Genomic DNA, 70,965 nt, shown 5'->3' with positions numbered 1-70,965 from the left:
ACTGCACGGGCCTCATTTTAAGGCCTAAGGCTGGCCCGAGCCCGCATTGTGAAGCCCGAGCCCGACCCGGGCCCATAACACCAAGCCCAGGCCCGGCCCGGGCCCGAGCATTCATAAGTGAGCCTAGCCCGGGCCTGGCCCAGGCCTGGTCATTTATTTTTGAGGCTAGGGAGGGCCCACATGTGTGTGACCATACCCGGTCTTAGACGCTGAAGAAAATTTGTTTATTATATTTGGTCCAGTGTCTTCGTAGCGGGAAATCAGACGGAGCATCTAGTCTGTACAAGCACATCATAAATTGAAGCGCAAAAAATAAGGGTTTAAAAGTGCACGTAGTTTAGCTTACACTGTCTGCAGTTCACACCACATCGGCGTAATAATAGCTCATATTCTTACACGAGAGGCCCCATCACCTTTGACGACCAGACTCTTGGCAACTTCACGTGGTTGTCTCAGTCACAAGTTGCTATTGCTGAAATTTCTTGCTCCCCATTTGAATCCACACGTATGTGCGTGCGTTGAAATATTTTCCCTGAAGTGGTTGTTAAAGAAGCCATGAAGAGAAAACACAAGTTTGGTTCATTCGAAAGATTGCCTCGTTAGAACCACACTGACACCACTTTTAACACAAACTTCGCTCGAATAAGCTACATAATTAGGAAAAAAGGGAATGACCATGCGACCCACCAGCTCATTTCCCGCAACAGAACATATGATGTCACATTAGAATGCTCTGCGATTGGCGGAGGCCGGCAAAAGCAAACGCAAGTTAGGCAGGGCTTACCAGTTTGCATAGTGAGCTATATGCCCGTCAAACATGCTGCACATTCCTTTTATGACACTAAAAGGTGGAGTAAACAGTTGAAATTCCGAACAAACACGCAAACGTGTACGCCAATGCGTACGAAACTACCGCCGGCCGAGCTCGACATCTCGCCATCGCCACCGTCGCGCAGACGAATTTTCGGGTTCGAGGCTCTTCGGGGCCAACGAACCGTTCCAGCACGTACAGCCGCGACCTTGCTTGGTATCTTAATCCCTTGACAGGAGGTTGGCCGTCATATCGCCAACCAGCAAAGGTAAAAATAGAAGCGAGGGGAGTAAGGAACAGCAAGAAGCGACGAGATAGTGCCAGTCGTCGCAGAAGTTTCGGAATGGTGTTGGCTTGCTGCTGTCGTTACGAGCTCATTTCCAGTTTACAACCACTGGAAACTTCAGTTTGTTCGAGTACTTTTCAATGAAATTTCGTTGCTGCGTTTTGAAATGCCCATGTAGTACGGGCAAATCGTCGAGGGAGTGCAACATCCCCGCCGGTGAGGAGATCTCCTTTCATGTGCTGCCCAATGACGAACCTCAGCGAAGCAAGTGGCTATGTTTTGTGAACTTTGCAAACGGAGGAGAAAGGGAGCTAAAGGAAGTACGAGTGTACTCGCTTCATTTCCGACGAAGTGATTACGGCAAGGGCCCTTGCGTTATCTCACTCCTGGGAGATGCTGGCACTCATCGCCGACTTCGTGAAATCACCGTCAAAGCACTCTGAGCTTGGAAAAAAAAAATATCGTACGCACCGCGCATTGACGTTCGTATCTTTTTGGTCGGAGCAGAGAGCTTGCGCGAACGGCTTTCCATACACGACACCGGCCAACTTGCGTAAGCGATACTGCTACTGAAATTTAACTATTATTCACCGTAATAAAAATACGGCACATATGTACCAGTCTGTATACGTCCGTCGCGATGGGGCTGACGAGGCAGCGGTGCCAACGGCTGGGTGTTCGTCTGTTGTGGCTATCGCGGAATGGTCGCTTTCCAGTCCATCCACGTACCCCACAACTCCTGCCGCTCGTGCACTTAGAAGCATTGAGCGTTCAAGTGGTGTGAGGTTATTAAATGCAAGCCCGAGCTCCCCGGCGAGAGTTTTGTTCTCCGGATCAGGCAATTCCATGACTAGGGCTGCGGGTGCACTAGGTTTTACTAGTATTTTTAAAATGGCCACCGTCTCGGTTTCGGCACAAGTTCTGGTTCCTGTCTGACTCCCACGTGTGGGTGCTATATGGAGTTGACATACTAAGTATCTGTACCATGGACCGGCTCGTATGACGCCATTGTTCACGTCACAAAATGTGCAATTTAGCGGGAGATTTAAAATTTTGGCTTAAATTGCCTTATTTCTCAGTGAATAAAGCATCATTTGCTTCCGGGGAAGCACTTGGGGTACTATGAAACACCTAATCTTTCGAATAAAACAAACTTTTGTTTTCTCTTCATGGCTCCTTTAAGCGGTGGCGCTTCTCGAGCACACGAGTTTGATTTCCCGCCACGGCAGCCGCATTTAAATTGGTTCGACATTTAAAACACACATACATAGACTAGGTTCACAGCTCCAGGGTGTCTTAATTAATTACTTCCCTGCTAGGGCACTCCTTGTAACCATATCTTTGATATGTTATACACCAAAATATAAAATCTTGATGCAAGACATGAAATGTCATTAAAATTACAGTATAGGGAGTATCAGACCTAGCAAAACACGTTTTTAAAACAATGTGTACAACTAACATCAAGAAGCGCATAAAAGTAAACTCAGAATATTCATTTTTATGCTCTCTTCTACACTTCATGTCGGATTTAGTAACGGCTGGGCCTATGAACTCAACCCTGAGCCCGGCCTGGCCTGCGGGCCGGGTTCGGCCTGGGCTTTCAGGCCGGCCCGGGCCTGTGCAGTGCTCTACATCACGCATAATGTAAAGTAAACACCCCTCATCTTGTAATCACTCGACATGGTGAATAAGATACGAGAACCAGCACATGTTACCGCTACTGCAAGTGTTCTTATTGATCACACTCTCAGTAATGTTGATTTTGCTGTCTGTACGAGTGTTCGCAAGGACGCGATAGTTGATCGTTTATTTGTATTTGTTCACCATGCAAAAGTGACCAGCTAGAATAGGAAATCATGTTGAACAATGTTCCAGAGAAAACTAGATTATGACTGCTTCGTTTTTACTTGCAGCCTAATAGAACAAACATTTATTCCACAGTGTCAGTGTCAGCACCATTTATCACCAGTCTCTATTACAGTTTTAAAAATGCAGTAAGAGCCACAAAAAGAAAATATATCATAAATATATCAGGCGAGTTTATTTACTTATTATTTATTTTTTATTTAGAACGTATATTGGGGTTTTGAGATGACCAAGCAGGAGAGGCACAAAAAGTTCTGGTAGCAAACACATCTGAGCGTGATAAATTATAATGACAACACGCATACACAAAATGGAAAGGGAAAAAAATTGTAAATGGTACAGAGCTGTAAGGAGGATCTTAAACATGGCCTAACACAATCTTCAGGACAGTACAAAGTAGATCTAGCAACCTAATACAGATTAACAGTAAACGATAAATAATTGGGGCATAACAAACAAACAAACAATCACAGCACAGACAATATATGGCACGTCTCTGATATAAAGGCAGCTGCTGGTAATGAATTCCACTCCGTTACTGACCGTGGAAAAAAAAAGAAAGTTCGAACATATATGTGTGGGCTCAATATGGAAGCAAATTGTGCGTGCGCAAATATCTCATGGGGCGAGATTGGAATGCGTGGAAGTGTACCGGTGCATTTACCTTTGTGGAACCAGTATAAAGAGTAAACAACCACTTCAGGCGAGCAACTTGGAATCTCTCTTCCGGGGATGAAATGTTGTTTTCCACCATTAGCAAAGCTGGTGAGTCAGTGGTCTTTTAATGGCTAAAAATGAACTGTATAGCGTGTCCCTCGATGACAGTATACTCGGGCATGTTATATCTGCTTCGGAACTACACTGACAAAAACTTCTTGCCAGCTGCTAAATTTTATACAAGAAGCATTCCACTGCAGCTAAAATACACCAGAGTTATAGCATATGCTTGTTTCGTGCACGGCTTACACATGTTAGGCTTTCTGCACAGCTTCAGTGTAGTGCAAAAAAGCCAACCTAAGGGGGCATACCTAGCGATCAAGCTTAAATGCGTGCGTGTCGTGTGGCAGGGCTAAATTTTACTGCTGTATTGTTTGAACTAGGGATGCATTGCATGGGGCATTGCCCATAAAATCAGCCTTTGCTCGATAAATAAACGTTTATTCTCTCTCTCTCTCTCTCTCTCTCTCTCACTCTATTATTCGAAAACTTCAAATATTTCAAACAGTAACACTGTGTTGCGAATGGAGTCAAATACAGTCGAACACGGATATATCGAACTCCAAGGGGATCGCGAAATAGTTCGATATATGAAAAATTCGATATAAAAAATGTGGGCTCTGAGACCTCACCTAAGGCGGACGATCACTTACCAATCGTCGCATTCAAGAATGACAACTAATTCCGCACTCACGACGCAACAGGACGCTTTATTTCCGTGAAAAAAAAATCGCTGATCTTGGCCTGCTTCTTCGTCCTGGAAATGAAATTAAAGGCGCTGGTCTCAATCTTCTCGAGGCTGCACAACTAGAAAATTCCAGCAGTACGCTACGCCTTCACACACCATGCACAACACGCACGTAAAAGAAGAACAGCGCGCACGTACCACAAGAACTTTGAAGGTAACGGTTCCAAGGCTCTCTGAACGGACTCCAACAAAGCGCTCGCGATGGTCATCTCCAAGAGAAACAGTGATCTCCGAAAGGTGCGGGACAACTCGCGAAACAGCAGCAACAGCAGCAAAATGCAAAAGAAGGAGGAGGCCGCCAGCGCCTTTGTTCCCTCTTCCCTTTCCATAGACGATATCGGGGGAAGACAGACCCAGAGAGAGAGAAAAAAAACTCTTTTTCGGGAAGCCGGGGAACGTACACAGCCAAAAAAAAAAAATACGTGCGCAGTCGGGCATCCCTACCTTTTCCGAGCGTTCGGGCTTGTGGGCCTAGAGAGATTTAGCATACCGTGCTCCGTCCGCTAACGCTACGGCAGCCGGTAGCGGGGCCCGACTGGGCAGGCGCAAATTCGTTCCGGTAGGGGGGATTAGTTCCGCGAGCCAGTCTTCGCCATGCCCGCGCATTCCCCCACATCCTCCTCAACCTCAATCGGGGGAGCAGCGACCGCCGAAGAGCACCTTCCAGCTCGCGCAGCGTTCGATATACCCAATATCGGGAAAAATACGGTTCGATATAAACGTATGAATTCCCATACTTTTACACAGAATTTTCAAGGGGATAATTTATGAGTTCGATATAGACAATAATTCGATATACCCGTGTTCGATATATCCGTGTTCGACTGTAGCAAGCACACCTCTAGTTTCTATGTACTTGCATTTCAGTCATCATTTAAATGAGCAGATCAATATTGCCGGTCAAATGCAGTCTTGCATTTGAAATGCTTATTAGCTTCTTTATTAATTGTTTGGTCGGTCTTTGTAGAGGAATTTTATTAAGACCATCTTGTACGTGGGCCGGATGAAAGCCATGTGGTTGTAGGTCCAAACACAATGTGTGTAAACTGTAAATATTGTAGAAGTACATAATAACAAAAATAAATAAAAGCCACCGATAAGCAATCACCCTATCACAAGTGTTTTTCTGAAACAGCAAGCTCTAGAATGAAGACTATTATGGCACATTGCCTGTATGGTGCTCATACGTCATTCAACGTTACTCACGTGTGACTAGAGTGTGCCCGGGGGCATGAAGCTGGGCCACGTTGTGGCAATTAGCGCTTGCATAGTGGTATGTGTAACTCTAGTGCACACTTCTCGTACAGTGCAGCTACAGTCGTTCACAAACGCGACATGAACGTGAGAATAGAGGCCAAACCAGACAGAGCACGCTTTCCCTTTCCAACTTGAGTCAAATAATCGGATGGCCCAGCTTAGTTATAATAATAACAATGACAGAGGTAAGTAATATGCACTTTGAAGCGATGAGTTATGGACAAATGACCAAGTATAAAAATGTATTTAACGTTTCGGAACCGCATATGCGTTCTTTGTTTGCTAAGTTAGACAAGAAGTCGTCATTTATGTAGCCAGCACATGACGGGATGATCTTGCATAGATGGCCAAAATAGTCCGGTCAGTACAGTGTACTTTCTAAATGTGCCTCAACTGTGTTATTATTTACATCGACTCGCCACATTCTTGGATTTTGGGTGTTCTCATACCCATTTTTTGTGCTCTTGTTTCTTTCAAGAGTAAGTGTACTGGACTCGCACTAATATTGACCGATGCTCAGCATCACCAGGGTTCCCAAACTTGTTCCTAATGCTGCGAGAAGAGGCTTCATGTGTGAAGGTGCTGCATGCGTGTCCAGCGCGTCATCTTAGGGGGCACAAAACATTTTTTTGCAAGATTAAATCGAAACAATACCAGACCATTGCATGCCCACAAGTAAAGTACCCATTTTATAACACGCTGGCTTTAAAAAAATACAAGCGTCTAGTGCACCACAACCGAGGAACCTGCGCTTTGCTGTTTCCCACCCTAGTAAAACCCTTCTAGCCAAATTCACAAAGCCTACGGGTTATCGTATACAAATTCAGGCAAACACACCTTCCCAGTGCCGCCCAACACAATTGAACACCAAGGGTCCTTTTATAGATGATGCATGAAAGCAAAAAACCTTGCGTTTGTAAAATGTCTGCAGTGAAAATGAAAAAAAAAAAAGAGTACAGGTGACATCTCCCTGTTTTTCAGGATCACGCGAAGTTTCAAGCCACCATGGGAACCCGGCGGCCCCAGACACAAATCATCGACGGCGTCCGGAGGTGCCTCTGGCTGGACCCCGAAATCTACCGGACGAACCTCGCGTTCCGTGCCTCCAGCGGCGACATTGTGCAGTGCTCGTTCCCCAAGAGCGGAACCCACTGGGGGCAGTTCATCATCCAGATGATTCTCAAGGGGGGCGAGCCCATCACCACGTACGTTGAGTTCTTGCAGAACATGCGCTTCATCGAGTACGTGAAAGCCGAGCAGTGGACGCCCACTCTTCCAGCGAGGTGCTACCTCACGCACGTGCCACTGCGTGCGGAGACCATGAACAGAGATGCCAAGTACGTCTACGTTGCCCGCAACCCCTGGGACGTGTGCGTCTCGCTGTATCACCAGGTGACCAACATGAGCGTGTACCAATTCCAGGATGGCACGTTCGACGAGTTCGTTGAGGCGTTTCTTGACGGCGACGCGGGCTACGGGAGCTACTTCGACCACCTCGCCTCGGGTTACCGACTGAAAGACGAACCCAACGTGTTCTTCCTCACTTACGAGGAACTCAAGGCAGACACCAAAGGTACCATCCTGCGGCTTGCTCGGTTTCTGGGTGACGACTACGGCAGCGTCCTGGAAAAAAACGAGGAGCTCCTTCAGAGGATACTGGAGTGGTCGACGTCCGAGCGCATGCGGAAAATAGCGGTCATGGACCTTCAGCTGCTCCGGACCCCCGAGTGGGCGGAGCAATACGGCAGGGTCACTGCTTCATGCAAGGAGGGCTACGAGGGAGACAGCACGAAGTACGGTGTGGTCAGGAAGGCTAAAGTAGGCGACTGGAAGCAGCACTTCACCGCACAGCTGCTGTCGCGCTTTGAGAAGAAGATACGGGACGAAGGGGACAATGCGTCCTTTATGCAGCTGTGGAAGGACATCCGGGAGGAAGCAATCGCAATGTCCAGTACCTGAACTTCATGAGCAGCTGTGGTGTGGGTACTGAAGTGATTAGAGGAGATTGCGGAAAACATGCTTGGAACTGGTTCAATTGCTTCTCATTTGTGCACCGTTCGGACTAGGTATTTTATAGTTGGTTGTGGCTTTACCACTGAAACACCCCAAGCAATCACCCATTGGAACCGCCTTCCTGAACTGCTTGTATTAATCCGTAACAATAAGTTTTTTAGATCAGCTTTGACTACCCACGTTTGTAATAATACTTGATTCTGAAATTTTCTTTAGCGCTGCTGTGCCTTGTTGTCCTCATTTTGTCGTTGGTTCCTAACTGGTCACCGACCTCGCTATTTCTGCCTCTGCATATAAGTAGCCAAATCCTTGCCTAATATGTATCGCATCATGAACAGTTATGTTGCGCCTTTTTCCCTATCATGTCCCTTGGGTATCGCTTTTCAAATGCTATCTCGCTATTCTAGAAACACAGGCTACATTATTGTGATTTTTTGTGCCTTTTGGCTTGATTTTGTTGTTGTGTTGTTTTCTTCTTTATTTTGATATGCACTCTTGTTTAAGTTGTATGCTTATTATTTTGTTGTATATCTGCACCTGTTATGCCCACACCCCTCTGTAACACCCTACCCGGGTAGCCTTGAGGGCACCCTTAAATGAATAAATAAATAAATATATGTCATGTGGGATAAGAACCACTCATTTCACTATATTATACGGGTAACTCTGGCATAGCTAAGAGGGAGCTGCATTTTATGCAGACATGACTACCACCCATCACATAACGCAATATCTACACCTTGAAATGATTGCACAATCTTTTTTGCAAGCGCACTGTTAAGATTGGCGAAACCTTAAATATCAGTGTGGATACTTCGAAGTGCCCGAAACATCGTGAAGCTTTGTGTACAGGCAAATAATATCACCATAAATACTTGTCTCTGTAGGGGCTCCTCTAGACTAATAAAAATTGTGTCCTTAAAATTTATCAGTGTGTAAAGCGGAGGTAACCAGAGGCAAGTTCCACTACAACCAAAATCCTCCCTTCAATACGTACGTTCTTGTTTTGAGCTCCAGTGATGCACTGAGTGATCGTTGTTATTATGACACTTGTCCGAAGTTCCAATTCCAGAGCATCTGCAACTTGTTCTAGCTTAAAATAATGCAAATACAAGGCAGTGTGCAGTGCCACTGTTGGCTTTATTAACCCTGTTGCTCCAATCTGCATAGCCTGTTTATATCCTCAGGAAGGAATAGTATTCACAAGGTGTGTCTCTGGTGTCCCCGAAAACCGCATGACCGTGCAATGAGTCGAGCCATGTGATATTTAGGAATTCACACAGATGCAACTATACCGGAGGGACAAAATGAAATTCCAGCAGGTGGGTGTGTGTGGGTGGGCTTTTTGTGATTCATTCATTCGTCACTCTCCTAAAATATGAGTAGGTACAGCAAAATCGAATCTGTGGCAAGCTATTTATTTCAGCTTGCCTGTTGTGCAGTGCAGCAAATGTGCCTTTCATGGTGTCTTGCAACAGTTTCTTTGATTCTTTTTTTTCTTCCAAAATATGAAATGCTTTTGGAGCATAGTAACAAGCACATAGGTGGCCATGAAGTGCCCAAGTGAAATATTCAGATAACTTATAACCCATCAGATAACTTATAAACTCACTCGAAAGATGTTTCTCAGTCTGGGCAGTGTTTGTGGGTTTGGAGGACGCCACTCAGTTCCTGTTGCAGCTATTCTATGCCTTCCTCCCAGTTGCGGCAATAAACACATTTGGCAGCCACCTCAAAGATCACAACAAAAGCAACGCAGAGACCAGAAAAGGTATCTGCTGTGACGAATGAACCATACACTGCTGCTCTAGACTGGCGATAGCTGGAGCTTTCTAAGTGCTAGCACGTATTAAGAAAAGAATGAAGGCTTTTATTGGCAGGTTTGCAGAGTATGCTTGACCTAACTCTCGGTGAATGTCCCACAGCAGACGATGCCGAGAAGCTGGTAACCGTATTGTGCTCCTACGCGAAAACAAAATCCCTGCCAACGTGTCTTACCAAAATTATCAGTGTAACTGAGTTTTCTTTGGTGAGAAAAGACGCTTTGGAGATGCTTTGGAGATGAGATAATCATCCCATCTCACTACAGTCATTCCCGTCCGGCGTTTCAGGCCCTGCCATTAGCAGAGCTGACCTCCCAGTTTTCGTTGGAAAAAAAAAAACAGCAGTGGCTTAGCTTGGCTATGCCAGGATATACGTAGCGTGAGCTAAGGTTCAGCTGGTTATTCTTAGCTTTCCTGGTTGTCTAGGATTAGCTTGATTATAATGCTTACTGCTGCTTCAATGACAGACACACGCGGTATACGCATTATGTGACACATGTATATTTATCAAGCGGCTCCGGCGCAGCGTCGCCAATCGCCCCAGAGCTAAGCTGGTTCCACAGGCGCACGGCGATGTTGCTGCGACGCATGAACCATCGGTTCCACACCCGGCCACCTCTCGCATGATCATCAAGTGGACCGGGCCGCCACGTGCGGAACGGAGGTCGGCGAAGACGCTGTGCGCGTGGGGTGTGTGAGATACGCCGGGCAGCGAGCAACGTTCTGTGCGCCGTGTAACGTCCCTGCTTCTCGCGCATGCACAGCACGGCTCTCCAGGAGCCACACGAAACTGCTCAACCTCAGCCAGTGTAGCTCACGCTACAATACTTCTCCATCTCTCACAAAACTGAATTTAAAATGGCTTGTTGCTTCAAAATGAAATTCAAGAAGAAAGTAATTCGCATAATTATTTCTGCTGATTTATACAGCTAGAGCGCCCTCCATTCCATGAGTGCCTGCTTTCGAACCACGATGTTCTAGATGTACAAGGTGTCGCACACGTCTGAAAAGAAAAACGATGTACTTAACTATGGAGTGTACCTACAGGGAAATTTCAAATCCAGAGAAGTTTATTGATAATTATTGTGGTTGTACAAGTTTCAACAATATATTCAGCCATGGTCCAGACTCTGTTTTTAAGCTGATGCAGTTAAGTATTTCCATGAGCTGACTGCTGCCTAAACAAACAGGCACTGAGTAAATATAAAGGCAAAAGGTAGACCCTGAATTCATATGAACTCATATTTGAGTGGCATGGAAATAAAGAACAACGTTTCAGACATGCAGCATGTTCTCGCGGCACATTGGTAGCTCAAAATGGCTACACCGATTAAATATTATAAAAAATGTGCTGTGGTATTCATAAGAATGTAGACAATATTGTGCCACACAACTCTGAAAATGTGGCCAGCATTCATTCTGAAAATACGTTATAATGGTGCTTCTAGCTTCTTTGTTCTTTTGATTTTCCTTTGTTTTTCCTTCTTTTAAAATATATAATTAATTCCCATTTTTGTTTTCTGTATCTCCCTTAAGGTGTGCTTATGGTCCGAAATAGTAAGAGAAATATTTCTGGCCTCTGCACCCGTGGTAAGGCCTGCTCGGTGCATGTGTTGCTCTTGCCTCTTAAAAATAAAGCTTGACCAACCCAACCAAATTTGTAGCCTCTTGAATTGCATTTTTCTTTCTGAATTCTTTCTTTTCACTTTGTCCTGTCTTAGAACGGCCCAAAATAAGGCACTTTTCAGCAATGTTTAATGATATGGCGTTAATATTGAAAATGCCTTAATTCACACAAATGTATGCATGCAACTTCTCATTCTCTGAGGGCAGAGCTGACGACGGGTGGCCAACAAGAGCAACAAATTACCTACCGAATAAACAAGGCATAAAGTTGGGGAGACAGAAAACTTGATAAAGGGTGCATGGAAATCTTGATAGAGAGAGAGAGTGGCCTCAGAAAACCAGGACATGAGCGGTTGGAAATAAACGTGAGAAGCCTTCATTTGGGGAGTGGAGTCTATAAGTGGAGTACATGCTTACCATGCTTATCATGGTGATTAGACTTGCGATTCACTTTGCCACATTTGCAATTCACCAACACCAACTTCTGCGCTTGCAAAATTCATCACTTAACTGAAAAAGAATGACCGCTGTTATGATGCGTCCATCCTATCACAATTAACGCTATTACGATGCTACATATTACGAAAAGGATGCTGTTACGGTCCCACATAGAAAAATGCGCGGCAAAGGGCTTTTCCGCACTGCTCCGGTGACGTGCGGCCAAACGGCAACAGGATGGGGAGGGCCGATTTTGTCCACTCTGTTCTCGGGATTCTGTCATTGAGAAAGAAAAATTCCTACAGTTCATAATGAAAAAAAAAAAAAGGAACATAGCAGGTTTCTATAATAAGATTATTACGGTCCCACATAGAAAAATACATTGATACGGCAGATATTTGTTACGGATGCAAATAAATTTAAACAGCGCTTCACTGTTCTTCAAAGATCGGTATCTTGTGACAGCATGGTAAGTGCAAAAAAAAAAAAAAAAAACAATGAATGCATTGCGCCGAGTAGGATACCATTAAAATGCGACAGGTCATGATGTCATAATTACAAAATACTATGGGTGCGCGAATATACAAACTTTGAAATACTGAAGCGAACAAGGTCAAATTCGATTTGGCTACGAAAATTTATTCGAAATTTTGTAATACTGGTGCTATTGAAGTACAGTTAAACCTGGATGTAACGAACCTGTATGTAAGGAATTCCCGGATTTGTAATGAATTCCTGGATTTAACGAAGTTTTTCAATTCCCCGTTGCCAGCCCGTTGAAACCCATGTGATTGTGACCTATATGTAACGAAGGCGTTGCGACGATTAACGTTGATGTAAAGAATTATCTACGCTGATGAGCCGTTGTTTTTTGCACTTTTTCAAAAAAATCGGCTTGAGAAATGCATTAATTCAGCGGATTTCTTCCGCACTGCAAACTACCGTGCGCTAGCTCCACGTGTGAGTGTGGTGTAGGTTAGGTGCTAGGCCTGCTTGTGGGCGTGTAGTCGCGCGACTCCACTGCTATCTGTGGTGTCGGTTCGTCGGTAGTGAGTTCTGCTGCCAGAAAACTTTTGACAAACTCGTAATTTTTAAATGCCGTCTCCGATGGCGAGAAAGAGGAACGTAGCCGACCGGTACAGTATACCAGCTAGCACCCTCGCACCAATTTTGAGGGCGGAAGAGGGCATCTAGATATATATCGCTAAAAAAAGACAAAACACAAGTTTGTGTCATTCGAAAGATTTCGTGTTTTGTAGTGCCCCCAGCGCTTGTCCAAACGCAAACGATGCTTTATTCACTGAGAAATTAATTGATCTAGGTTCAAATTTTGATTTTCCTTCTACCTCATGCGTTTTCGTGGTCTGCAACATGTCTTCAATGACATCACAGGGTCTTGATTACCGTTAGTGAACCTAGATGGGGCCACCACACCACGGCAAGCCGGTTTCTGCCTTTGGTTTATTTGTGAACGTATTTGTACCTGGCGACAATCGTATTTGTCCATGGTAACAATTGTTTCGTGAAACATGGTGCTCGCTCGACAAATATGGTCACGTAACACATTGCTTGCGCCAATCGGCCAGTATCATCTGAGACAACCCCAAAGCCCCGCAGACCTGTGCAGCTAAACCAAGCATAGTGCGCGCAGTACCAACAGAGGTACGCATGTGTACTTTTATGCTTCCGAGCGCTTTCGTAACTTCCACCGTTTGTCCCGCCATTCTTTCGGCTTTAAAAAGGATGTGCCCTAAATTTAAGTGCAAATAGCTCATTCGGCAATCTTATAAACTCTGCATAATTTGCGTTTGCTTTTGCCGCCCTCCGCCAATCGCAGAGCTGTCTGGTGTGACATCATAGGTTCTGTAGCGGGAAATGAGCTAGTGGGTCGCATGGCCATTCCCTTTTTTTTCTAATTATGTAGCTTATTTGAGCGAAGTGTGTGTTAACAGTGGTGTCAGTATGATTCTAACGAGGAATCTTTTGAATGAACCAAACTTGTGTTTTCTCTTCATATGGCTCCTTTAAAGCGCGTTAAATCGAAAAGTGTCAAAAGTCAAAGTGATACTCAAGTTATGTTTGTGAATACGGAGCTAAGTTACCTTGCTTCTTTGTAGTGCCGTGTAGTGACTAAATTTGTGGGAAAGCGGCAGAAGGAAATGACGCGCCGTTTTTCACTGGGAAATGAATTCTCGAATGGCGAGGTCACCGTTACGGACGTCTAGCTTTTTGGTTTTGTTCCTGCTTCATTCGCGCGAGCCTTACTTAACTCACAACCTGCATGTAACGAAAAATTTCGAATTTTTGTCAACTTCATTATATCCAGGTTTGAGTGTAAACCTGCATGCAATAGCGTTCTCCGCTCGCGGCGATGGGCTCTTTCCCGCACTGCTCCGGTGATGTGCGGCCAAACGGCAACAGGATATCGGGGGCAGGGTGTCGAACCGGACTTTTTTCGGGTTCGGTTCGGGTTCGGGTTCAAGCCTTTCGGGTTCGGTTCGGGTTCAGTTCCACAGCACCATTTCGTTCCGGTTCGAACCGGTTCGAACCGGTTCAAACGGGCTCAAACGGGTTCGAAGAAAAAAAGCAGGCGTGTTTTTTTCTGTTACTTTTTTGTGCTCGTTTTTCGTTTCCTTATCAAGGCGGCATAAAACCAAGTCATAATGAATATTTCTTTGTGCAAATATTTTGCCTTGGCCAAACTAAAGCGACCCTGCAACACTTTTTTCAACTTTTTTCTAAATGCTTGCAGAAAGTAGTCAACCAACACATCCTGTACTTAGATTAGGGGTCGCAAAGTGCCTCAGCCAAAAATTACTGCTCTCTCCTCATCAGATAACTTAGAAATTTGCTTAAAATATTTTTCTCTCCTTCCCGGTCTTGGCGTTCTTCGACCGCTGAATGACATCATTACAGCGGCGTAGCGGCTTTTTTCCGGCTTTCCTTAAGTTGATTGATTGATTGTAGGGTTTAACGTGCCGACGCAACGCAGGCGATGAGGCGCGCCGTAGTGGAGGGCTCCGGATTAATTTGACCACCTGGGGATCTTTATCGTGCGCCGAAATCTCGTACACACGGGCGTTTTTGCTTTTCGCCTCCATCAGAAAAGCGGCCGCCGCGGCCGGGAATCGAACCCGCGACCTCGTGCTCAGCAGCGCAACGCCTTTGCCACTGAGCCACCGCGGCGGGTCTTTCCTTAAGTTGCAGAATAGAACGCATTTTATAGCCACTTTAAAAAGAAAGCCACAAAAGCGAAGCAGAAACGGAAGCTGCATCCGCAGCGACTAGGAAATCACGCACTGTTGCTCTGTGCTGGCAATTTGCTATAGTTCTCGCAGTGCTTCCAGATGCGCAGAAGGGTGAAAGCCTTTCTCAAAATTGTTGATTTATTTTTTTTTATTTTATTTATTTATTTATTTATTTATTTGTTTATTTATTCATTGTATGGTTTAACGCTCCGACGCAACGCAGACGATGAGGCGCGCCGTAGCGGAGGGCTCCGGATTAATTTTGGCCACCTGGGGATCTTTAACGTCCGCCGAAATCTTGTACACACGGGCGTTTTCGCTTTTCGCGTTCATCAGAAAAGCGGCCGCCGCTGCTGGGAATCGAACCCGCATCTGTGTGCTCAGCAGCGCAACGCCTTAGCCACTGGGCCACCGCGGCGAGTTTATCTAAAGTCTTCAATAGCTCCTTTAACTGTACAAACTACTGCAAAACGTTTTCTATGGTAGTTTGACGAGTATGTGGCGCCCCCGCCCCCTCCCCAATTTTCGTTGGCCGCTAAGTTCGTGGCCCTGCCAGGCTCGGTGTGAAAGAAACATTGTGCACGGCTGGCGAATAAACACCGACGAGCAGAGCTGCTCGCGGTCAGCCACCGTCACCACCAGCACGCTGCGGGTCGTCCCTCGGGTGGAGGGTACTACGACCCTCCCACGTTCCCGAATGCGGGCCAAATCGTGACAGATAGGTCAACGATTACAACAATAACTGAAGCAAAACAAAAGGTTCGTTGGGCCACTTAAGGGTACTATTTGTATGAATGTGAAAGCATTGCTCTTTATGGCCGCAAGTTTACCTTTATTAATTTAAGTTCGTTCATTTTCATGATTTAATTTTAATTTATACTTGGCTTATACCACGGCAATTTTAAACACCACAGTTGTTTTCTTGAGGAAACAAGAAATATGGCAGACGATTACGGTAGTCGCTAATGCGAAATTTGAGCGCAGCGCAAACTGTAGTCTTCTCGGCGACGGCGCATAGCTGCTGTGTCTTAGGGAGTGATCGCGTCCACAACAAATGCACGACGGCATGCGGTATACTCTGTCGTTATCTCGTAAGGCGTTGCTGCCGTGGAGCATGTCTCGCGCGGTCTGGAAATTTCGCGCGGTCTGGAAATTTCGCCCTCCCCTCCCACTTTCACCATACTTTCGTCCTCCGCTTTCCTGCTCGCTCTATCTTATGTGGCGTGTTCGTCCTCTCGGTTACAACGAGGCCGACGCTGAGAAACTACGCAAAACCACAGGAGCGGGCGCTTAAGGGCTGCGCTCTAACGCATGGCTCTTCAGAGCCACCGCTGTGCCGCCCTGTGATCCACTCCCTTCGCCGACTGGTGACTGGCCGCACATCGTCTCCAAATAATGCGTCCTCGCCACAGTCTTCTCGAAGGCGAACATGCACCCTCCTGGCCAGCGGGCAGCGCTCCGGTGCCTCCAGCGCCTCCCCCATCAGTGCATCCTAACCAGAATCTTCTGGCAATGAACTGCCTCCCGGCAGGCAGCCTTTTGCCTCGACCTACTAAGCAGACGACCCGCCCGTCCACAATCGTTTTTGGTACCCTGGAGTGTCGCCGTGGTGGGGCATTTTGCGTCTCCCCTCCTCCGCCCCCCCCCCCCCCCCGGCAGCTCGTGACGGGCTGCCCCTCGTCCCCAAATCATGCATCCTCACCAGAATGTTCTGCCTGGCAGGCAGGCAGGCAGGCAAGCAGGCAGGCGGGCAGGTAGTTTACTGGCAAACTGGCGGTCTCTTTGGCGGGCAGGAGATGGTACGCGCCCGCCATCTTTTTTTGGATCGATCAAATGTTACGCACGCACGCACGCACGCACGCACGCTCCCCTATTTTCGCACAATGAGGCAAAAAAAATATGCATTGTAAATAAATCGGTTGGTCTATTACGCTTTTCATCTACCCCAAGTTTCAACGGCGCTTTAGCTTTAACACGAAAGGATTAGCAGTGCTAGAAGTAGAAAACGGTCCGGCGTCGGCGTTAATTTCTGACTGCCAAGCGTGGCAGGTGGCATTTAGAGCAATTTCTTTCTGCTGATCTTTTATCTGCTAACAGACCTGTTGGAAAGAAAGAACGGTTATAAAGGCTTATTGGACGGCGTGTATAGGACGGCTTTGGATAGGGGACCACCGGAGATATGAACTTTCTAATGGCGCTTCAGTGACCGGAGACAGCGATTGGGCTTTAGGAGAGATAATAGCCAAGTGAAGTCACAAGCAGCAGTAATGATCACTTGTAGAGAGAGAGAGAGAAAATGAAGTTTAATTAAATTGAGGCAAAGGTTCAGAGAGGCGTCCTCATTCGAGGGGGCCGAATCGACAGCCGTTTCCATCAAGAGCAACTGATCTTGAAGGCCGGAGCTGGTCATGGCTGTCTCCCAAATCTCTATGGAAACGTGGAGGTTGGGTGGATCTACGGTACACTTGTCGCAGCCGCCTATTATGTGTATGAGGTTCCCAGGCTCTTTACACAAACGACGAAATTGAGAGAGCTGTGTCTCGACAAAGAGGTGGAGTCTGGTGGTGTGTGGGAAGGAGTATGCCCGCAGGGCGCGGAGTAATCTTTCCTAATTAATCGGTAGGGATTTGTGCTGGGAGGAATACGTTCTACGGAAGAGGCTATAGTTCTGAGTAACTTCCTGGTCTGTAACTGCAGGATGCATGCACTCGGGCCCGGCTTCATCAGCTGGCTAAGCGGGTCAAATCTCGAGCCACGAGGTTGGTGATCTTGTTGGCCGGATATGCCAGTATGAGCTGGTGCCCATACAATCGTGACTGCCTCGTTGGTGGTCTCCGATTGATCATTGGAAGTGCTGTAAGATGCAATCGATCGTTGGCAAAGTTGGGCCACGCCCGCTAAGACTCTGTTATAAGAGTTTTGGCGCCGCTTCCTTAGCTTGAAGGGGGCTGTGTTCGGGGGTTGAGATGCTACACCTCTGGGAGGCTGCAGAACGGTAGCACAAAGAAAGAGAAGGTATTGAAGAATGCTATCGGACGTCTCTTGCATCAAACCAGTTGATCGTTCCTCCCTTTTTTTTTCTTTCAGTTTAGTTTCTTTCCAATTGTCGCACCTCATATATGTCCGCGTTTTGAAAATCCTTTCATGAATATAAAATATGCATTAGGCAATTAGTTATTAACTTTAGTGCGAGATGGTAATTTTATTATAGAAACAACATAACAGCGCAATACGGGCATAAAGAAAGAATTTTTATAGCGTTCAGGTGGTCGTCACATAACTTTGCGGCTACTTTGTGCTTGACAAAATTTTGTGATTGGTCGAGAAGGAGAATGCTGCAAAATTTCCAAATGCCATACCCCAAAGATATCATGTGTGGTCCCACCGTCTAATCTGCCTTAACTGACTCGCTAGTTCCTGGAATCCAAATTATTCAACACACCAGTCCAACCAATACACATTAGCTCATTCACTCACCTAACTAATCCACCCCAGTCAACCCGCCAGCCCGCATTAATCGACTTAAATCCATCCGCCTTTAAAGTTTAAGGCTGAGCAGATTCAAGATAACATGAAAATGCTATCAAATATAGTTATAGTTTAAAAATGGAAATTAGAATTCCCCTTTTTTATATCTCATGTTCTCTTAGAGCAGTAACCAAATGACACAACGGCACTGTATACAAGCAGAAGTGAAGTTAATTTTGAGAACTGCGAGTGTTTGTGTCTCAGTGCTGTTTGTATATAACTGGTCATTCAAACTAAAATAGGTGGAATATATGGATTTATTGTTGATGGTGTCCCTGAAGGCCTTCAGAAGCGGACAGGGATGAATGCGAATTAACAACACATTAAAAACTTTACACGATTTTAAATACCATGCAGATAGAAACCATGAAGAATATTCCATGATATGTTGCCTCGGAATATGCGTTCTAACTTAGGTTATGCTAAATGTAAAAGAGAATTGGGCGAGATGGGCAGTGCCTAACGCAAACTGATAATATATGCGGACAACTTTACATTAAATTGAGGGCAATAGTAAGAAGAGAACATGATGGGCCTTGGGAACTGCAGACTATGCGAAATATTTCATGGTTCTGTCTGGCGAGTGGCAAAGGTAGGGACCAAAATGAAAAACTAGAAATCATATTTTTGAGGCCCCGGAATCGGTTCGGAACGGTTCCTTCGATTCGTTCCGGTTCGGGTTCAGTTCCAAAATGGCGGAAAGAATACTGTTCCGGTTCAGTTCCGGTTCCGGGCAAAAATTCGGGTTCGGTTCCGGTTTTCGGTTCGGTTCCGGTTCCGGTTCGACACCCTGATCGGGGGGGCCAATTTTGTCCGCTCTGTCCTCGGGATTCTCTCATTGAGAAAGAAAAATTCCCACAGTTCATAATGGAAAAAAAAGGAACATGGCAGGTTTGTATAAAACGATTATTAACTTCAGCGAACTGGGGACACGGAGATTATGTCAGTACGCAGCTGGGCTTCCTTAGGGTGTTCAGTACGGCAGCTTGAGCGCGACCACTCTATCGGGATGCGAAAAGAAGTCTTACTTTCTCTATGCTTGCCTTTCCTTTCTTTCTCCGTGCTTCTTTTTTCGCATTCTTGTGCGCCTCTCGCACGACATGTAGGCGCCCTGACGGAGCTGCGGATACCACCGGACAAGGACTTATACCCCCCCCCCCCCCGAAGGATTTCGATAACCCCCAAAATATTACAGACACCCCCCTCCACCCCCCCCCCACCCCCCCGTCGTCAAGTTGCCCCTGTTCAAAATTTGAATTGGGCTGATTGGCATTTTAACAATTTAATGGCTCTTTGCGTTTTATTGCAAGACCACATGTTTCACCGGTTTTATAACCATATGCCATTGCGATAAACACGACTTCACACTCGATCTAAAGGAAAAGCATGTGCGAGAGGATCACTACTGACGGCTAGCGACCCAGTACGAGGTCTTCGTGGACGCTGGGGTCCAGGATGGCGTTTTATCTATACTGTGATACGTCCCGTCTACCCTGACGCCTCTCAAACTTGCCTCTACCAAACCATCCTCACCCTGCCATCTCTACTGGCTCAGCTCAGAGCCATCCGGGATGTACTACAGTAGGATGGAGAGTTGGGCGAGTTGGTTCTTAGCTCGTCCTGTCCGGTTCTTGTCTTCGTGCTTTCGTTTTAACACGCTGTTTCCAACCAACCATCCGGGAGGGCCTACAGGCACTAACGCCTGACCCTACAGCGCGCCACCGTGGGTTCCATCCTGCATCTTTATAGAGACTCCACGGTGGCGATACGGGATTTACGCCGAGTATCCAACAATTGTACTATTTCAAGGGACATCCATACCCTACTAGACACGTACCCCTGCCCTCTCAGGCTGCTGTGGGTTCGGCGGAATACGCTCCCCGCTCACATTGCAGCGGGTAGGGCTTGTCTGTCACCCTACGTATATTCCTCGGCCGTTGCCAATGTTAACAATTAACTGGTCGAACGGAAGGACGATCGGCGTCGCGCCACACGTGCCCTGATCCCACCGTGTAGAATGGACCTCCCCAGTAGACTTGCTCGCTGGGGAGAGGTTTTGCTGCGCAGACTTCGCGTTGGAGTGGCGGTTTCGTCTGCTGTGACTCGGGCATGTCCACAGGCCCAACACGCTACCATGCCCCGTTCGATGACACCTGCCCCTTCTGCACAGCTCCTGCCAAACAAGCTGATGCGGACCACCTGTTATGGGCGTGTCCATCACTGGACTCGGCCAGAAAGCGACACCTGAGAGGCACAGGTCTCCATCCTGGAAGACCCCCCGACCTCCAGCGGTGGCTGTGGGGACCACCACCACCGCTCCCTTCTTGCCTTCCTTCGAGAGGCGGGTGTTCATCTCTACCTGTAAATGCTATTTTATGCCAACGGGCTTTCTATCGCAAATAAAAAAGGTACGAATTGATGAATACCGATGTCGTTGGTGCATAAAGCCCTAGCAACAGCAATTGAACTAAGATGACCGCAGAAAGTGAAAGACAATGATGATGATGATGATTCCTATTGGTTTCCCCTTTGAAGCGGGGTGATGACATGTCATCTTACCAAAAAGGACTAATATAACCATGTTTTACACCCTTGGTTTAATACTAGCGCTGCTTAGGGCAGGCACTAAAGCTTATTAGGCCCGAAATACTTTCTTTTCCCTGTTACAGGTGGTAACTGTCCTAGGCAATATTCCCCTCTCTGCTTTTCGTCCACCAGCATTTTAATCTTCTTTTCGTCCCCTCGACAGCCTTGAAGTTAACTTCCTCTCTGATACCCTTAAATCCTAGGGCTTCTGAAAGCCCAATATTCCCTTCATGTAGATTTGGATGGATACCCTCACATTCTAACACTATGTGCCGCATAGTTTCTGTTTCTTTTCCGCAGACCACACATACCCCATCATTTTGTGAATACTTCCTCACAAAACTCTTAGTTCGCAAGCAACCTGCTCTAGCCTCAAAAAGCAAAGCACTGCCCTGGGAATTATCGTAAAAATTTTCTTTTCTGATGTTCATCTTCCCAGCCCTGTACATCTCTAACGACGTTTTAGCTTCCATTTTTTCCCTCCATTTATTCGTTTCAATTTGCCTTGCTCTTTTTTGGTTACCTTGGCTGTTTTGGATTCCTCACTGTTCTTTCCGCATTTCATCATTAGCTTTCTAGTCTTTCTTAACCACTGCGTGTCCAGGCTTTTCAAGTATAGGTACCTAAAAACTTTAGCTGCCCACCTTCGTTGATCCATTGCCCTCAACCTTATCTCAAAGCATATTTTACTCCGAGCTTCTCTAACTTCAAACGACGCCCAGCCCATATCTCCCTGAACTGCTTCCTTAGTTGTTTTTCCATGCGCGCCTAAGGCCAAACGTCCTACCGTTCTCTGATTTACTTCAAGGCCTGATAGAACGTCTGATTTTAAGCAGAGTACAGCATTCGCAAACGTGAGACCCGGAACCATTACTCCTTTCCACATTCCTCTTACTACTTCATATTTGTTATACCCCCACAGAGCTCTATGCTTCATTATAGCTGCGTTTCGCTTTCCCTTCACCTTAAGTTGCTCCTCGTGAGTACTTAAGTAGTTATCCCCTTCGTTTATCCACACTCCCAAATATTTATATTCCTTCACTCTAGGTAATTCGCCTTGCTGGATAGACACTACGTCGGTGGTAGCGTCATTGAAAACCATTATTCCTGATTTTTCTGCACTGAAATTTAACCCGAGGTCAGTGGCTTCCTGGCCACAAATATTTATTAGCCGCTGCATATCGGTTTGGTTATCAGCTAAAAGAACAATGTCGTCTGCGGATAACATTCCCGGAATATGCTGTTGTACCACTTCGCCTTGCAGCATATGGGTTAGGCTAAACCCTACTTGACTTTCTTCCAGTTTCTTTTCTAACCCTGCCATGTAAAGCATGAACAGTATTGGGCTTAAAGGGCATCCCTGTTTCAGTCCCCGATGGATGTTGACCTGCTGGGCGCATTTCTGTCCTTCCCAAGTAAGGTGCACTCTATTGTCTTTATAGATTGCTATAAGGAACTGTACTAACTCGTCATCTAATCCCTGGAGTTTCAGCATTCTCCACAGCCGTTCTCTGTTTACGTTGTCATATGCCCCTTCAATGTCCAAGAACGTAATACATAGTGGTCTATTCTGTGCTTTCGCAATTTCAATGCATTGCGTTATCACGAACAGATTGTCATCCAGTCGCCTGTCTTGTCTAAATCCATTCTGCAGTTCCCCAAGTATTTCATTTTCTTCCATTCATGCTTGAATTTCTGATTTTATCGCCTGCATTACGGATCTATACACCATAGACGTTACTGTGAGCGGTCTGTATGAATCAATACTGGCTTTGTCTCCTCTGCCTTTATATATTAAATTCATCCTACTTTCTAACCAGTCCTCCGGTATTTGTTTCTTTTCTATCACCTTATCTATTGCCCTCACAAACGATTCCTTACTTTTAGGTCCAAGTAGGTTTATTAGTTGCAATGGTATTCCGTCCGGGCCCACTGCTGTCTGGGGGGAAACCTTTTGCTCTGCTTTTTTCCAATCAAGGTTGCTCAAACTTATTTCCCTTTCCGCAGTCTTTTGTGGCGCTGATGTTATCGGTGCAGGTTTCCCTACCACTATTGTCCTAAACTTCTCACTAATCACTCGATGAATATGCGCCAACGCGTGCTCTCCTTCTAAATGTTCCCCGGACCCCGTCCTCATCAATCAGGAATTTTTGATGGTTATCGTTTTTTGAGCTTAGTGATTTTACATGGTTCCAAAAACTTCTTGGATGCGCTTTTGTCCCTCTTCCGTATTTCTGCCATCCATTGTTCGCTTTTCTGCTTGATCTTTAATTGCACCATTTTCTGCACTTCTAGCTTTTTCCCACGGTAGACATCCCACTTCTCCTTCACTACCTCCGGTTGCATACCAGTTCTTTTTGCTTCTCTGTGTTCTCTCGACGCCTTTCTTCGCTGGTCAATAGCCTCTTTTATTTCCTTATTCCACCAGCTTCTCGGCTTTCTCTTCCCTTTCCATCGGTTTCGTTCCTTTGCTTCATTCATCTTACCCTTTATGAACGCAATCATTTCGTCGTAATCCCAATTTTTGCCTGGGTATTTATTGATTTCATCTTCCAATCTATCAGCGATGATCTTTAACTGCTCATTATTCAAATTAGTTCCTTTTATTGTACCTATTTCTACATTTGTCCGGGTTGCGCCTCCAAAGTGCAAGCTAAAGCGCTCGTGGTCGCTTCCTAAGCTGTCTGTTGCATTTTCATCTATCCTCATTTCCCACAGCCTTCCGTATACTGTCGCGGATACTAAACTGTAGTCTATGCTAGACTGTCTGTTACCGCTTTCCCACGTTATTTATCCGTCACACTTGCTTTCCGTGTTTACTATTACAAGCCGGTTTTCCTGACATAGATCTATCACCAGAGAACCGTTGTGGTCTGTGTATCCATCCAAACCTTCTATATGGGCATTCATATCTCCAACTATGATTATTTCGCCCGAATCTTTGAACTCGTTTATATCTCTTCTCAAAGAGTTTACCATTTCCTCATTTTCCTCCCTGGCACTACTTCCGGTCCACAGATACACCACTCCTAACCATGTATTTTCCCCCTCTATAGCAACGTTCCTCTAACCCATAGATGCTCTTTACAGCTTTCATGCACTCTCTGCCAGTCGCTCCCTTGCTTAATGAGCATGCCAACACCTCCCCCTTTCTTCATTCCTGTGTTCCTGTTGCAAAACAAGACATTTTCGGCTTTTTTTTTTTTTTAACTGCAGGTAAGAGTGTCTCAAACCTAAAATGTGCCTCCTTTTTTACCAGCCGAGGCCGACCTTGATCCAATAACCTATATCGCCCTATCTCTCTAGTATGCTCGCTTAACAGGTAAACAGCAGCTCTTCTGTCGTCATTTGTTGATTTATAAAGAGACCGTTCTGCCTTATTTAAATGGCGGTGCCGGGGCTAGAGCGTGAGCAGTACCAAGCGAGAGAGAACACGACCGCGTCCCTGTGCGGTCGCACGTCACCGCCGCTCCCCAGTTCCGCCCGGGCCTCACACATCCTCAATAAATGTACGAGGCCACAGCTCACCGAGTCCAAGGCTACAAGCTCTTCTTCCCTTGTGAGGGGGAGGAGTTCCTCAGACAGTGGACATGCACTTCTGTTTCTGTGCAGGAAGGTACTGCACACGGTTAATAAGGTGATTGTGCTGGCAATATTGTCAGTGATGTTCTGTGTCCTGTGTTTCTAGCGTGGGAATTGTCAAATAAACTTCTTCTAAAGGACAGACAGAAATTTTCGGGTTTGAGCAGCCCAAGAAAGACTACCGTCGACTAAGAAAAAACTCCCTTGACGCGGCTTTGTCAACTGGCCCACGCTCTACACTGCAGGGCGTCACCTGCAGCTTCTACTGTAGCAGGAACCCCCCGAAGTTGTCTCCAATTGGATCTCCGCCCGACAATCACACATTGGTGATAGAAAATTCTCAACTTCACCGCACCCTCTTTGAGCTACGCGCTGAGATGGCAACCATGAGGAAGAAGCTCGCAGCCCTTCGGAACGTCTCAACGCGCCGTCAGTCGGTCTCTCCAGCACCAAATGGGTCCGCCCCTACACGTCGTAGTCGCTCGCGCACGAGAGAGAGAGAGAGAGAGAGAGAGAGAGAGAGAGAGAGAGAGAGAGAGAGAGAGAGAGAGAGACCAAACTATTTAAAGCGGCCCATGTCCGGGCTGCCGAAAATGAAGTTCTGGTGGGCCTGGAATGCGTTCAGGCGTCGTCGTAAGTCCGCTTCTGATGCAGTGCTGAAAACTGTAGAGCCTAGCCCAACTTACATCACCGAACAGAAGCTTACACAGCGGGACGCCCGTGTCAAGTTCGAAAATAACAAGGAGTGGCAAAGAGCTTGTGAGGGGGCGGGAGCCCATCGGCGGGAGCCCATCGGCAGATCAGCAGCGGCATCGCGATCAAGCGGAGAGAGCCCACCGGAGATCGGAGCGGCAGGGACATCAACGGAGAGGGATGGCGGAGGGAGATGGTGGTGTAGACGGGTGCTGTGTGCGGGTCGACGGGACCGACGGGACTGGGTTGTTGGTGCTGCGGGAACTGTGATGCGCGAACTTGGTGGACAGTGAAGTGCTAGATCTAAATCGCTGCTGAACAATAAACCATTTCACAACAAGTGGGGGCTCGTCCGGTCGCCGGCCACCATGAATAACATCGACGGCTCGGAAGCAACGCCACCAGCGCCGTTAATTCCACCCGAATTACTACAGCAGCTACGGGACAGCACGTCGGGCACACCGATAGAACTGGAGCGCCTTGCCGCGCAAATTCGCAACTTGCTACTCGCGGCCCCGTCAGCGGACGATGCCACCGCCACCATCACGGGAGTGCCTGCGCCAGCTAGGCCTCTCAGCCACGCTGGCCACGACTCTCTGAACCTCAAAGGTGCTCCCATCGCACTCCCCAGATTCGTTGGCTATGAGGACGGACAGTCGCCAAGAGAATTCCTTGAGCGCTACAAAGAATACTGCGACGTGTGCGGCATCCCCACGGAGAGCCGGGTGCAGCTGCTGCCAGCGGCGTTGGACGGCACGGCCAAACAATGGTGGCGCTTTGTTGGGGGATTCTCGGAATGGAGCGCGTTCACGGCGGCGTTCGAGGCCGAGTTCGCGGGTGTGGACTACAAGTCCAAACTAAAGGCTGAGCTCGACCAGCGAACGCAGCACCCTTCCGAAAATTTAAAGCGTTTCATCCACGTGATCGCGGAATACTATGACCGCATCGGCGAATCCGTCCCGGAAGCGGACAAGGTGGAGAGGGTCCGCCGACAAATGCACCCTACATTCCAGGATTTGACAGCGGGGATGACTTTCGCTAGTCTGAAGGACATGGCTGCGGCGGCAGGGCCCATTATGGAACGGGCGTGGCATCGCCTCCGCTATGCACCGCCGCCGCCAAGAAGCACGCAGGCAGCCGCTGACCTTGCGTTTGCTGGCTGTGCGCCCTGCACTAACGTGGCGGCCATGCCAAATGTCTCGACGCCGTACATGTGGTCGCTCCAGCCGACTGCAGTGATGGCCTCTGGTCAGACACAGGAGCCGCATCTTTCGCTGCCAACAGCCAGCGGACTGCAAAGCCTCCCACCACAGCAGGCACCCGGAGGAAGACCGCGTCGCCTGGCCCCGCCGGGGCCACAGGGCTACTACCACGGCGGCACACCTCCTAGGCAACCAGGACCTCCACCCCGAGGCAACCCAGGAGCAGGCGAGGTGAAATGCCACCGGTGTGGCGTATGGGGCCACATGGCCCGGGCCTGTGCTACTCGTTCGCGGTGCTTCAGCTGCAACCGCCCAGGCCACAGGCAAGCGGATTGCCCGGGAAACGGGCAGGCGTAGCTGCCCCTCCGGCAAGCAGCTACGCATCGTCCCTCCAAGTACTGGCGACAGCTGGGGGCAGAGAACCGTTGCTGGAGATTCTGGTTGGGCAAACTGCCTTTTATGCGCTGCTAGACACAGGGGCTAGTGTCAGCCTGATGAATGCGCGGGCCTTAAGTGCTGCCAAGCTATCGGGGGCTACCATCAGGGAGGAAAAGCGCACGCTTCGCCTGGCAAAAGGATGGTCGGAGACGGCTCAAGCAGTGCGGTGCCGCATTAAGCGGGAAGGCGGTTCGAGGAAACAGCATTTTCTGTTCATGCCAGAGTTATGCCACGACGTTGTGCTTGGACGAGACTTTCTGGCAGTTGCCAACATTTCCTTGCACATGGGCTTAGGGGGCTGGACCCTGGGCATTGACCCACAGCCAGTTGTAAAGTTTGACAAACCACCACAGGCTCGACAAATTGCTACAGAGCCCATGCCCGTGGTCACTTCGCGGGGCCGCAGCAGTGAAATGGATCGTGAAGACGACCTAGACCTGACAGAACTATTCGCGGTACTGTTTGCCACACAGCAAGAGGATACTGAACTGCAAGAGTCCCACAGTGCAGCTGATGGTGACGTGGCAGATGAGGCACAACTGCAGAAGCTCCTACATGATTTTGGGCATCTGTTCACTGCACAACCAGGTTGTACAACACTAATGGTGCACAACATCGACACTGGGTCACATCCCCCCGTACGCTGCAAGCTACGCCCTGCCAATGGCCGCAAAAGAGAGATTCTTGATCAGGGTGTGGATGAATTGTTGAGCCAAGATCTCATCGAACCATGCACGGGGCCGTGGGCTAGCGCGCCTGTTCTGGTGGGCAAGAAAACAGGTGGCTACAGGGTGGCTGTTGACTACAGGGCACTAAATGCAAGAACCAAAGTGCCCGTGCACCCTATGCCCCGTACTGACTGGGTGCTCGCACAGCTAGGTCAAGCCAAGTGGTTCACGAGCCTGGACCTGTCCCAGGGATTCTTTCAGGTTCCCATTGCTCTTGAAGATCGGCCTAAGACTGCTTTTATATGCCACAAGGGCATGTTCCAGTTTAAAAGGATGCCTTTTGGCGTTGCAGGTGGTCCAGCAACATTTCAGGCCTTAATGGACAAGGTCTTGGAGGGCATTAAGCACCACTATTGTATGGCATTCCTGGATGATGTACTGGTCTACTCCAACACATTTGCAGAGCACCTCGAGCACATCTCAGAGGTGCTACGCAGGATTGAAGCAGCAAATCTTACGATCAATCCAGCTAAGGTGTCCCTCTGTAAGCAGTCACTGAAGTTCCTGGGTCACGTTATTTCTCCTGGGAACTGCCGTCCAGATCCAGACAAAGTGCAGGCTGTTTCAGACTTCCCAGAGCCCAAAACAGTCAAGGAACTCCAGAGGTTCCTTGGACTAGTGGGTTACTACAGGAACTTCATACCCCACTTCTCAGACAAAGCAAGGCCTCTCACAACGCTCCTCAAAAAAGGTACGCGCTGGAGCTGGGGGCATTCACAAGTGCAGTCCTTTCAGGAGTTGAGGGAAACGCTGGCCAGTGATGTTGTTGTAGCCCTGCCAGATCTGAACCGGCCTTTCATCATTGAGACTGATGCCAGCGGCACAGGAATCGCAGCAGTCTTGCTGCAGGAGGTGAATGGCCAACTCAGACCAGTGTCCTTCATTAGCAGGACTCTCACCACGGCGGAGAGGAACTACACTGTTCAGGAGTGGGAATGTCTGGCCGTGGTGTGGGCAGTTGATAAATTCCGGCCTTACATAGAGTTCTCCTCCTTTGAGGTTCACTGCGACCATGCATCCTTGGCATGGATGTTCAGCACGGAGCAAACATCATGCAGAGTACGGAGGTGGGTCCTGAGACTACAGGGTCTTAATTGCGTGATCAGGCACCGTAGAGGCCGTGCCAACATACCGGCCGACGCGCTGAGCCGGGTCCCGACCGGCTCTCCTGACCCAACGCCGCCTGGCATAGCCGAGGACTGGTTCCCCATTGAAACACCAGAGCCACCGCCGACCATCATCTTGGAAGAGGCTGCCCTGGTAAGCTCGACTGACACCTCTGTGCTTTCCGAGCCGGAAAAACTTGTGGCAGAACAGCAGAAAGACCCATTGCTGCAGCTCTTGCTAGTGTATCTTCAGACGGGGTGCTTGCCTGATGACACCAAGGAGGCGAAACGCATCCGAGATTTAGCTCAGGACAGCTCTGTATCACCGGAGGGACTTCTCTACTACACAGCAGGTCTGAAGCGGGTTGTCTGGCTGCCACAACACTTGAGGGCCCTAGTTCTCCAAATGGAACATGACCACCCACTTAGCGCCCATCCAGGGTTGTTCAAAACCCTGAGGCGGATCCGGAGCCGTTTTATGTGGTTAGGCCTCCGCTCGGACACATCTCGCTATGTCAGAGCCTGCCAGCAGTGTCAGAGGTTCAAGCCGGACCGACAGAAGCCAAAGGGCCTCATGGACAGCACTTGGGCGACACAACCCATGCAGCAACTGAGCGTGGACCTCATTGGGCCACTGCCTTCAACGCCTCGGCAGCACAAGTACATCTTGGTTGTGCTCGACACATTCACAAAATTTGTCGAGCTATTCCCTCTCCGAGCACCAACCTCCAAGGCTATCATTGACAAAATGGTCGAAGTTTTCTGTCGTCATGGTACACCCAGTGCCATCTCCAGCGACAACGGCAAGCCATTTGTCAGCAAACTCTGGAAAGGAGTCCTCAAGCATTGGGGCATTGACGAGAGGCACACTGTGCCCTACAGACCAGCAGGCCAGCCAGTGGAGCGGCACAATGCCACGGTCAAGCAATCCATCGTCAACTACTGTGCATCTCACCGAGACTGGGACAAGAGACTGCCAGAAGTAGCTTTTGCTATGCGCACCACAGAGAGCGTGGTCACAGGCTTCACTCCTGCATTCCTCTGCTATGGACGGGAGCTGCGAACACCTTGGGCTGAGCGCCAGCAGCTGAGCAGTGAGCACACCTCGCCATCCGCTTCTCATGCACTGGCAGCGGAGCTGGAGATCTACCTACAAGATGCTCTTGAAATGGCCAAACAGCATCAAGACCACGCTAGGGAGCTCCAGCAGCGACAGTACAACAGGACACGTAGACCGTTTGCCTTCAGGGCAGGAGACCTCGTGCTTCGCACTGCTCACCCTTTGAGCAATGCACGGACAGGCTTCACCGCAAAGCTTGCACCCAGACGGCTAGGCCCCTTCGTGGTGACTGCCCGTGTAGGGCAAAACACGTATGCCCTCAAAGATCCCCTCACAGGGAAACAGAAAGGGTTGGCAAACGCAGACCAACTTGCGACGTACCACCCCCCGTGGAAGCCCTCATGCACGGATTAAGGGGGGGAGAATTGTGAGGGGGCGGGAGCCCATCGGCGGGAGCCCATCGGCAGATCAGCAGCGGCATCGCGATCAAGCGGAGGGAGCCCACCGGAGATCGGAGCGGCAGGGACATCAACGGAGAGGGATGGCGGAGGGAGATGGTGGTGTAGACGGGTGCTGTGTGCGGGTCGACGGGACCGACGGGACTGGGTTGTTGGTGCTGCGGGAACTGTGATGCGCGAACTTGGTGGACAGTGAAGTGCTAGATCTAAATCGCTGCTGAACAATAAACCATTTCACAACAAGCTTCAAATGGGATAGTCGCCCTCCAAGGCGCGGTGACCCGGATTAAAGAACTTCACCAGTTCATGGAAATAGTGAAGCAAAGCATTCAAGCCCCCTGTCCCCTAACGCCATCTCCGAGTGAATCGAAAAGGAAGAAGAAGCATTAAGCATCCAATAGGTCTTCCGTACACCCCCCAAATCGGTGCATTTTACAGTGTAACTGCCGTAGCTTTCTACAGTCCAGGTGTAAACTCTGTGTCCTCTCGCCCTCCTACTCCAAGAAACACGAGGCCCGTGCAAGACACCCAACTACACCACATTTATGGATCCAGCCATACATCATTATACTCGATGCCACAATCAAAAAACCCCAGGACAGGCTGCCATCTTAGTGCATAATTCCTGCCAAGCAATACAACACCGCTGGGATGGCGCTTGCAATGAAACCACAGAAGTTATCATTCCACGTATTACACCCCCAGGCGGTAAACCTATGTTGATTGCGTCGGTGTATTACAAACCGAACTCGGGCGCTATCCCTTCCACTCCGTATGATTGGATACCGCATCTCCTCTCTGTTAATTTTTCAGGCCCCGTCATTGTAGGGGTGATCTTAACGCCCGAAACACCCTATGGGGTTGCAACTCCTCGAACTGTCCGGGCCGGCTCTTATAGCAAACCGTCGAATTCGGGCACTTGCAACTCCGCAATGAACCTGGAGTCCTCACCCGTATTGGCCTCCACCATTCCCAGGGCATATACTACACCGGACTTGGCCATCACCACCCCCGGAGCAGTGAAGACATGGCGCACATTGGACAGTACCTGGGGAAGTGATCAGTACCCGATTATGCTTCAAATTAACGGCAAGAAATGAAGAACGAGCACGACATACCATCGCGTGAACGGGAACTCTTTTCGCGAGCGATTCGTGGTTGGCCCCCATTCAACCTTGGATGATTTCGTCACGTCCTTGAGCATTACCCGTTCGCTCGCTACTGAGACAATCACCAGTACCGCTGAAGTTGACCGCCTGGATACGCACATGTTTCAGCTTCTTCGCAAGGCTGAATGCCTTACCAAGCCTCGCACTTGCCTTTCCGCATCAGGAGGCTCAAGCCTGGATTCAGAATTTGCTGGTTCGATTCGTCTCAACCCCCAAACACATCAGCCTACCACTTACTACCTTGATAGGGGTGTCCCTCAGGGATCAATCTAGGGGCCCCTACATTTCTATCTTGCGATGAATCGCGTAGCTCGTACTCTGGAGCAAGACACTGCCTCTGGATCAAGACACTGCCCTCGGTTGAAACACCGGAGAGTGCCCGCGGGCCCCCGAGCACCCGTAGCCTCCTCTCCGCTTATGAAGCCACCCCTCCCCCCCCCCCCCCTCCTTCCCTCGTCCCCCTGTTGGTTTGGCACCCGTGCATACGAGTGCTGAAGTGTGCGGGACGCGACTGCAAATGTGGAAATTAATTAAATACCGCACTTGCAGGTGACCCAGCAGTTCATTTGTGCTGGTGCAACATTTGTAAGCAATCTATTACGGCATTAGCGTGACGTGGGGCTATGCAGCATTGCGAACTTTATTCCCCGGTTGCGGAATGCACGTCGGCAGCAGCTTAACTGCACACGTCAACAGTAAAACAACAGCATTCTGGAGCAGTGTAACAACAACCCCGACAATGCGTGCTCGGGGGCTTCCCGAAAGTGGCATTCACCACAGTTTCCTGCAAGCAACTTTTTGCTATAGTAGCGCCCAAATACCACTCGTGCGTTTCTGCCTCTTCTTGTTCCTCCTGCTTTTTTCTTCTTGACTCGCTACCCGTTTGACGCGCGTGCGTGCACGACGCAGACTGGAGACTCTTGCCGCATTCCTGTATTTCTTTTGCCCCTTTCCGCCTCCTTCGCAACCGTATGTGGGTGTTTTGTTTTTCCGAGTCAGTTTCTCCTGTGATGAAAAAGCGAAAGATTCATGTCGAGTTGGTTAAGCTGAATTCAAAATGGCCGCTTTGGCACGGTTTCCCGCTCAGGTTTCAAACCCACACTCCGACACAAGCATGCGGGCGCGCGGAATGCCACTGATAAACTTGTTAAAAAATAATTACACTGTTTTCTTTTCGTTATGCGCACCGAAAGAAGCTGTGTAACTGGAGCGATGTTGTTTGTAGCAATTAAGTCTATTGGAGCGAACACGTGGTCCGTGATTGTTATGGTATATTATAAGTATATCGAAGCTCCGAAGAAGCGGTGGAACAAATTGACGTGCACAGTCGAACATCGGCGAATGGAATGTCGCGGCGCTTCGTCTGCATATGCATATATCTGGGAGCGCAAGTCTTTCCAGAAATCACATCAGAACATGGTCGATCGATGAATAACAGTCCATGTGGGAAGCCTGTCCAAGTAATTCGCGCCAGGGGACAAAGAAACGAAAGCAAAGAAAGAGACGCAACTGCGATGTAGATGAGAAGAAGGATTTGATAGGCTTCGACAGGCCTTTGCATTGAAAGGACGTAAGCAGTTAGCTGCTCAGTAGGAAATTTTTATTGGTATTTTTTTTCAGTAACTTTTGTGCGACATTCAAAGCTGAAAAATGAAGGAGCCACCTGTAACACATTCTCTGATTCTTTACTCATGGCCCCTCCCAACGAAATAAAATTAGGCAGAGAAGAAGCCAAACAGTAAGTTTCATTTTGGGTTATCTAAATAGTGCTATGCCACAAAAGATGGTTCTATAGTTTCATGATATCCGATACCGAGTTAAGTGCTTGGCGAAAAGAAATTGGCGGCGTAAATGTGGCTCCAAGGCAAAGCCCGTGCTGATGGTATATGATCATGTGCGACCGAGCAAAGCAGATCTCATGGCGTTATAATAGTGGCATTTATCACTTAGATTTTACAATGTCGATTACGTTTCTAGAAGGCCCAAGAGAAACGCAGGTTACAAGCACCGAGCAGTGTGACAGTGAAATCGATCATTCAAGAGTCTCGCATATGCGAGTGCAGTGCAAGACGACATTGCCAAGCATGCGAAGACAGACGGTGGCCGCCAACTGCACGCGCAACTCTGGAATCTGGGCCACACCACTGCACAATCGTGTCGCCCATGCGTTTTCCTCCTTTTTCTTTCCGTCACAGCGTGGAAGGTAGTCACGCGAGAACGCGGCAATTACACCTAACCGGGCCTGTCGCACACGTTATTGGGTTTCTCTTTCCTTCGCAGGCGTGCACGTGCCGACAGCAGAACAGGAGAAGGGGGGGCCCGCATTCGTGACAGCGCCGTCGTCATGCAGCTCGGAATCGACTGTATCCGTCTCAGCGTCGGCGCATCGCAGCAGTGAAGGCTTTCACTCTAGTAGTAGCCACAGGGCGCGATGATTTCGAAGTGTTCAAGCTATAGCGCTGGTTGATCGAAGCAATGAAAACAGCGCCACGGAGGGAGCACGAGAAAAAGACAAACATTTATAGCGTTTGTCTCTTCGTTCTTTCTTGTGTCCCGTACGTGGCGCTGTTTTCATCGCTTCGCACTAAATAGGTCACGCAGACGTAGAAACTTCTACGAGCACAAAAATTTCCCGCATTTTCCCGAGGGGAAGAATGTGAAAGTGCGAATGCAGGAGTTGAATTTGCGCGGTTCGGTAATGTTCGCGAAAGAAAGATCACACACACACACACACACGCAACTACAAAGAAAGAAAGATGCATTTATTCACAGACACCTATTTGTGTTGTCGTTGTACTTGATTGCTAGAGCGGATCTCAGCTTTGAAATTTCGTGTCAGTACTCCTTTAAGCGGGTGCATTAGCCCTCCTCACGCCCGATTCCTGGCCAATCACCCACGTGGGTATGTGCCATGTCAGCGGCCAGGCAGCGCGCGCCCATCTCCCCCCGTTGCCAAGGAAGACGAGGAGCGCACGCACCCGCAGCTGTTGCTATGTGGACGGACGGCGGTCACCGGAATTCAGGGTCGCTTATAAAGTGCATTCGCACTTAAAAACTGTATTCAGAATGCGAGCCGCTCTCGGCAGCGTGAAAGAACAAATGAGTCCGAAAATAAATTCAAAGACATGACCCACCACGCTGATGTATGTGATATACTAATTAAGGCGCTGCCCTCTCGCTATATTCAATACACGAGCTCCCTCGTGGAGTTTCAGTCCATGGCGCCTGTGTTCTTGATGGAGACGAAATGTGAAAGCGTCCGAGAGTGCGACGTGATGCTTGTTTAAAACCCCAAATAGTCGGAGCTGATCCGTGTCTATCTCACATATATGGCGGGCTTAGTCGCCCTCCGAGATTTCCAATTCTGAGAGTAAGCAAGCAATTACGTTGCATACTTGAAATGCTCACGCCAAGTTAAGACAATACATGAATTTCAGTTTCAATAGTCATGAGTGTAGCGAACCCTTTTTCCCTGTCAGGGTGGTGCGACGATACTTGGAACACTTTAAATTTTTTCCTGAGCGAACCACCGCTCTGTTCGCGCTAAAACTTCACACGAAGGTCGCATTTTGTGGTCTATTTTATTTGACACCTGGAACAACGACGGTACTTACCTGTTTATTCTGAAAATAAATAAAAACGATTTTCGCCTATGGGGAAATGGCGGCAGTTTTGGACGTGCGAGCCAGCGCAAGCTGATCTTGAAATGATCCTGGGGTATACAGAGCGAAACGGACGATGTGCATTCACGCTCCTTCCACGGCAGGAAGAAGCCAAATATGGGGTAGCAGACGATTAGAAATTGTGAAAGCGGGTTTTCTGATCGTCTTCTACCTCATTTGGCTCCTAGCTTCGACGGTAGGATGGAGCCAAATGAGGTAGCAGACGGTCAGAAAATGTGAAAGCAGATGAGGAAACAAATCCAACGTTTATTGGCAACGTTCAACCGAGGGAATATTTTATTATGATTGGTATCAGATGTTATGCAAGTATTTGCGATCATCGTAGAATAGGGACGAAATAGATTTTTTGATCGTTTGCTACACCGTTTGGCTTCTTACCACCGTGAACCCCAAACGTGCGTTTCGCTCCGCTTAACCCAGGTGGCGCCGTCGTTCCAAGATCAGCTTGCGCTGGCTCGCAAGTCCAAATCGGTCGCCATTTTCCTATAGGCGAAAATCGTTTTTATCAGATGGGACGCTGAGAGCATCTCTTGTCGGCGGCCCTGTCTTTCCTGCGTGCGTCCGTTGTTGTCCGCACCGCTGCGCCCCTCCTCCTCTCGCCGTGATAGCGCGCCCTCTCCCCCAACATCTGTGGCGCGCGCCATGGAGGAAAAAAAAGTTAGGAGACGGCATGACGTCACGCAGCTAGCCTTCGCAAGCCCAGGTCCGTTGAAGCCGTTCCCTCCGCCGTTTCCCTTTCTCAAGCCGCCGCAGTCGGCCCTCCAAGGTCGGGTGGGCCGGCGGCGGCGGCGGTCTCCGACTCCGGGGCATCTCTCGTGTTTCGTTGGCGGTAGCTGTTCCCCGTCCTTCCTGCATTTGTCTGCTCGGCGATCTCATGCCCGTGTGCGGGCAGGAGTGCCGCGTACGTGCGGAAGACAAAAGCCGTGGGAAAAAAAAAACAACATATAGCAGGCTTCGCGACAACGGGCCGCAGAGCAGTTTCGAGCAGACGAAATTGAAGAGCGCGGCGGCCCATACAGAGGCGGTGCGGTGGGGTCACGTGGTGCAGTGACGCCTGGGCCGACTTCGATTTTACTTTTTATGTATAGGCTTCACGTTTCTCCGGCGGCGCCGTCTCCTAACTTTTTCTTCCTCCATGGCGCGCGCAGTGCGGCGCGCTCTCTCACTCCGCCGGTGGGCGGCGCTGCGCGCGGCGCAAGCGCGCTGTGCGCATGTGCAGCGCCCTCTCTCTCCGCGGTCTCCTCTCCTTCGGGCGCGCTGCGCATTAAGCGGAGTGCCACGCTCCGGGCGGTCTCTCAGTCGACGCTCGTCCGCGCTACGCTTGCTCTCTCTCTCTCTCTCTCTCTCTCTCTCTCTCTCTCTCTCTCTCTCTCTCTCTCTCTCTCTCTCTCTCGCATTACCCGACGATTGCTCACGCAATTCCAGTAATCGACCCAACGGAAACGCACAATGGAACCCCCTTCAGCGTCGCATCACACCACGGTTCCCGCGAGGGGAGGTCGGCGTAATTTTTTATTTTCAGAATAAACAGATAAGTACCCTCGTTGGACCACAATGCGACCTTAGTGTTAAGGTCGAGTGTGAACAGAGCGGCGGTTCGCTCAAGAAAAATGTTTTAAGTGTTTCAATTATTGTCGCACCACCCTGTATGTATACAGATGCAATCGACGAAAGGGTCCAACAAGTAAACGACAGGGTTAAACAAGCAAACGACAAGGAACAAGTGCACGACAGGGTTCAGCATGTAAACAAAAGGGTGGCGACTGCTCCCAGGTTTACACCCGATATTGGTGGACATTTACGCGCCCTAATCTGCCATGGATTTGGTTCAAATCGGATCGAATAAAATTAAATCGATTCCATCCATTGTAAACAATACAGACTGAGGAGTAGCGAAAAGCTTTATTAGCTTGACGAGGCCGCAGCCCCCTTTTTCTGACAAACGCCAGTTTGTCAGAAAAAGCCAGCTGAACACCAGTCTTTAGTACGTGGTTACAAAACAGACTGTACATGTCCAGCATGCGAATTTGTAGATAGTATATTAACAAAATGTAAGCAAAGTATGCGGAGTAAGTAATTGTATCCTGGCTCACTATATATCGTCTCATGTAATTTAGTTTGTGTGACGTTAAGAACGTCAGGGTTACCCTGTATATTATACTTGAATGACGTTGAAGGTTACACCGCAAACATTCTTTCAAGGTGTTTGAACGGGGCGTCTATCCAGCAGCTCCGTATAGGGTGTATTCACAGGCACTCGGCCGCGCGGCGGCGCTACCTGCGCGGCGGCGCCGACTCCATTTGTGCGGTTGAGTTGTTTTGCGACGGCGCACGTACGGCAGGGCAACTAGCGTGGTTTGCTTCGCGCGGACTCGCTGTATTTGTGTATTTCTTGTGTTTCGTCGAACTGCCGCGGCTGACGTTACATCCAGGCGTGTCTCAAGTGTGATGCGGTGGTGTGTGACACCACCGTGCTTGTGGATTGTGCGAGTGTGTGCCCCGCGTCGAGCTGAACGCGTTACCGTGCTTTCAACAGTTGCCTCCCGCTATGAAGCTGAGTGACTATGCGAAGGGTCTGTCGTGTCGTGGGTTTGCTAACGCCTTGGCCTAAGTAGTTAGCAGTTTCCGCCTCGAAATGGTGAACTGTGCGGTTTACGGCTGCAGCAACCGGACGCGCAACAGACCGGACGACGAGAATTTCAAGCGCGTCGGTTTTTTTGGCATACCTAAGCCAAGGCTGGGGCAGTGCTCAAAAACGGCAGACGTTTCGTCCAGAAGAAGAGCGCTCTGGCTGCAACGAATTCGCCGGGAAGACATCGATGATGAAGCGACTCATTACCGAGTCTGTGGCGCGCACTTCGTTACAGGTGAGGATGATGCGGAATCAATTCTTTCATCTCGCGCTTCGCCATTTGCGCAATAGTACTTGAAATCTTCTGTGTTTAGGTCGGCCAGCGTACTTCATGGACGAGATGAACCCCGATTGGGCGCCCAGCCTCAACCTGGGCTACATGTCGACTATGATCGACAAAAAACAAGCTGGGGACAGGTACGAAAGTGCTTTGTTTTCTGCCGCTGTAACAGTAAAGATCTAATGAAACCTAAACGGCTGGGATAATGTCTGTCCAGATACAATCGTTGCCAGAACAGGGCTCGCGCGAGGTCCGAGGCAGAAGTTTCACGTCAATGTCACGTACTGGGTCCCCAAGACACGAACGTGATGCCAGTCGCCAGTGGAAGTTCTCTAGGTATGACCGTAGCCTAGTGGGCTCCTTGGATCAATCACTTTACTACCTTTTTTTTTTTTCTAGGCACCAACGGCCCGTTGTACGAGGAGGAAGAGACTGACCGATACGAAAGTGCGTTTCCTCATCACCTGTAGTTGAAGTTTTCAGGCTGCTACATTTAACAGTGATGAGCTCACGCGGCAAGTTGTTCATCTTCGGTTTCTTTTTTTTTTTTTTTAGCTGGTGAGCAGTCTTCATGCCAAAAAGAGCCAGCAGCCCAGCATGAAAGTACGTTGCCTGTTCAAGAGCAGTCTTCAGTCCAAGAAGAGCCAGCAGCCCAGCATGAAGGTATGTTACCTGTTGTTCACATTACAGCAGTGGAACAGCATTGAGTTACTATGAAAACATGCCTTTCCATTTCAGCTGCTAGCAGGCCGTGCTGTGTGGGACCACTGGCAACACAATCTTGGGCCAACACAAGTAAGCCCAGAAGTGTTTACCAATTATTACATCTTGCTGCGTAGCACCACATAGCTTGACAATACTTTTTTTTTCAGCTGGCAATTCGTCTTTCTGGGAGCTATCAGACAATGAAACAGGGATGGCTGCACAAGATGGTAAGTTTTTCACGAGCACAGTCTCAGAGTGTCTGTTTATTAAACAGTCATTTTGCAAGCTTTGTAGTGCAGTGGAACGTGACATCAAATTGACCATGCAGGGCTTGAAGGTGAAGAAGATGCATCAGACCAGGCAGCTCGCATCGCATCCCTTGAGCAAGAGAACGGCCGCCTACAATCAGAGGTTGACACGTTAAAGAAGCAACTTGCAGAGAAAAACCTGGCCGAGGACGTACTAAAACTCAACGAAGGCATGGTAGCCTTTTATACAGGGCTGCCAAATTATGAGGTTTTAAAGGCAGTGTATGACCTCATAGAACCAGATGTGCACCACACTAGCCGGAACTGCCTACCAAAGTTTCAAGAAATGGTGGTTTTCTTGATGCGGTTGAGGCTAAACTTGCATTTAGAAGACATAGCTTACAGGTACCATTTCTCATATTTGCATGGACCATTTTTTTCTTCTGCTACGCTTCTCTGCCTACTTCCTGCTACCTTCACCACTGGAATGGTAATCATTTAAAGCTTTAGTGTTTGTGGCTCAGCTGATTTTTAGCTACGCCTATCATTTATAGAAACGCGCTTTAAGCAGTGATCATAAAACACTTTGGAGCTTGCATTGCATGTACACCCAGCAGTTAGCTTCACCTTTTAGCCGTGGCCATCCTTACAATGATATGTAGTGCATCAAGCGTAATGATTTTCATTACTTCTGTTTTCCAGATTCCATGTCTCGCAGGCCACCGTGACGCGTATCATAGACAGGTGGCTTGACGCAGCCTACACTAGGCTCACAGAGCTAGTTTCATGGCCCGAAAGGGAGGAGCTTCAGAAAACGATGCCAATGGCCTTCAAAAGCACCTTTGGCAACAAAGTTGCAGTAATTCTCGACTGCTTCGAGATTTTTTTGGACAGGCCGTCTTCAATGGAGCCACGTTCACTGACATGGTCCGCGTACAAGCACCACAATACCGTGAAGTACTTGATAGGGATTGCTCCACAAGGAGTAATTACATTCATTTCTAGAGGGTGGTGCGGCCGCACAAGCGATAAGCTACTCACTGAGTCGTGTGGCATACTTAAGAACTTGTTGCCTGGGGACTCTGTCCTAGCCGACCGAGGCTTCACGATAGGGGATGCTGTTGGCATGTGTGGAGCAAAGCTGGAGATTCCAGCTTTCACGAAAGGGAAAGCACAGCTGTCTGCGTATTCTGTTGAGGCTACACGAAAGCTGGCAAATGTGAGGATTCACGTAGAGCGGGTAATTGGAGTACTGCGAAACAAGTATTCATTACTTAAAAGCACTGTTCCCCTCGATCTACTGCACGTCAAAGAAGTTCACGGAAAGAAGGTGACTACACTTGATAGAATTGTGTTCGTCAGTGCTGCCCTGACAAATGTGTGCGACTCTGTTGTGCCCTTTGATTAGGAACGAAAAAGAAGTATGGCTGCCTAACTTTGCATATTTGCTTCTGCTAATTGACCAACATTACACTGTGGCCTAAATTGTATACAAGCACATTCCACAATAAAGTTCATGCTTTGGCCTCATTCGGTCAACTTCACTGCGAGCCTTGTTGCCTACATTCTTTGCAGAACCATTTTCTGGCCTTTGGTGGCCTCTTTAGTCCTACACAAGCAAAGTGGAACCATTTCCTCTCGCATCGCTTGCCGTCACACTGCACCATGTCACCATGTTCAGGCTCCCCACAGTAGCAGTACAGCTCCTCTTCAGGGGTGTCGCCCTGCATCACTACAGCATCGAGCTGCGCCTGTGCAGCCTGAGCAGTTTTGCTCCAGTAGCCGAAGCGGAGTTCGGGAAGCAGCACTTTTTGAAAGTAGAGAGTGCACTTCTCCAGCATCATGGAGCAGAAGTTTTCATCCAGGGCGATCCTTTCAACAAACATGTCCTCCACTGTCCACACAACAAAGTCACAGTAGTTGCGCTTGCAAACAAACATCTGCATTTGCACTTGGGTGTAGTAATGATGACTCCTTGAAAGTCTTGCGTCTCCAGCTTCAGGGATGAGACACGATGTGTTCTTTTGTGAAAGCTGCTCGATGCAGGAGTCCTTAGCAGAAAACGGGCACTTCACCTCCAGCACGCCACCACCACAGCAAGCACAATCGATGAGCCCATCCGGTGTGGCAGCCAGGAATGTGAACTCGGGGCTTATGTGCAGACCTGACACACTGCAGCGAAAGTCCACATGCTGGGTGGCTACGGCTGCTACATAGGCCTCTCTAGCTTTTGGCTCATTTTTTTTCCCCCAGTCTGTAGCCTGCGAGCTAAATCTGCAGTCCTCGGGGTGGCAGATCTTCTTAAGAAGAGACTGTGAGGGTTTCCCAATCGATGTGGCACACACCGCTCCTGCGTTGGATGCCGTGATGCGCCCAGTCCGAAAGTGGTGCCATTTGGTAGACGCTGCTTGCGCCCTTGTTTGCTTTTCCACCAGCACGCACACCTGTAAGCAAATGCCATCCTTTATCGACTGTTTACAGTAACAGCACATCAAAAGCTGCTGCTTTTTTTAAAAAAGATTACGTTGTCCTCACAGTAGAATCCAACAGAAATGCTACTGCAGCTAATCATACTGTGCTTCAACTGTAGGGGCAAGTGAAGCAAATTCGAAATGAAAAGTGTCACGAGTGCACCAGGTCAGGTGCTCATTATGGAATCTACTGCATGGTTTGAATGTAATCACAATTCGGTGCCTAGTTTCTGTCATTCCTGACCTGTAGCTAGACAGGGTGGAAAAAAGAATGGCAGGCTTACCTCGGCATCGGCCCCAAGCTGCTCGGACACCTTCAGGCACTCCTCCAAAACCTCCTCCAATGACTCTGGGCAGTCCTCCTGGTACAGGTTCTGCAGTAGTACTTGTGGAAACTTAGTGGCCAAAGGAAGATATGGCTCGGAAAAATCTGGGTGCAAGGCTAAAAGCGCAGGGCGACTCTTTGACTTGCTCAAAGCAGAATAAAAAACTGCCATCTCGTCTCGTGTGGGGACAGTAGGTGGGTGTTTGGCACTTTTACTTGGCTTGCGTGTCAAGTCGTCGTTGTCCATGCGGCGCTTCTTCATTTCCGAAGATGAAAAGTCAATTTCGGCCACTGGACGACAGTCTAAATTAACAAGGTGGGGTGGCAGCCAGGCATTCTCCTCGTCAGTGCAAGAACGGCCGTCCCTACGTCGCGCGAGTACTTCAACGTAAAAAAGCACAGCTGCGATGTGAGAGCAGGCCTCTCCAAGGCCGGCCATGCAGGTGCAATGTGCAAGAAGCACTTCACCGTCTCGTTTCACGAGCAACCACGGCATCAGCGACTTGTCGCGGAATGCCTGCGAGTGGCGAACCTGAAAGCAAGGAAATAGAGAAGGTAGCAGGTTTTTAGGCTCATGTCGACGGCCGAGATACACTTACGACTGACTGCGATACGAAAGCAAACTGCTCACCTTTCCGACGACGACGACAGTCTGATCGTGCACGACTTTCAGGAGAACGCGCTGAACGAAGCCACTGGTGAGGTAATTGTGGGCGTCCAAGGATTTCTTGGCCTTCAACTGTTCCCTAGTAACAAAGCTAGTTCCGTGAACCAGGTAGTCTCTGATGTCAGCTTCGTCCACACTGGGAAACAGTTGAAGGTCATCCGTCAAGTCTTCCTCACCCCAAGTCAGTGGGTCGTCGCCGCCGCACCTTCTAATTTTGTAAACGTATCTGTCGCGATCGTCTCCCCCCAGCCCCTTCGCATAGTCACTCAGCTTCATAGCGGGAGGCAACTGTTGAAAGCACGGTAACGCGTTCAGCTCGACGCGGGGCACACACTCGCACAATCCACAAGCACGGTGGTGTCACACACCACCGCATCACACTTGAGACACGCCTGGATGTAACGTCAGCCGCGGCAGTTCGACGAAACACAAGAAATACACAAATACAGCGAGTCCGCGCGAAGCAAACCACGCTAGTTGCCCTGCCGTACGTGCGCCGTCGCAAAACAACTCAACCGCACAAATGGAGTCGGCGCCGCCGCGCAGGTAGCGCCGCCGCGCGGCCGAGTGCCTGTGAATACACCCTATACACTGCAGCAATGGAGGATGTCCGTGTCTTTGCGGCTGGTTCATAGCGCTTCAGCGCTGTTCGCTTAACGAGCTCAACCAGCTCGACTTTCTGCCATCTCATTCTTCGGTCCCTTTTTCAGCTCCATCGATTTCATTCAACGGCATGCAAGCCTAGGCGAGACGTCGATCAGCTGATGGCGATAAACGGTGAACAATAGCAACTCTGGAGGGTCTTGCTAGAATTGTTTTATTGCACAGCTGTTCGCTAAGCGGGAAGACGGGCTCTGATTGTAGGCGCACCTTTCTACTAGCCTCAGAACACTTTATCACCTTGGATGCCTAATCTTTGCCAGTCCCGACAAGCGCGCTCAGGCCTCCGCTAGCACTGCGGCCTGCTGCTGCGCCCCGCCCGCGCGGCATACGTTGTTTCCTTCAAGCTGTTGACCGCACGAGCCAGCACTTCTCTTGCATTCCCCGTGAGGGAAAAATCCGGCGTTGTCTGCGGTTCTATGGTTGGGTAACTAAGCGCGGTGAGCACCGTCGTCTGGCAAACGAAAATGCGGGGCCGATCCACGCGCGCTGTCAAGGGTGAGACCTCGTGAAGCGGCGTGTGCGCTTTGCAACAATAACACTAATTTAAGTGCTACTATGTTGGCATTATTGCGTGAGTTACACCTTCTCTTGGGGCTCACTTCCTTGCCCGACCACGTATCCCCGCTGACGCTGACGTAGTCGCTTTTAGAGTCAATTGCAGTTAGATACAGCCCGCACAGCAGAAGCGTACGTGTCCAGCGGCGCGATTGTGTCCGCTCATTGCCATCGTCGTGATCCAATTTCCTTTTTGCAGCAATTGCTTTTTCTATATTTGTTTCCCGATGGAGGCTAAAAGCAAAAACGCCCGTGTGTTCGATATTTCGGCGCACGTTAAAGATCCCCAGGCGGACAAAATTCATCCTGAGCCCTCCAATACGGCGTGCCTCATAACCTGCGTATTAAACCCCAAAATCAATCAATCGATCGCTTCTTCTCTATTTTTTTTTTCTTCGCCCTTGTGAAGCTTACATTTACTTTTTTTTATTGAAAAAGTTCTCTATCTAGCGTGAAGAAAACTACATATACACTCCGGATTTCCGAAGAAATCAGAGAAGGGGGCCGTGATGTACGCGTATATCCACGCTGCGAAATCTGGCGGACGGCCGGTGTTGGTGTGGTGGTGGAGAACATTTATTGACAGATATACGTACAGGAGCTTGACCAGGTGACCAGAAGGTTGCAGCCCCTGCAGATACTGTTGAGGTCCCCAGTTCGGGCCGCCGCCCGGGCTCGCCCGACCGGGGCTCGTTGGGCCCGCAGGTCAGAGCAGCCGATCAGGGTCGCCCCCCTGTCCTCCCGGGTTGGGTTGGGATGAGGGGGGATAGCAAGGAGCTCCTTGGGGGATAGCGAGACACCGCTCCACAGTGCGGGCAGCTGCCGGGATGGGCGCGGGCCGCAGGAGGAGAGGTGCGCGAGGCGTAGGCCTCGCAGGGCAGGGCAGCTCCGCACCGAGTGGCCTGCTCAACAGGAGCGGGACAAGAGGGGCACGATGGTGCGGAAGTGGCCAGTTCCTAGTCACGGCCGGCGGCGTGAGCTAGGGCGACCCCACTCGAAGTCCTTGAGGCAGAACCCCTATCTACGCTGTTAGCGTAAACGCGCTTTGCTATTTTCACAACTATCCTGCCAGATCACTCCTGTAGGCTTCCATACATGTCTCTAAATTACATTTTTGAGCCGGAGAATAAATTCGCGCATTCGTTAGGGCAATCTTTAGTTAGCCAGTGCCAAGGATCGGCAGCGGTGTAGGGCCGGGATACGCTTTAGCGCACCCAGGATTTTTGACGGGGGGTTCAAATTTTGACAACAAATATAAAATGTAATAATAATATAAATAAAAATACAAAAGAATAAATATACATGTAAATAAATTTATAAATACATAAATATAAGTAATTCGATGGTGAGATGACCTACGAAAATTCGGAGGGGAAGCATGCACTCAGCTAGCACTCGACAGGCGTGGCTGGAGATCTTTGGGAGAGGCTTTCGTCCTGCGGTGGACACAACCAGGATTGTTATCATGATTATAAAATAAATAAATAAATGTAAATAATGAAAATATAAAAAGCACATAAAAGAGTAGTTGTGGAATTCTTGTTTATCGCACGAACAAATTAAGCGTCAATGCAGCCGCCATAACGTATAAAATTCGTCTGCAGGAGGAATAGAATATAGACGCACCTTTACATAACAAAAAAAAAAAAAGACATGGGAAGCCTTTTTGCCATTGCCCAAAGCCTGAGACCAAAATTTGGAAGTAGGATGAATCAGGGTGGGAAGGAAATAGAGCTAAAGCATTCCTGAAGTCTTTGTTCTCTGATGAAGTCAAGCAAAGCGTAAATAAACCACGTGCAGTCGCCTCGTGAACCCCCAGTTTTTAAACCCCCCAATGATTCAACGCATTCGGAGATTTCCTAACCATGGACTCTTTTTCTGTCACTAAGAAATTTTCTTGTTCTTCTTGTAAAAGCGATACGGTGTATTGCGTGTCGCGTTTACAGTGCCGTGGGTTGGCTTGCGCCTTTGCCAAAGTGCTTCCGTCGGTGTTTTTTGCTCTCTCTGCGGCCCTCAGAGCGACGGCCCCAACCCCAGAACACATGCATTCGCATGGAGCTACCCCGTCGTTTCAAAGCGACGCCCCGTCGTTTTAGCCCCGTCGTTTAGCAACCACTGGAGGTAAAATATTTATATTGACACGAGGCACCGACAGGTGACTAACAAACTATGCGGTTATGTGGGGATTTGCCACAGGTTAAGTGAACGGGGATTGTGCAACGAGTTCCCGTGGAAGATGAGGACGAGGTGTGGTGGTTGTGCTTCCCTACGTCGAGTCCTTGCTTCTTTAGCGCCTTCCTCCCTTCGTGAACTTCGTCTGGTCTGGGTACCTGGACATGCAGGTATCTGGCTTAACGAATCGGCGGATGCTCTGGCGGGAATGGCATTGGGCGGTCCAGTAGTGGAGGTTCTGCCGCCCATTTCCCTCGTAACTTCGGCTCGCTTCCGTAGGCTGTGTTTACTCCAAAGTCTGCCTGATTCTACCTACGACGACTCGGAGCTCGAGCACCTCCGGTACTCATGGAAGTGCAACATAAGCCAGTCGCGAGCTTGTGAAGTAACCCTCACTAGCTTTCGCTGTCGCGTGCCAAATTTAAATTATTACTTGCACCGCTCTAATCTGGCCCTGTCGCCGTTATGCGCCTTTTGCAAAGAACCAGAAACAATCGACCATTTCTTCTTCTCCTGCCGACGGTTCTCCTCGATAAGACGAATATACCTAGAAAGTACATGCAGCCGGCTAAACCTCCCGCTGTCTGCTACAGTTATTTTGTCATTCGGGGCGAAGGAACTGGGATTCTGCCACGGGGATCGTTGCAGTGCGTTGCACTCATTCATCCTGGAATCAGGCCGTCTGCCGTGCTAGACAGTATTTAGCTTCATTGGATTTTCTTGACAAGAATATGCGCGCCAAGCTCACTGCTTCGTCTGTACCACTTTCTTCGTGTTTCTTACTTCCAATTTTCATTAAATGGTGTTCGTTGTTACCTTTTTTCTTTCTTTCTCTAATCTCCTTACTTTTATTTCTCTACTCATCTACTGCTAATCCATCCTAATAATTAAATTTTTTTTCTTTCCCTTCAAAAATTACCAAATTTCTTTCGGTAAGGCGCCCAATTCCTGGCCAATCCCCCTGAGTGGGTACGCGCCATTGAACTGGAACCACCACCACCACCACCACCCTCGGTGCGTACTAGCGGCACCCAGCCTCTGGCGCTTTGAATTTACAAATACATCTTTCTACAGCATCCTCGCCTCGCAACATCTTGCGGTGGAGGTGCCGGGTAGTCTACTGAGACGACGGAGCTTCGCAGCGGTCGCCAGATTTCGTTCACCGAGCTTCGCTCGGACGACACAGTGGCTACTGGAACCATGACACCCCCGCTTCGCAACGAGGCCCCAGCGGCTACTGCCTCTTTGACAAGCTCCCACATCATTTTGTCCCACCCACGGGACCCTCCCTTCTTCTATGGCACGGCTAACGAGGATGTGGAAGACTGGATCAAGATGTACGAGCGCGTCAGTGACCACAACCGCTGGGACCAGACTATCATGCTCGCCAACCTGTCTTTCTGCCTCAAAGGTACGGCCCAAACATGGTTTATCATGAACGAGGCACGCCTCACCAGCTGGGACGGTGCCAAAGAAGACCTCAAAGCCATTTTCGGGACGTCCGCTAGTGGGCAGCTCACAGCAAAGAACAATCTCGCTTCTCGCGTGCAGAGTCCCACTGAGTCCTACGTCGCGTACATCCTCGACGTACTGGCCCTTTGCCAAAAAGTTGACCACCAAATGTCCGAAGAGGCCAAAGTGCGCCACGTTTTGAAGGGGATAGCGGACGACGCCTTCAACCTCCTGGTTTTCAAGAATTGTGACAATGTAGACGGTATTATCGCTGAATGTCGCCGCTTTGAGCAGGCGAAAAGCCGTCGCATCGTTCAACATTTCACACGACTTCCGAACACGGCTGCAACCTCGTCGTACTCCGACAACGTATTGCCAACATCACCTCAGTTCCCTTCGACAGGGGCAGCACCGCCTTCCGAAAATGTGACCAAAATAGTGCGTCGCGAACTTGAGGCCATGGCTCCAGCCGGTGCTCAGCATAACCAACAACCCTGCAATATGCCTGCTGTATCTCTGATACAAGCTGTTGTACGTGACGAGCTCATCCATCTCGGATTTCAGCATATTTGCGCCGTCACTCATCGAAATGATCGCCCTGTTCCTTCCTTTCAAGCGCCTCGACGCGACAATATACCGCCACGCTTACGGTACCGCAACCCACATGAATGGAGGACGCCCGATGACCGGCCAATTTGCTTCAACTGCTGCCGCGCCGGCCACGTCGCCCGCTACTGCCATAACCGCTCGTTCCAATCGCCCCCGACCAACTTCTCCCGGTACACCGACGAGGGAAATCGACGCTTCTACACTAGCCGCCAGACGCCACCCCCCACCTTCTCCAATTCTACCCACAGTCGCTGGTCCGGTCGTTCGCCGTCACCGCAGACCCGTCAGTCCCGTTCGCCCCGCCGCTCTTCCTCGCCATACCCACGCTCCAACCAGGAAAACTAGACGATGCAGCGCCCCGAGGTACCGCTGCATTTTCCCGACGACCCGAAAATCCTCTAACAACGCTGCCTGCCGAAAAGAACTTGTTAGACGTTCAAGTTGACGGTGTCCCTGTGAGTGCACTGATAGACACAGGGGCGCAGGTGTCCGTGATGAGTGCGCGACTTCGCTCTCGCCTGCGCAAAGTTGTGACGCCAGCCACTTCTTGTCTCCGAGTCGCTGAAGGAGGAACTGCTGCCATTGCGGGCATGTGCACTGCCCGCGTCACAATTGCTGGTCATGATACCTCTGTTTTGTTCACCGTTTTAGAGCATTGCACCCATGACCTCATTCTCGGCCAAGATTTTCTGTCGGACCATTCTGCGCTGATCGATTGTTCTCTCGGGCTCGTCCACCTTGACCTACCCCTGTCGCCAATCACCGTCGATGAACCCTTGCCCCGTCTGTGCTGCCTCGAAGACACCCGTTTGCCGCCTCAAGCTCTTTCTTACGTACCACTGTGTGTATCTCCCTCTGTTCCTGGCGGCGATTACGTCATTTCTCCAATAACAGCCGTGTTACTGGAGCGCAATGTAACCCTCCCCCACACAGTCGTCACGATCACGCAAAATCAGACATCTCTTCCCTTCCTAAATTTCAGTTTTTCTACCCAACTTCTGCCGCAAGCCATCACTCTGGGCCTCCTCTCCGCTTTAGAGGAATGCCATGTGTCTGCATTGGCCGTCGATTGCCAACAAAACACTGGCCCTCCCATTCCGGACGAGACTGCCCCGACCCAACCTTTTGAGAAAATGTTGGCCCCAGATTTGCTGCCTGCCCAAGCCGATCAGCTCCGCTGCCTCCTGGCTTCCTTTTGGGACATTTTCGACCTGGACAATCGCCCTTTAGGGAAAGCCTCCTCAGTCACCCACCGGATCAACACCGGCAGCGCAGGCCCCGTTCACAAACGCCCTTACAGAGTCTCTCATGCAGAGCGGCGAATTATCCAACAAGAAGTGGATAAGATGCTAGCCAAGGACATCATTGAAAGTTCTTGCAGTCCTTGGGCCTCTCCCGTAGTGCTGGTGAAGAAAAAAGATGGCACATGGCGGTTTTGCGTAGATTATCGGCATCTCAATGCAGTCACAAAGAAGGACGTGTATCCCCTCCCAAGGATAGACGACGCCCTTGACTGCCTTCACGGCGCTAAGTATTTTTCATCCATTGACCTTAGGTCTGGATATTGGCAAATCACCGTAGATGAAATGGACCGTGAAAAAACCGCCTTCATAACACCCGATGGTCTGTACCAGTTCAAAGTGATGCCATTCGGCCTTTGTAACGCTCCAGCCACATTCGAGCGCATGATGGACTCGCTGCTCCAGGGCTTCAAGTGGTCCACCTGCCTCTGTTACCTGGATGACGTTATCGTATTTTCTCCCTCATTTGCTACCCACATAGAACACCTCTCGGAAATTCTAACCCTTTTCCGTCACGCCGGTCTTCAGCTGAATTCCTCCAAATGCCATTTCGGACGTCAGCAAATCACCACCCTCGGACACTTCGTCGACGCGAAGGGGGTTCGTCCAGACCCTGATAAAGTTCGTGCAGTTCAGAACTTTCCAGCACCGCGGTCGACGAAAGACGTTCGAAGCTTTCTCGGACTTTGTTCGTATTTTCGACGCTTTATAAAGAACTTTGCTGATATTGCTAGACCCCTTACCAACCTCTTGAAGAAAACCGTCCCGTTTTCGTGGAGCTCAGTTAAATTTCGCCTCTCCATCTTCTTGGCGAACTGATGGAGGCGAAATAGGGATGTTCTTTTGATGCGCGAGCCGAGAGGACGATCTCGACTCGCTCCGATGACCGACGACCGATGCTTGGAGCGGGTGAGGGATGAGGACTGCCTTCCTTGCTGGATATTAGGTTTATTTACATTATTTACAAAACTCCAACTTTACATCAGGTCAGAGTGACAGTTACATTGTCACTCTGACAGCAGCAGCCTGTTCGGCCGAGATCTATACTAAGCTAGATCCCCTCTCGACCGACCCCCGACAAAACCCAACACGCCGGTTTTGATAGCAAAAACCCCGCCTCCAAAAAGGGGGCGTTCAAGAAACAGAGAAAAACCTTTCAAAACAATTATTACAAACCATTGATTGGCCACAGGAACCAGCCAATCACACACATGTCCCCACCTGCGGTCACGTGACCTAACCCTCTCTCTTATGCACTCAAAGTGCGTTTCCTACGCACGCTGTTACACCCGGCCAGAAAATACAGGACATCTGCGGCCTTAAGTGAACCATCCATTACGTTAAGCGGGCGGCATCCGCACAAACAACAGCCAAGCCCAGGGCCCGGAGCGGTCCTCGCGCGGCGCCTCCCGCGACGCCCCCACGACGTGGGGCGTCTGCACGCGCGGCGTGACAATGAGGGTTGCTAATTCCCTCCCAGACTAAAGGGGCGCCGCCGGCCACCTGAACAGACCACGGGGATAGACGCTGCCAGCCGAGGCGACCATCGCCGAGGCGAACGACCCGTCGACGAAGAGCGCCCGCCGCCGGAGTCGAAGATTTTCCAAACTTACACCGCGCGCGCTTTCAACACTAAGAGATACGATCATCTGGCCGCCCGTCAGCTTGTTATGCCGAATGACCCTGCCACCCTCGACGCGACAGAGGCACTCAGGCTAATCGCCCCCATCCTTTGACACACAAAAGGACGGGCACCACAGCTCTCCGCGGCTCCGAACTTGGCGTCCGCGCGGCTACATGAAAGGGACACTGAATAGCCGCAACCAGCGTACGCGACGCCGAACATGAGCCACCGGCGGCTTTCCTTAATTAAATGAGGAGCCCGAACATAACAAGCTCCGAGCACGCTGCCGCTTTTACCAACCTTATATCCGTACTCACCCACTCTCCGCTTCTGGCTCACTTTGACCCTTATGCACCCACAGAAGTACGCACAGATGCCAGTGGGTACGGAATCGGGGCTGTTTTGGCGCAACGACAGGATGGTCTTGAGCGGGTTATTGCCTATGCCAGCCGCCTTCTTTCCACCTCAGAGCGCAACTACTCTATTACAGAACGAGAATGCCTCGCCCTCGTGTGGTCTATCGCAAAGTTTCGGCCTTATCTGCATGGCCGCTCATTCACAGTCATACCAGACCACCACGCGCTGTGCTGGCTCTCTTCGCTAAAAGATCCCGTAGGCATGTTAGGTCGGTGGGCATTGCGCCTACAGGAATATTCATTCGACGTAAAATACAAATCTGGACGCTTGCACCAAGATGCTGATTGCCTGTCTCGCCATCCGGTCGACCCACCTGACGCTGCTGACGATGACGACGCAGTCTTTCTGTGTGCCATATCTGGACTCCTCCATATTCCGGAAGAACAGCGTCGTGACCCAGCATTACGATCGATCATCAACAACATCAGCTCTGCCTCACCTGACGCATCGACGGGAATGTTCGTGCTGCGCGATAACATTTTGTACCGCCGCAATACCCGTCCTGACGGGCCGGCACTTTTGCTCGCTGTCCCTGCGCATTTGCGCTCCACTGTCCTCCAGCAGCTTCACGACATGCCTACTGCTGGTCACCTCGGCATTTCTCGCACGTATGAACGCGTACGCCAGCATTTTTTCTGTCCCGGCCTGTACCGTTCCGTCCGCCGCTACGTCAGTTCTTGCGATCAGTGTCAGCGCCGCAAGACACCAGCATCGCTCCCTGCGGGAACACTACAGCCACTCGACATCCCGGTAGAACCTTTTTTCCCGGTTGGCCTGGACTTGCTTGGCCCTTTTCCCCAGTCGACATCGGGAAACAAGTGGATTGCAGTCGCCACGGATTACGCCACACGCTGCGCCATCACGCGTGCTTTGCCGACTAGCTGTGCTACTGATGTGGCAGATTTCCTTCTTCACGACGTCATTCTTCAGCATGGGGCTCCACGTCAGTTGCTCACCGACCGTGGCCGTTGCTTTCTCTCCCAAGTCGTTGACGACATCCTCCGGTCCTGTTCTACTAAACATAAGATAACTACAGCTTACCATCCCCAGACTAACGGACTTACCGAACGCTTAAATCGTACCTTGACCGATATGCTTTCCTGCTACGTTTCCGCAGATCACCGCGACTGGGACGTCTCCCTGGCGTACGTGACGTTTGCGTATAATTCGTCGCGGCATGATACGGCTGGGTATTCGCCGTTCTACCTCCTTTACGGCCGTGAGCCCACCCTGCCACTGGGCACTCTCATGCCTATGTCGGCTGACCAACCCTCAGTACGATCGGAGTACGCTTGGGACGCTATTGCTCGCGCTGACCACGCTAGGCAGATTGCCCGCAACCGGCTTTCTTCCTCCCAAGCTGATCAGAAAACGATTTATGACCGAAGACATCGAGTGGCGCACTTCGCTCCTGGATCCCTTGTCCTCCTCTGGAAACCTACCCGCCGTATCGGCCTATCTGAAAAGCTTCTGCCCCGCTACTGTGGTCCCTTTCGCGTCTTGCGCCAAGTTACTGACGTAACGTACGAGATCTCCCCCGTGGCGTCGACACCGTCGAGTCACGCTACTTCTACTGACATTCTACATGTTGTACGACTCAAGCCATATTGTCCGCCGGACACTGTAACCCCATAGCGCCGCGACGGTGCTCGTTCCGCCGGGGAAAAATGACACGAGGCACCGACAGGCGACTAACAAACTATGCGGTTATGTGGGGATTTGCCACAGGTTAAGTGAACGGGGATTGTGCGACGAGTTCCCGTGGAAGAAGAGGACGAGGTGTGGTGGTTGTGCTTCCCTCGGTGTGTACTAGCGGCACCCAGCCTCTGGCGCTTTGAATTTACAAATACATCTTTCTACAGCATCCTCGCCTCGTAACAATATGCACGCAGATAGTCGTGAATTGAAAAGCGGCATCCAAAATTTGAGCATACAACCTTAGCATGCGACAACCACGTGATGTCGCCAAGAACCGTTCAACAAACACGGTTGTGGCTGCGGTGCAAGAATACGAGTTCTTATAACGCCGATGTTACGTGTACTGAATGCCGTAAAAGTTAAAGTACGTCTACTCTGTAACCCTAAGTTTTCCCATTTCAATCCATGTTGGTCGTACACATTAGAGGCTCTGTCTGATTTCTCACTACGAATGGCAGCGGCACTCAACCAAATAAAATAAATCTCCTTCGGCATCCAAACCCTAGGCGTGTCACGCACAGGCGGGTTTTATGTAGGTTTGACCGGGCCCGGGCCGTACCCCGGCTTAAGACGACGGGCCCGGGCTGAACTCACGGGCGCCCGGGCCCGCGCCGGGCCTGGGCTAGACGTTACGGGCCCGGGTCGGGCGCGGGCTTCATAAAGCGGGCACGGGCCGGGACCGGGCCTTAAAATCAGGCCCGTGCAGGACTCCAGTGCAGAAGTCGCTGGTCGGTCTCTGCTTGAGGCCCCTTCGACCAGCCGCAGCTGGTCACCGGGGAACGGGCTGGTTAGCATGCCATCACGGCTCATGGCTGTGGAGGGAATGGGGGCTAGGGATGGTGTGTGGGAGCACTCTAAAGTCATGTTGCAGAGTGCGCAGAGTTGGGGACAGCAGAGAGTTTTAGCATAGCGGCTAGCGTACGCTAACGCTAGGGCGGCGGGTTACCGGAACCCGACTGCGCATGCGCGTGCGGGGAGGGCGTGGAGGCTGCCCCTCAGCGGAACGGATTTGCGGGCTCGGCCAGGCACGGGCGACCGTATAACCGCGGAACGAATGCGCACCTGCCCAGTCTTGTCCCGGTACCCGCCGCCCTATTTTTAGCGTACGCTATGCTAAAACTCTCTATAGGTGTCGGAGTAGGAGGTGGGGTGGATGGCGTGGAGGAGGCTTCTGCATGGTCAGCTTGTTATCAAGGAGGTAGTGTTGTGGTGTCTTTCTGTGTCTGAGTCCGGCGTTGTCTGCTTCCGGCGGTGACGGCGATGTTGCTTTCTTTTTAGGAAAACGCGCGGTATAAGCAGTTTTTTTTTTTTTTCCGGGAGCTGTAAACCAGCCACCACGGCATTAGCTACCAATCCCTGCGTGGTGCCCCGTAAAATGGAAAGAAAAAGAAAGTGCACGGTCGTCTTCTAGACGAGGGGCTCGTCGTCCGAAACATTTCAACGCGAAAGACCCAGAGTTGTTTCGCAAAAATACGTTCGTTCTACAGTTCAGTTACCTTTTTAATAATGGGCGTTTTGCGTGATTTCGTGTATATCGCCTTCCAGCAACCAAGCAGTTTGGGGGCGGAATGAGTGTTTGCGGAAGCTGTCGCACGCGCTTTGCCTCGATGCTGCAATGGCGCGAAGCACGAGAAACTATACGGCCTGCAGTGCGGCACCGCCGCTGGTCGAGTTAGGCTGGGAGCTAAAGAGAATCCTATTGGTCTTGGTGATCTGACCCATGCCAGACAGTTCGACTGAGCGGCAGAAAAGCACAGGGTAGCGTTCAGCTAGCGGAGAACTAAGGCTCCTCGGCAAAGGAATGGCAGAGGTTATGAAGCGAACATAGTTACGTAAAGAACTTCGCTCGAGACAAAAGACGCGTTCTTGGAGACCGTACGCTTCTCATGTTGGACGGGGGGAAACAGAGCGTCTGCGATAGCTGTCGCACGCAGTAGCTCTTCTGAGTTGGCAGTGATTAATGAAACGCCGTAGGAGACCCTGCCGCCTGTTGACTGCAGAAAGTGCTGCCAGGTAGCAAGCTGTTGAAAACGTTGTTGTTTTTTTCTCCTTGGTTTTTTATGTGCGCTTGCGCGCGTGTGTGTGTCGCTCCGCAATGCCGTAATACCGCAAGGCGCTGCGAGTATGAAAAATAACAAAAAAGAAACTCTGGCACTTACGTCTGCTCAGGCAAAGGCCTAGCAATTATCAAACGCTTCTTTGCTGCTGCAACGTGCTCGCGGTTCTTTCTTCTTTTTTGTCCTCGTCTTTTGACGCGAATTACTCCGGTAGGCAGACGGGACGCACTTCACGCTGCATCTTCCGCGCAGTCATCGCTCTCCCCCTTTCCGTGCAGCCGTCTTACGCACGTACCGTCACGCAGGAGTGGATCCATGTTTTTTCTGAGGGGGGAGTCGGCTATCAGTGATTATGACGATGATGATGATGGGAGGAGGAGGAGGAGAATAGTAGCCTAGGTTTTTTTATTCGCCGATCAAATTTCGAAAAAACATAAATACAAGAAATAGAAAAATAATCAACTAGACATTTTCTATGACCTGAGGGTTCATGTTCTCGGGTGTATAAATTCAAAAATTAAGGGGGCAAAAGGGGGGGGGGGTGTCAGGGCATCCGGACCCCCCTCTGGATCCGCCAATGCCGTCACGTGCATTTGCCACGGCGCACACATCGAGTATATTCGTCTGGCAGGGTGGCTGCTTAGCGCATCCGGATGCTGGTTGGCGACCCGGGTTCAAATCCCACACGAACACAATTTATTTCCGCTCTAAGCGGCAGCCATTTTGGTACTGTGCGCCTTTACGGCGACGATGACAACGACGATTACGGCTACGGTCACTTTTCGCATTTGATGATACACCCAATTGCTCTCGCCTTGAAAAGCTAACAATGCCGTTAACCACCCCACCGCTTCTCCAATTGCATCTTCCCGGAAGAAAAAATCCCAGCCCCACCACGTACTGGGCTTGTCTGTGCCTATTCGAGCTGCTGTTTTTCGTCCTTGCGCGAAAAAAAAAATTCAGCGATATCACTTCTCATTTTTCTTTTCACTGATTGGTTATTTGATTCTGATATACTGTTTGTTTGGCACCAGCCTGTGATATCTTGTACTGATCGAACCACTCCAAACCAAGCGTCAAATAAAGCAATTCCTGCATACTAAAAATGCATTTTCTCAAAACTGATATAATTCGATGGAGCTTTCCTGCCACCTAGATTGTATTGAACAACGTATGTGTAATCAGTCTGCGACTGTGAACTTTTTTTCCTATATGCATATCGAGCATATAAGAGCCTGGATCGCTATTTTGACTGCACACCACGCCTCCATGTCCCTCCCCCCTACCCCTATTCTCCGGTTTGCCTACAAATCACGCGCGTAAATACCATCGATGATGTCCACCCCTGTGCGGCTTGGCCATGGCCCCCTTTTGCCGCAGTCGTTTCACCCCCCTCTCTATTCCCCATAACTTGATGGAGGCGAAAAGCAACAACGTCCGTGTGTTCGAGATTTCGGCGCACGTTAAAGATCCCCAGGTGGTCAAAATTCATCCGGAGACCTCTACCACTGCGCGCCTCATAACCTGTGTAGTTTCGGCTCGCTAAACCCCACAATCAATCAATTACCCATTACTGCTTCTCGAAGCCACGCTGCTCCCCCCCCCTTCCGAAGTCACTGAACGGACCGATAAAACCCTCTTTCCTTCGCCGCTTTGTTTACGCGTTCTTTTTTTCCGGCGGCGGAGTGCGCCATCATCTTCAAAACAGTAAACACGGGCGTCCGGAGACAAGCTTCTTGTGTCAAGCGACGATATTTAGATATCACCACGGCCCATGTAAGCGTGTGTAACGTATCTCTTTTAAAGTTGACTCGCGCATCAGACGTCCTTGTGGTACCCGACATGGATAAACCGGCCGCCGTCATGAGGGCAGGCGTTTTATCTGCAGCCGCTTTATCACTCAAGTGCACTTCGTGGTCTTTTCCCGACAGCATGGTCTCGTCGCAGCCGTTTTGATAAAGTTCAATGTCAATGTCACGTGTCTGTCTAGAGTATACAGCGACTTTTACACGCGGCCGTCTGAAAGCGCCCATGAGAGGCATTGCAAGTGCTACTGAGGCCGTGGTGATGCTGCACTCAAAGAAAATCTCATTTTCTTACCTTGTGTGAAAGAACGTTCAGCAAACACTGCAGGCTGTTAACAATCGCCTTAGGAACACAATTAACTGCAGAAAGCGCTAGTGCGACTTTCACGCTTAGTACGTCCGCATTTCAGACAGGACTGTGCAACCGTGAACTAGCTGCCGTAATGACTTCCGACAACTTAATCTTAAGTTGTCGGCCAACCTGTAGCTTAGGCCGGAAACACACGCCCTCTAATTTACAATCAACTGCTTACCATACTGTGGCCATGCATTTCCCTCCAGCAATAACCATGCTCATTGAAATCTTTGCTGGCAGCAAACCACGATGGCCATAGTGTACGACGGGCTTGCGGGTACCAGGTGACGACGTTAGAGCTCAAAGGGTAGCGTATGGCCTGACGTCAGGCGCATGCACATTCCCGTGCTTGCGTGTTATCTGTTGGGACGACGCCGTACAACCGTAGGTTTCAGGCTTCAATGGATGTAGGACGGCGTTACTCACTTCCTGCCAGCCCATATCCACATTCGCATAGCCAAGGTGGGTATTTTTAACGCGAGAGCATTATTAGGCTCACTGAGCCATTTTCTATGGGCCCCAGTCGTCCAGAGCAGCTGTGGTTATCAAGTGTCCACAGGGAGAACGTCATAACAGCCAACCGAGAACGGCGATACAGCAGCAGCCAGAGGCGAGCACACACCTGAAGCCAACGTTTTTAGATTAGGTTAGTTAATCTAAATTAGATTAGTTTAGATTAGTTAATCTAAAAACGTTGCTGAAGCTGGAATCGGGCGCAGCGATCCAAGGAGTGCGGAAAGAAAGCATGCGATGAATCATTGTTTTTAGTTGCCGCTGATATTGGCTGCGGTGGGCACGCCGGGCTGAGCTCTAAAGGGTCCCTAAACTGGGTTCCGAAGGCTAAAAGGCCAAGAGCTGTCGCTCTTTCCTCGCGCCCCAAGGCGCTGTGGATACTACCAGCTGATAAGCTCGGAGCAGACACTTGTCAGGGCCCTGACGCTCCGAGATAAGCGCAGCCATTGGCTTCGCTTGGCGGTGCGCCACGCTGTGGGTACACAGACAGCTTCGTCACAGTAAGCCAGCATTTATCACTGATAATCAGCCACCGCACACGGCGGGGAGTGTGAATACCGAATCACGCCGAATTTTTCAATAGAGAGTTTTAGCTCACCGTCGTCGTGGATCCGCTCCGGCATAAGGCGCACGGGAAATTGCTGTCACCCATAGAGTTTCTTACAATATACTTACTAAGAAACTTCATGATGTCACCGCCCAACAATGAAGATAGCAGGATGATCAAAAGGGGAAGGGGTTGTGTCGTGTTTGCACGAGCAGCTAGCAGACGACGGATGCACTGGCGGGTTCTGCGCGTGCGCCGTGTGAAGTAATCTCGCTCGTTTCGCCGCTGCCTACCGTGAATATTACGTACAAGGCGCTGACCCACCCGCCGGTCGATGCTCCCGCGACATTATAAAAAAATTAAGCCACTGCACATTACGTGATTCCATTGCACTTGCTGTCAAGGAGAATAAGCATCATGTTCTACAGTCACAATGCGCAACATTTTGAGTTCCCTTTTAAATTAATACTGTAATATATGTTTTATTAACAAGCACCACATTTTAAACATTGAGCCAAAATGGAAGATTCAGGATATTTTATGGCAACTTAGCTGTGGTAGCGGCATAAGTAATTGAATGACTTTGTTCTGGAGGCAATAATAGTTTCAGCCAACATTTTTTTCGGTTGGGATAATTATCTGCATCTTGTAAACCAGAGTGGAAAATTACGGCACTCCAAAAATTAAGTTTGTCATTATAATCAGGACTTCTTACTATGTAATGCTCAGCCATCACACAATAAAACGAGTTTTTAGGCAGTTAAACAGCTGAATGGCACATTACAAAATACAACTGCCCTTATTGTCAAGTGCAATAAGCACTGTGTCAGTGCTGAAGAACTTCTACACTCACAATGCCTAAGGTTATTTTTCAGTGAATAATGCACACTTCGTTTTACTCCCAAGCCCAATATTTCGCACATTTCATGGCCCCTTAGTTGAGTAAGACATGCGGCATTATGGATCAGCAGGGCCCAAGACTACTCATCTGCATTAATCTAAGCTCTGTGGCATGTACGTTCATAATATTCCATTGTCACCTTTCGCAACAGCCACGGTACATGAGACCACTCGACTGCTGGAATCGCTAAACCTGTGCAAACAATAAGGAATGAAAAGTATCTCGCAAGCTCGTGTAAACTGTAAACAGGCCTTGAGAAGTGACTCCTTGAGAAGTAAACAGGCCTTGAGAAGGCCTTGAGAAGTTACTTAGGGGGAGTCCCTAAGTAAAAATTATGCTCCAAAGATTAAGTTCTTTACACTCGGTGTTTTGCATAAAATGAGTGTGTTCAAACGCTTGCAATGGCATATTATGCGACAAACAATACCGGCTGCCCTTTGGTAAAATTAAAGCACACAATGCATTGGTTCAATACACTAGGTCTATATGATGAGAAGCCATGGATTATGCAGAGTTGCACTATTCATAGATCAAGTAGGATATGACGGGATGGGACGTTACAAGTCAATACGGTGCCCATGGCCGTATATGTACGGTCAATTAGCAGTTTTGCACTGGAAACAAGGTCTACTGCAAACCCAGCATGCATAAATTAGACAAGCCCTGTCAAGTCGTCATCCTCAGGTATATTTTCTTTCCTGTGCACAAGAATTCAGGGCCTATGAAGTAGTGGCCATCATATCAGCTCCCCGGTCCAAGGGAATCCCGCGTTCCCTTCATCTTGTGGCAGGAGCTCCTTGTGCACTCCACTGCCGCCCCAACTGAACTGGGCACGTGCTCGCCCCATTTTTTGGAACAGAGAATGGAGGCACCCTACCCTCAACCAGTGCGTCAATAACGTTGTGGCGGTGGTGCTGTCAGCCCAGATCGTTAGAACGCAAGGCACATTAACTCGGAGTGCTATCCACATAGAGCAAGGAATTGAAGTTAAACTTAAAACGTTTCCAGTGATTTTTCAAGCCTCGCAACGTTTGGTTAATTAATGCACTTTTGGAACACACTTTTGTTTATTGCCTAACTTGAAGAACAGCATGTCCCCCCCCTCCCTGCAATTGCTTGTTGAGAAGCCCATTTCGATAGAAGCAGGGCAATATGTGATTAGGTTTGCTTCAGTGAAAGTCCCCACAGCTGCCCTTGACAACGACAGGGGCTGAGTTAAGTGTCGAGCCCACTTTCCCCCAGTTTTGAAGCAATACCAGCGTGGTTTCAGCGCAGTGTTCTATGGAAATGATGCGTAAAAAGCTCTACATGCTTTAAAAAAAATTATTGTTGCTCATGTAAGTTTGGCCTTGATAGGGCAGTAGTTAGAAAGGACACTAATTTGTATCTAAAGATGCGGCCTGGCCTTTTCTTGAGCACGTGATTTACTTTTCAATAGCTACTCGTGGATAGCCAAAAGCAAAAGTTTGAAGTCCTCACAACCTCCTTTCCATGCAGATACGACAGCTGATTACAGCAGCCATTACAACTGCTTCAATCTTGCAGTTATTTCCCATTCATCTGCTATAAGTTCTTAAAGAGTAAAAAGACGTAACACAAAAACATGAACCCACTCCAGCTAATTCAGCTCTCCCTTCTGCTGAAGTTTGAAGTCATCTATTAATAAAGTAGACACACTTTTTGCATAACATGCGCAGTCAGTAATCCTAGAGATTACGAGAGAGAGCACCACACAAAACAAGGCCCAGCATAGCTCACAGCCGTTGCAATAGTGTTTTTTAACAAAGGGGCAGTCCACACCTTGCTTGTGCAAAGGATTCCTAACCTCACTGCGAAATGTGCGAAATGTCTATCCGACATCCATTCTCTTTCAAACGGTTTTATTCATCATGTGGGTCCCTCACACACACTGCATCCCTTTCAAAAACTCAACAATCTCTCTTGTTGCACTCGTAATGCAACTGCATCCCTATTGCTTGCTTTCATTCCAAATACAAGGGAGACAACATGGTTTTGTATGCATAGGAACCAACAGCATTTATTGCATGCCGCATTAACGTCGCATATTGGAAACTTCAAGCTGTACTTGCCAGTCGCAAAACACTAGACATCACACCTCATTCTTTCAAGAAAACAAAAAGCACCGTGAAGACAAAACACAAGTTTGGTTCATTCAAAATACTGCCCCGTACCAAGAACAATGACACCAATTTTAAATATTAAGGAAAACAGATCAGCAATGGCGGCTCACTGCAGGCTTTTTCGCTACGACGTTACGACGCCACAGGGACTTGTTTGAGCGGTCGGCAACGGGATACCGAAGCCGCCACACGGAAACATCACTTCACTGTAGTGGCACCTCTTGTTCTACTGGACTGTACCACTTGAACTTGGACTGTACCACAATGACAACTCTGTTTTTAGTATTCCCCCTACTATGCAACTGCCGACACCGTGTAGTTTTTTTAATATTTTTCACTTTTTTTTCTCCCAGTTAAACAGAGATTTTCCACGGTGGAAAATGTGTAGGTTACCAGGGGCTGGTTTTCTCAAATTAAACTAAAGTTGTATTTTGTTGAGGACAAAACACAAGTTCGGTTCATTCGAAAGATTGCCTCGTTAGAATCCTAGTGACACCACTGTTAACACACACTTCGCTCAAATAAGCTACATAATTAGGAAAAAACGGAACGGCCATGCAACCCACTAGCTCATTTCCCGCAACAGAACCTATGATGTCATATGAGCCCAGCTGTGCAATTGGCTGAGGACGGAAAAAGCAAACGCAAATTAGGCACGGCTTATAGGCTTTCTGAACGAACTATTTGCGCTTAAGTGTAATGCATATTCATTTTACAGCAGTAAGAATGGTGTGGTAAACAATGAAAGTTGCGAAAACGCACGAAACCATAAAAGTACCGACGCGCACTGCTGTTGGTACTGAGCGCACTATGCTTGTTTTAGCTGCACAGCACTCCGCCGCTTTGAAATTGTTTTACAGGGCACTGGCCGATTGGCGTAAGCGGCGTAGTCATACACGACCGTTTGTCGAGGATACCCCAGGTTTCACGAGATGATCACTTTTAACAGTAACAAAAACAAGCCAAGCGCAAATACGCTCAAAAACAAAGCAACGGCGGACAACGGTTCATTGATGACTATAGTAGTACCATCTGGGAGAGGCCTGGCGGACAGCAAGGCCACAAACCCGAATGACGCAGTGCAAGATCGCGTGAATGCACGTGCTTCTGATGTCGTTGGACATTACGAAAACCCATGATTTGGCGGGAGAATCAAAATTTTAACCTAAATTGATCAATTTTTCAGTGAATACGGCATCATTTGCTGCCGGGCAAGCGCTGAGGGCACTATAAAACGCGTAATCTTTCGAATACAACAAACTTGTATTCTGTCTTCATGGCTCCTTTAAATATTAGCTGTGTATATACAATGTTGGTAAGACCACGTGCTACAGTGTCTTGGGAAAAAAATATATGTGCTCTGATCATATTGGCATCGTGCATGAAAGCCCACAGGGTATAGCTCATGCCTGCTATTCCCACAAAGCCCCAAGTCAAACAGAATAAATCTGTACACCTCTACTAGGCAGCATCAAGAGCAAAAACTACGTTTCCTGCGACTTTACTGGAGAAAAATCTGGCACTCCGGAATATATCCATAAATGCGCATAAAAACCTGTATGTATTACGTAGAACACTGTCTGCCTGAATTCATACCCCTCGCACTCCTTAGCACTACAAAATGATTTTATATTTATGGAAGACTAGCACGAAGCTGTTTTTCGCTTGCACGAGCATCAGCCAAAAATTATTTAATAGCTGTGCAGTGACAACTCAGAGGTCCGATACCGCCGATTCTTGCTTGTTTCAAATGTAAGCATAAATAGTATAAACACCACAGTGTGACCATGAGCTAGCCGTAATTATATTAGTGCAACGGGGCTATTCCGACCTTTTGTTGTCATCAGACGTACTGTACATTAGGTAATTCAAAATCGAAACAATTGATTTAATAATGGGGGCAAACACAACCCAACCCTAAAACCATATCAGCCTATCGTGTTCCATATTGCTCTGACAAAGAAGGCGTCCCCCGAAATTCCTCTGCCCAGCGCATGGCACAAGCACCACACTTTTCTCCAATCAGCCGCAGAAAAAAAAAAGCTGACCGACCACTCAAAGTCCCTTGTTATAGTAGAGCCTTGTGGGCGGGTTGGGCATCTTACGCACAACCTCCTGCAGTTCCGGCTCGAGACTGCTGACCTCAATGTGGCTCTTCTGGGGGAAGATGGCACAGCACAGCGGCGTCGCGAACACCAACATCAACCCGCACAGGCCCACTTGCAAGGGGGCGCTGATCCACGGGTAGCGCTGCAGCACGCCCCGTTTCTCCAGCTGGTTCATGACAATGGGGGGGAAGACCATGCCGGGTGCCGCCATGCCCACCCTGGACAGGACCACCATGGAGATGGCCCACTTGGCCGCCACCTTGGACTCGCCGACGCGGTTGCCGTTCTCGTCGACCACGGGGATGCCGTGTCGGATCTCCCGCATCCTCATCATGGGGATGTTAACGCAGTTCGCAGCCGCCACGGCGCAGAACGGCACGAAGCGTCCCACCAGGGGCGGCAGAGATTTGACCAGGCTGTTGAGACCCAGCGCGGTTCCGAGAGCGCCGCCCGTCGCGAGCACGTAGGACAGACCCAATGTGGACACCGGAATTGGAGAATCACCGCTTCGGTTGGAATAATTGACGACCGCGTTAAACGACTGGTTGATCCACTGCCAGAAGACGACCTGCGGCGTCGTCTTGTAGAAGGTCATCATGCAACCGGTGATGGTCATGTTCATGGGCACCTGGGCGGACATGCGGCCGATCGCCGTCACCTTTTCGCCGGTGTCCGGGTGGAAGGCGGAGTCGTACACGTGTTTGGCACGCCACAACTTTTCCTCCGTGAGTCCGTCCACTTGCTCGCCCTTGCGGTAGCGAGTGACGATGCTTCGCGCCTCCTCGAGCTCGCGGGCCGTGCACAGCAGATTCAGCGGGTTCGTGACGTTGAAAAAGTGTCGCGCCCTGCCCCAGTACGTACTTTGGTCCCATCGGGGCTCGTCAATGTTGACTCGGGGCTGCATTGCGAAGGGCGGTAAAGGGCGGATCACTTAGAGCTACGACGGTGGAGCTGCGACGGTGGAGCTTCCTCGCAAGCAACGAGCCGGCGACGACGTCTGGCAGATGCTCGCGATCAGCGGTCGACGCGGACAGGCGCGGACGGGGCGACCGACAACGCAAGGCGCAATCAATTGTTGCCTCCACGCCTCCGATCGGCGACCGTGAGACGCCACGCGGGCCGCGTTGAAGCGAAAGCCGAGTCGGCCGAAGATTGAGCGCCAAGGTTGTTTCTTGCGTAAACGACATGTCGCGCAAGAAAAGCGCTCATAAATGCTGCCGTTAATGGCAGCTAACTATAATGACAATAATGATATAACAGTTCAAAGCGCACCCTATTTCAAAACGTGACTACTGCTGCCATCTTCTGTGAAGAGAACATACTAACAACTTCTTTTTTTGCATTGATGTCAGAAGACGGCGCGAGGAGCAAAGAAAATTCGATTATGATTTTGTACAGTTGGGCGGGTTGTTTTGAAAGTGTGGGACGTGCTTGCACCAGTTCGTGTCATCATTTATTGTGCATTTCGATGATCCGGCCTTAATAAAGCTGCTGTGCATCATTGTAAAGCGCTGCCTGCTATTGTGGAGGCACTCCGGCTCGCATATTCTGACATCTTTACACCGTTCTGTGTGGCTCAATGCAGGCTATCTCACAAAAAGGAGTGCGCATCGCCCCAAATACGGAATCCTGCGTTCTCGTTAAAGAAACAAGGGGCCTAAAAATCTAAAACAGACGTCGCAATGAGAAAAAAGATCGTCACTAACTAGAGGACCTTACTTGAGATCGCGTTGGTAATAATCGCTAGCATCTAACATAAACATGACGGAGCGTGATGATCGATTTTTTTGCAGTTTTACTGTGTCGCTTATTTGCACGAGATGTTTTTGTCTGCTCGTTTGTTTTCTCTTTTCCGTGTCACTCGAATTTTCCCCGGTTGAGTGGCTGTGCTTGCTACTACGCGGTGCGCTTTTGTTGCCATTTGAAACTTTTTTTTTCCACCCCTTGCAAAGTTTAGAGGCGAAAAGGGGCTGGGGCTGTTGGCGTCGCCTGTCGTCGTCGCCGTCGTAATCGTCGTCTCATGTAATCACGGTACTAAAACACCGGGAAACTCGTTTACGCCTCGCGCTTCGTAACGCACTCTTAAAAAAAAAAAAAACACCGGGACACTCACTCAGGCCTCACGCTAGAGAGCTTCGTGCTTCAAAGCTGCATGCCTCACCCCTGTCCAGGTTTCACGTTAGTGGAGATGGCCCGGGATGTCTTTTGTCTTTTAGGAGGCTGGTGCCCAGCCTTTACCAGCCACTGTAAATTTAAATCCCCCAACCACAGCCCGATCCACAACAAATTGATGCACAACTATCATCTGAAATTGCAGTTTATTAAATTGAGGTCAGTCTAGCGCGGGTTGTTTGAGTGGTTCCTCCCACGAACGAGCTGGCGAACTCCTGGCTCTGTTTCGATCACCACGAGCTGGAATATTAGTTGCAGATTCCAGGAACTGGCGCACTTATTCACTCTACTGAGAACGACCAGCGTTTGTTTATTTTCCCTTACCTTCCCTCCCCATTCGTCCATCGTGACCAGTGGTCATCCTTTTCTAATAAAGGTTCGGAATGTGGGATTTTATTCGTTTATAAAGATTTCTTTGTAGGTAATGTTCTGGCACTAGGTCTCTACGTTTGTTGCTGGCCACCTGAAATAAAGATTGATTGATTGATTGATTGATTGATTGATTGATTGATTGATTGATTGATTGATTGATTGATTGATTGATTGATTGATTGATTGATTGATTGATTGATTGATTGATTGATTGATTGATTGATTGATTGATTCGAACTTCGTCAGATTTCTAGCTGCAGCGGACACGCAAGTCACGGATCACAAGGTTTGCTGAGATTGTTGATCGATTAAATTGGCTGCTTGATTACATCTTTATCAAGCTCTGTTTAATACTCATCCATGGGCCCGTACTCGCCCCTCTTCCTTCGCTGCTTCTTCCCCTTCTCGATCAATCCTCCAAGGAAAGAAGCCTGGCTCGTTTCCTCCTGTTGTGACATTCTATGGGCGTGGGAGTTTTCTTCGTAGAGACAACGCAGTAAAAGGGAAATCCAAGGATGAATTTCCCGCTTTCTGGCCATCCCCCTGTCATGTCTGCGGCATTCGATATAACCCTTCTGTTGTGCGGCGGAAACGGCTATATTCCGACAAGCTCCCATTAGACGCTGTTGGTTCAGAAAACCGAAACAAAAAGTCGATCTTTAGATGTACGAAGATCGGCCCTCTCCCGCCTGCACGGATACCGCTTCTTATCCCGAAAGAGCAGCCACTGTTATTTTGAATAACGAGCACTGGTGTAGCATACCAATCCACCGTAGCCCTGCCTTATAGCCCTAGCGCTGACCCAAAGTATCCGCGGTGTCATTGTCGCCGGCTCGCAGCACGCGTGACGCAGCTTTCCAGACGCACATCTGCACTTGGAAATGCTTGGACAAAACCAGTGAGGACTATAAGGTCCCTGGCCACTTTCAGACAAGATGGAACAAAGCACGGCCGGTCGACCTCTTCAATTCACTTGAATTTTTTTTACCTCATTCCTGCATGTATCTAATGTGCGGATTCACAAATATTTTCGGTGTAAAAAATTTTGGCCGACTGAAAAAAAAAAAAAATGGAACCCACTCACGTGGACCTCGGCCGCTACCTGCCCATGCGCCGCGGCCAAGTTTAGCGACGTCTACCAAAAAAGATACTAATCAGGCTGAAATGGTAATTTTTATGCGTAATCTACGCCTGGTGTACAATTTGCCCCCAAAATATCGTTGGCTAGAAAAACATATATTTTTTGTAATAAATGTCCAAATCTTGCTCAGAGCGCATTTTGTTCTGTACTTTGCAGGCCAGTATTATCGTAAGTAATAGAGCTAGAGCGTTCACATTTGAGTGAGGGCTGCTCCTGGCAAGCACAAATAAGGGCCGTAAATACCGTGTCTGTGCACATTACGGTTAAAAAGTAAATGGCACACAAGTGTGAAGAAAAACCTAAAACACCCCGAGTTCCGAGGTTCATAAAAAAAAAAAGAACACTTCTTCGATTTTGCTGAAATTCTCCCCAGATGTGAACCTGTGAATGTACTTCAATGATCATTAAAAACATGTTGCATCATTTTGTTCCTGACACGCCTACAGCGCGAGAAAAAAGCCTAGTCGGCCAGGTCTTCACAAGATCCTCAGACACAAAACAGTGAGAGCAACTTCCAGTGAATGTGCAGATATTTGATAATTTGTTTGTACTAAAGGCAAACGATTACTTATTGATAGTATTAAAGAGAATTCAGAAGCGAAACTGAAATTTTTATGTGAATTTTGGAACGAAAATAAACAATCTGCGCACCGCTAAACGTGTGCACTTCGAAGAAACAACGGATTAGCTCCAGATTCAAGCGCATTTAAAAAAAACGCTTCGAGTTTTATGAAGCTTTCCACATATATTTTCCTGGCGATCTCGTTGACGGGGACGCCGCTCATAGCGGCGTCCCCGTCAACGAGATCGCCAACTTCGTGTCTCGAGATTCGGTCTACCCAGCCAGCGCTGATGCAGCAGATCCCCGCGACGGTATTCATTCTCTATAGGCTCCTATAGCATATCCTCTATAGCATACGAAATTATAGCAAGCACGAAAAACAAACAACTGCCGCTAGCGCTGTTTCAGGCAGGGGGCGGGCGAGCACTGCGAAGGCGGGAAATTTGAATTGCGTGGGGTGGTAGCAGTGAGCGGATAACGGCGGTGCAGCCCATTATGGCGAATCACTGCTCTTCACTTCCGACAGCTTTCACAATGAGTGGAACGGCTTTAATTTTTTTTTTTACTCCCCAGCTGTATCGACGCACTTAGGCCGATTTGCAAGGTAAATCCGAGAACGAAATCGAAATATTTGCCAACTTGAAGTAAATGTAAGTAGTGTTATTATATTATACACTGCAAATTGTGCGTCTATTAAAATTACGTGAAAACGTAGAGAAACGACGATTCCGCTGGTTCGATACCGCTACCTGGCTGCAATCGCGTGCATGGTGGCGTTGTTCATGCGTGCCGTGCCACCTCGGCCTCCTGCTGCCGTGCGCTCTTAGGTGCACGTTGAAGATTTTTGTCACCGCCAACTTGCAATGAGCAATGTAACCACCGACACAAGCCACCTGCGGACAAGAATGGCTGAAGCTTATCCGCAAACGAACTTCGAGAGGGCGCGGCGACGTTCTTCAGAACGACATGCCTAAGCTTGCATGGATTGTCGTGCAGGTGCTTCTTCTTGTCAAGACTGGTCCGCTACCATGATACTGGATGGCCATCCCACTCCGGGCATGCGCCGCTGGATCGCGCTCCAGGCACGAGGAAACCAGCGTCGATATCGCAGCTATACGCAGCCTCGTCTCCAGTGAACCACGCCGTTGGCTTCAGTCATCGTTGACGTCAGCGGAGCCGAGTATGAAGCACCAAGATTTCACCTTCCGACTCAGAGGGCACGGCAACGTTCTTCAGAACAATTAACATGCCTAAGCTTGCATCGACTGTGGTGCAGGTCAGTTTTCACACTCCTAATTCACCTATCCGTGCTAGTTGCTACGCGCTTTTGATTCTGCCGTGCCCTCGGCGATGCGCCCGAATTGTTGATGGTTGCTGGTCTGTTTTATCCATTCTGCTGCCAGTGGTGATGTGGAGAGAAACCCTGGTCCAGACCTTGAGGAACTTATGAATGCCTTACTAGCAGAACTGAAGCAATCTAAAGCGCAACAAAAGAGACGCAACACCATACTTTCAGGTATTAACAGAAAACTTTCCAAACTAGACGAAGTATGAAAGGTATTAAAGGCGAACGAAAAAAAAAAAACTAAAGAAGCTGGAGAGAAGAATAGAGCGTGTCGAAAAGGCTCTGACAGGACAAGACAAAAAGCTGGTCGATTACGAAGATAGTTCGAGAAGGAATAATTTGGTCGTATTCAGCACGCCAGAAGGACAACAAGCAAACAGAGCACACGCGTGCTTACCCGAGTACTCTCCCAGGGTCCGTCCATGTTGTGGCCCCATGTGTACCACCCTGGCACTCAAAAGATTTCAGAACATCAGGCACGCCGACAGCATCTCTGCGCGCTACGCGCAAGCAGGCAGTGTTTTCCGGTCCCCCACCTCGCCCTCTCCCGTGAAGCCGCATCTGTGGTCCGGAAAGCACAGACCTCCTCTCTTATCACTCCATCCCGGATCCACTGCATGCATGGCATCCTCTCGCGTCCCACTTGCTCTACACTCAACTGCCCTTCCTCCCCATCAGTGCGGCACCTTTACTGGCAGTGCCATTTGCCAGACCTACCACCACACCTGCGTTCCCGCATCGCTTCCTGGGAGGACTGGTTGAACCCGGGTCCTGGCGTAGATGTCAAATCGACGCAAGAACTTTTGGCGGCCCACTGCCTTCGTGTTATTGCGGACCTCTGGGAGTTCTACGGACCAGCCGTCTCCTAATGAAGAGACTGTGGCACGACGGCCCGGACTAGGGCTGTAAAGTTATCTCTCTCTCTCTCTCTCTCTCTCTCTCTCTCTCTCTCTCTCTTAGATAAAGTTATTTATATAGTTTCTCAAGGCACCCTAAAGGTCACAGTTACTTCCGTGGAGCGCATTCGTAGAATTGGCCGGGTGAACGAACAACGCCCTAGGCCGGTCATTGTACGGTTGTACAATTACAACGAGAAACTTGCGCTTTTCCAGAAGTGTATGTAGCATACTAAAAGAGTATGGTATATCAATATCTCACGACTAATTAATTGATTAATTGTAGGGTTATAACGCGCCGACACAACCCATGGAGGCGGTGAGGCGCGTCGTAGTGGACGCCTCCAGAATATATTTTTTTGACCACCTGGGGATCTTTAAAGTGCGCCGAAATCTCGTACACACGCGCGTTTTTAATTTTCGCTTCCATCAGCGGCCCCCGCGGGCGGGATTCGAACCCGCGTCTTCGTGCTCTGCGGCACAACGCCACTGAGCCACCGCGGCGAATGATATCTCACGACTACTCGAAAGCAAGACTTCAGATACGAAAAAAAAGCTTTGGAAAACAGTAAAAGACAACGAACGTCCGGGTGATAAGACCTACTTAGTTCATGATAAGCTCTACGTCAATGACGACATCTACGTAGCGTCAAAACCGTAGGCAACTGTTGCGCAGCGGTCAGCGCTCAGACGATTGACACCACGACGACGAGCAAACTTCAGCGCACAAGCGGCTTCGTTTGTTACACCTCAATGCACGGAGCCTGCGTAATAAACGAGAACGGTTTAAACACGTCCCGCTATCATATGACCCTCACATGGCCCTTATTTCAGGCTCTAAAATAACCTGGTTGGACCTGATTGCACCCTGACGATCCAGATAGTTGCGTGTTTCCGCCGTCATATACGTTTAATCGTAACGATCGTAAAGCAAGGAGGCTGGCACTGCAGCTCTTGTCAAAAGGGGTGTGCCGTCCTATCAATTGCCTGAAATCGATGTCTATCACAGGAGTGTGTTCTGCAAAAGTGAAATTTTAGATCTGTACAGACCGCCCAATGCTGAGCGCGATTTTTTGTTAAAACTTTACGACCAGCTAAACCAGTATCGCTACCAATTCTTTTAATTGTTGGGGACTTTAACCTGCCAGGTATTAATTGGGAA

The 70,965-nt window shown here is 49.3% G+C and overlaps 5 protein-coding genes across 5 annotated transcripts; 3 read left to right on the top strand and 2 right to left on the bottom strand.

Moving 5' to 3' along the window:
- Positions 1-6,636: 6,636 nt before the first annotated feature.
- Positions 6,637-8,463, top strand: LOC144147247 (amine sulfotransferase-like). Its single transcript, XM_077679329.1, has one exon. The coding sequence runs from the start codon at positions 6,694-6,696 to the stop codon at positions 7,645-7,647; it is 954 nt and encodes a 317-aa protein (XP_077535455.1). The 5' UTR covers positions 6,637-6,693; the 3' UTR covers positions 7,648-8,463.
- Positions 8,464-37,641: 29,178 nt separating this feature from the next.
- Positions 37,642-39,436, top strand: LOC144147246 (uncharacterized). The gene is made up of 8 exons (XM_077679328.1): positions 37,642-37,936; positions 38,016-38,118; positions 38,199-38,317; positions 38,381-38,428; positions 38,537-38,644; positions 38,720-38,776; positions 38,854-38,913; positions 39,015-39,436. Exons 1-8 carry the CDS (start codon positions 37,705-37,707, stop codon positions 39,434-39,436), a joined length of 1,149 nt encoding a protein of 382 aa, XP_077535454.1. The 5' UTR covers positions 37,642-37,704.
- A 177-nt stretch (positions 39,437-39,613) lies between these two features.
- On the top strand, positions 39,614-40,342 carry LOC144146672 (uncharacterized; the record flags this gene model as incomplete). The annotated part of the gene is made up of 1 exon (XM_077678601.1): positions 39,614-40,342. A coding segment is annotated over one exon (729 nt), but the record flags the coding sequence as incomplete, so codon positions are not given.
- A 53-nt stretch (positions 40,343-40,395) lies between these two features.
- LOC144147245 (uncharacterized) lies at positions 40,396-42,981 on the bottom strand. The gene is made up of 3 exons (XM_077679327.1): positions 42,362-42,981; positions 41,690-42,262; positions 40,396-41,378 (listed from the first exon to the last, which is right to left on the bottom strand). Exons 1-3 carry the CDS (start codon positions 42,671-42,673, stop codon positions 40,476-40,478), a joined length of 1,788 nt encoding a protein of 595 aa, XP_077535453.1. The 5' UTR covers positions 42,674-42,981; the 3' UTR covers positions 40,396-40,475.
- An 18,096-nt stretch (positions 42,982-61,077) lies between these two features.
- On the bottom strand, positions 61,078-64,519 carry LOC144147244 (sideroflexin-1-like). The gene has a single exon (XM_077679326.1). The coding sequence runs from the start codon at positions 64,217-64,219 to the stop codon at positions 63,263-63,265; it is 957 nt and encodes a 318-aa protein (XP_077535452.1). The 5' UTR covers positions 64,220-64,519; the 3' UTR covers positions 61,078-63,262.
- Between the last annotated feature and the right edge of the window lie 6,446 nt (positions 64,520-70,965).

The sequence above is a fragment of the Haemaphysalis longicornis genome, unplaced genomic scaffold (genome assembly GCF_048455015.1).
Source record: "Haemaphysalis longicornis isolate Haplotype H1 unplaced genomic scaffold, Haemaphysalis longicornis Haplotype H1 scaffold_7, whole genome shotgun sequence".
Classification (NCBI taxonomy): domain Eukaryota; kingdom Metazoa; phylum Arthropoda; class Arachnida; order Ixodida; family Ixodidae; genus Haemaphysalis; species Haemaphysalis longicornis.
The sequence above is the reverse complement of the archived record's forward strand: the minus strand, read 5'-3'. Positions and strand labels throughout refer to the sequence as shown.

Coding starts and splice junctions, on each gene's coding strand:
- LOC144147247 (XM_077679329.1), top strand. CDS start 6,694: ATGGGAACCCGGCGGCCCCAGACACAAATCATCGACGGCGTCCGGAGG.
- LOC144147246 (XM_077679328.1), top strand. CDS start 37,705: ATGGTGAACTGTGCGGTTTACGGCTGCAGCAACCGGACGCGCAACAGA. Junction 37,937..38,015: donor TGGCGCGCACTTCGTTACAG/GTGAGGATGATG, acceptor TTCTGTGTTTAG/GTCGGCCAGCGTACTTCATG. Junction 38,119..38,198: donor AAAAAACAAGCTGGGGACAG/GTACGAAAGTGC, acceptor ATGTCTGTCCAG/ATACAATCGTTGCCAGAACA.
- LOC144147245 (XM_077679327.1), bottom strand. CDS start 42,673: ATGAAGCTGAGTGACTATGCGAAGGGGCTGGGGGGAGACGATCGCGAC. Junction 42,263..42,361: donor CTGTCGTCGTCGTCGGAAAG/GTGAGCAGTTTG, acceptor CCTTGCTTTCAG/GTTCGCCACTCGCAGGCATT. Junction 41,379..41,689: donor AGCTTGGGGCCGATGCCGAG/GTAAGCCTGCCA, acceptor ATTTGCTTACAG/GTGTGCGTGCTGGTGGAAAA.
- LOC144147244 (XM_077679326.1), bottom strand. CDS start 64,219: ATGCAGCCCCGAGTCAACATTGACGAGCCCCGATGGGACCAAAGTACG.